Source organism: Pyrus communis, chromosome 5, assembly GCF_041283825.1.
Source record: "Pyrus communis isolate YQ-2024b chromosome 5, ASM4128382v1, whole genome shotgun sequence".
NCBI classification, from domain to species: domain Eukaryota; kingdom Viridiplantae; phylum Streptophyta; class Magnoliopsida; order Rosales; family Rosaceae; genus Pyrus; species Pyrus communis.
Window position 1 is genome coordinate 4,194,913 of NC_142569.1, and position 55,177 is coordinate 4,250,089.

The 55,177-nt window shown below is 35.5% G+C and overlaps 4 protein-coding genes, 1 long non-coding RNA gene and 1 pseudogene across 6 annotated transcripts; 1 reads left to right on the forward strand and 5 right to left on the reverse strand.

The window, feature by feature from the left end:
* Positions 1 to 753: 753 nt before the first annotated feature.
* Positions 754 to 4,311, reverse strand: LOC137724441 (protopine O-dealkylase-like). The gene is made up of 4 exons (XM_068463185.2): positions 4,036 to 4,311; positions 3,447 to 3,691; positions 2,902 to 3,229; positions 754 to 1,234 (listed from the first exon to the last, which is right to left on the reverse strand). Exons 1-4 carry the CDS (start codon positions 4,309 to 4,311, stop codon positions 989 to 991), a joined length of 1,095 nt encoding a protein of 364 aa, XP_068319286.2. The 3' UTR covers positions 754 to 988.
* A 15,195-nt stretch (positions 4,312 to 19,506) lies between these two features.
* Positions 19,507 to 22,743, reverse strand: LOC137723586 (protein SRG1 pseudogene; annotated as a pseudogene).
* Positions 22,744 to 23,471: 728 nt separating this feature from the next.
* LOC137724420 (codeine O-demethylase-like) lies at positions 23,472 to 26,394 on the reverse strand. The gene is made up of 4 exons (XM_068463161.2): positions 26,119 to 26,394; positions 25,505 to 25,749; positions 24,959 to 25,286; positions 23,472 to 23,962 (listed from the first exon to the last, which is right to left on the reverse strand). The coding sequence occupies exons 1-4, from the start codon at positions 26,392 to 26,394 to the stop codon at positions 23,717 to 23,719; spliced, it is 1,095 nt and encodes a 364-aa protein (XP_068319262.1). The 3' UTR covers positions 23,472 to 23,716.
* Positions 26,395 to 36,504: 10,110 nt separating this feature from the next.
* On the reverse strand, positions 36,505 to 38,783 carry LOC148696587 (uncharacterized). The gene is made up of 2 exons (XR_015962295.1): positions 38,577 to 38,783; positions 36,505 to 36,753 (listed from the first exon to the last, which is right to left on the reverse strand). It is a non-coding gene; the product is annotated as an uncharacterized LOC148696587 (long non-coding RNA).
* Positions 38,784 to 41,382: 2,599 nt separating this feature from the next.
* Positions 41,383 to 47,457, forward strand: LOC137724566 (ABC transporter B family member 9-like). 2 transcript variants are annotated; one of them, XM_068463329.2, is made up of 12 exons: positions 41,383 to 41,818; positions 42,336 to 42,390; positions 42,538 to 42,713; positions 43,054 to 43,275; positions 43,383 to 43,621; positions 43,768 to 44,293; positions 44,398 to 44,671; positions 44,762 to 45,428; positions 45,504 to 45,732; positions 45,816 to 46,082; positions 46,176 to 46,439; positions 46,646 to 47,457. In XM_068463329.2, exons 1-12 carry the CDS (start codon positions 41,534 to 41,536, stop codon positions 47,291 to 47,293), a joined length of 3,852 nt encoding a protein of 1,283 aa, XP_068319430.2. In that variant the 5' UTR covers positions 41,383 to 41,533; the 3' UTR covers positions 47,294 to 47,457. The 2 variants fall into 2 exon arrangements, with proteins under 2 accessions (XP_068319430.2, XP_088549978.1); XM_088693852.1 differs by having other exon boundaries at positions 41,480 to 41,818; positions 45,816 to 46,439.
* On the reverse strand, positions 47,409 to 51,385 carry LOC137725943 (SH3 domain-containing protein 3). Its single transcript, XM_068464788.2, has 10 exons — positions 51,072 to 51,385; positions 50,177 to 50,299; positions 49,934 to 50,003; positions 49,626 to 49,771; positions 48,976 to 49,077; positions 48,699 to 48,896; positions 48,551 to 48,613; positions 48,374 to 48,463; positions 47,933 to 48,007; positions 47,409 to 47,767 (listed from the first exon to the last, which is right to left on the reverse strand). The coding sequence occupies exons 1-10, from the start codon at positions 51,129 to 51,131 to the stop codon at positions 47,648 to 47,650; spliced, it is 1,047 nt and encodes a 348-aa protein (XP_068320889.2). The 5' UTR covers positions 51,132 to 51,385; the 3' UTR covers positions 47,409 to 47,647.
* Between the last annotated feature and the right edge of the window lie 3,792 nt (positions 51,386 to 55,177).

Genomic DNA, 55,177 nt, shown 5'->3' on the forward strand with positions numbered 1-55,177 from the left:
TATTGCATGGCCTTATTTTCTCACAGTGCAAAGGGAGATGCCAAAGTTGTCAACTTCTTTCGAAGAAACAGAGGAATAAAGGAGCTAAAAAAACAAATTCACAACTCCTGGGAAAACCAGAGATGAATATTCGACGTCGTTGCAAACTTGCAATATTCAGTTTCTTGATTGTATTTTTGTGCAATATCCAACATCATGTTAATTGACTTTAATTCAATGTGTGCGTGAACTATATCCTATCTTGGCAATGTGTTCAATGAGTGTTTTCTGGACACCTGGGTTTGAAATTTCTTCATGTTTGATATGGTGCTAGTATTTCTATTTATTTTTACTTACATTTTTAGAATTCATTGTATGTGTCATATATTCAAAGAAATGGGTCACTGGTCCATTCCTAACCATATTAATATTGTCACACTTAACTATTTTATCACAAAAGGGGATACTCTCAATAGCATGAATTGACATTAATATTTTTATTTACAGGTGGGTGGGAAATTATGCAGGTGAGAATAACAAACTAACAACACTCTTATGAAATCGTACCAAACTCATCCTAACTTGATCGAAAACGTGACTCATGTCAAGTTGGAATTCAAAAACTTTACTTCTTCAAGAATTATTTCGTTTTGTAAGACATAACTGTGTATAAATAAAACTTAAATCAGGGATTTTTATAAGATATAAAACGATATATAACACAATAATCATCACTTTATTAGAACAACCACACATTTTATTTCTTTTCTCACTTTTACTATATAGGATACACAACATACCAAATAGAAGCTGGCTTTCTTGCTGTACATAGAACGCCTTATTTCATAGGAGTATGATTCATTCCCAGTTTCCATAATCCACATATTTGGAAAAGCATATGCATATGTATATGCACAACTTTAATTATTGTCACACCATATAGTACTATATAGCTTGATTAATGGCTCATCGATTAAATAAGTGATCGATCAGTCATTAATCAAGCATTTTAGATTTTCATTTGCTCCAAGTACGATTTTCCATCAAGCCTACGGCGGGAGACGAAATCGTTGATGTACTTTTCCAACCCAACCCTTTGGAACAGTGGTGGGTTTTCTGGGGTTATCAAGCTTCTGAGTGGCCCAATCTCTGCCTCAAATTTAGGGTTGAAGAACATCGCTACCGACACCCTTTCTTTCTCTGAATTCACCATTACCCTGTGTTCAATGCTTTTGTAAACTCCGTTGCTCAGCATCTGCAAATGTAACATAAATTTTCCTTAATATTGGTGTCCCCATATATGCCATGATCTAAGGTATAGTATTACCATATGAATACACATATAATAACATAAATGAATTAATAGCACGGGTACAACGATTTGACATTTTACATATAAGAAGTCATTCCTTCTCTAGTGACGATGTGAAACGATTACTCATTGTCATTGAAAGAACATGGACTTAAGTCGTGAAGCCAAGTATTGTCCTAATATGATAGATTCAAGTTTTTATTTTATTGTTAAATGATCGAACTCAACAGTCTCAACTCATTAATACTGAAGTGATACCAGAAATATCATCTCTTAAATTATATTTTGTAGATTACATGATGTGGAAGAAGGAATCCAACTATCAACCGTCACATTATGTGATCCACAAAATATGATCTAAAAACATGATCTCCATAATATTTTTCCTAACACTACACTAATTTTCCGCTGCGTTGTTCGTTCATTCTTCTTAACATTAACCAATTTTCCACAGCCTGGTGTGTTCATTCTACAGCTCAATCCAATAATATTGATAAAGCAAGTACGCACCGTTTCATTTAAGGAGTATTGCCTGTTGCTAACGTGAGTGTGTGGAGTACTCATGCATCATGCAAATCTCAAATTTTCTTTCTGCCCGCGCTCACGTCTTTTGCTGCAGCTTATCTAATTTATGCCTCAATTTCACCAATGTTGTTTATTACTTATATATTTAATGTTACATATTTTACCGCTAAATTTAGTGTAACAATCTTTCTTCATTCAGTTAGATCATTAAAATCAAATGCAACAGTTAATAATTGTCCACACCTAGTGCTTGTATAGTACTGAACAATTTCGTATCAAATATTCCCACACACTCATATATAGAGATTCGAAATCCGACGTTTGCTAACCTTAGATCTACTCCAAAGCTTGGGAGTAAAACTTAAATTTTAGGTTCTAAACTTACCTCAACTTGCTCCAACCCTTGACCAAATATGAGTTAAAACTCAAAACTCATTTCTAGGCCAAATTTAGCCTAGGATATTCCACCCAGAATTAGTGGGGCTGACCCACCATATATGTACTTTTTTTTTTTTTTTTGATACTTATAAATTCATTAAATCCAATGGTTAAGATCTAATTTGATGAAATCCAACAGTAAATAAAAAAAATCTAAAGGTCCAAATTTAAATCCAACAGCTAAAGTAATTTAAAAAAAAATCTTTTATGTGTTTCATATTTTTTCATAGTGTTTCACGAGTTTCATGGTGTCAGTTAGTGATTTTTTAATATTTATCAGAATACAAATATTTTTAGGTTAAAATGTTCATAAAATTAAATTAGGATAGTCTACATAATTTTTTTTTTCTTTTAAAAAAGTTAAAAAAAAACTTAGCCTAAATTCATTATTTAATAATTTGGGGCTAAAATTTTAACTCAGAAGGATTTGAGCAAAAAAGTTATTTCTAGATTAAAACTTAAATTTTTTATGGATTAAAACCTAAATTTTATGGACTAAAAATTTTAAATTTTAACTCAAGGGTTAAAGATTGTCTTAGTAGTCTTTTTCTCTTTCGTTTATTATCTTTTTTTTTTTATTTCTACTTTGTGGTCGAATATATAGCCTAGAAAAGAAGTGCGAAGAAAGAAGTATATACAGGACAAACCTCAAAGATGTCCCCGACATTCACCACAAAGGCATCTTTTTGGATGTTGACAGGCATCCAAGCCCCGTCCTTTTTAATTTGGAGACCGCCAACTCCATTAAGCTGGTTGAGGATGGTGATCCCAGATACATCTGAGTGAGGTGAGATCCCTATAACCAGCTCTGGTTGTGGACATGGAGGATAGTATGTCATCCTCACTGATTGCATCCCGTCTTTATCGAACAACTCCTCTATCTCTCTCATCTCTGTCTTCAGAGCTTTCACCATAAACCCAAGAAGTCTCATGGCAAGTTGGTCCAATTCCACAAAGTATGACTCCAAGGTATTCCTAGTATATACCAAGAAAACATGTCAATTTAATAAAAATTTTGAAAAACGGGGTGCATGCGTGTTTGAATGCGTAAGAGAACAATTGTATACAAGTTTAGGGGCCATTTCATAATCATTTTCATTTAAGTTTTGAGCTTTTGTTTCATTTTGTTTTCGAAAATAAAAAACTGAAATGGTTATCAAATTGGGCGCTTAAGATTGATCAAAGAGAGTACCTGATGGATGAAGGGAGCTCTGCGAAGAGGTACGGCTTTCTTCGATGAATAGGGTTGGTTATCATAAATAACCTATCACCCCAGTCAATCTTTTGGTCTTTGGTATTGGCTATGTTTCCATAGCCTTCAACATCACCTGACCTTATTGCATATTTCATTTTCTCTTCCAAGGGAAGCTTAAAGAATACTTCAATCTCATGTTCCAGATTCTCTAACAGCATCGGGTTAACTCCATGGTTCACCAACTTCAAGAAAAAAAAGACAACATCAAGGTTATGAGTTTTCTCCAACTTTAGTTTGATAAATTATGTAGACATATATATAATAAATTAAAATTCGTTTACACAATAACAAAAATTAATCTAGAAATTAGAAATAGAAAGAAAAAAATTAAAGCCCTATAAAACTAGCTATGCTTAACTATGAAATCTTAATTCCAATTTATTAGTTCATCGGATATTAAATTCATGTAAATCTACTATAACTTGTCTTGATGAGGAGATATATAATATTTAAGTGGAGTACTAGCTAGTGTCTATATTAAGAAAAAGTATTTAAGTCCAAGAAATTTGAAAGATCAATATTAGACCTGAAAAATGCCCCAGTCTTTGCAAGCTGAGTGCAGTTTCTCCAGTTGATTTGCAAAGTCTGAGGTTTCTCCCTTAACTAATTTCGTCATGTCGATGGTAGGGATAGAACGGAAGGTGCCCTTATTATCATCAGAGAGTTCAGATGGAGTTGGTTCTTGTTCCAAACGAACGTAACATTGTGGGACTGAAGTTAAGGGCTCTTTGGCGGTCTGTATGACGCTTAATAGCGAATTAGAGCTTTCAGAGCCTACCGGGAGCTGCGATAGTGATGCCATTTCTTATTTCTTATTAATGAGCTCAAGTGTATACACAGCACAAAGTTATGGGTGTTTATATAGGCTAAAACGAATGGGCAAAAACTGCAAATATTGAGAGAGAAAAACTCTTGATATCAAATTATTAAAAAACTACGGCATAGTTGTGTAATTAAAGTGTTGTTCCCTTTACTTGGTCCAAATCATTGGGAGTTTTTCGGCGAAGAACGACGTCGTTAATTTACGCCTTTCATGCATGTCGTTATTTTACTACTGATACCTGAAGGTAACTTTTCCTTGGAGATTTTACCATTTTGGAAAAGTAACTAATAACTAGCTCTTAATTTTGTGATATGAGGAGTCTCAAATTCAAATTTATTATCTCTCTGTTGGTCAGAAAACATATATACATTTGCTAGTTTTTCGATGAGTAAATAGATCGAACCGATGACTTATCGTCAAATGGAGATGAATCGGTGTCCACATCTTTTATGTTAGCTATAAAAATTAACCTGAAAAGAAACATCCCATATATATTGCCTGCATATCTGTTACAATCCTTTAAGGTGGCAGCTGATAGATTGAACAGTGATTGATAATCTCTTCCCAGATGCATGTTGCAGGCTTGAGCCCATTTAATTTATAATATGTTCAAACAACCTATTATATGCATTAACTATATAGATGACTCTTGACTAAATTAGCATAATGTTTCGATAAAATAATAATAATAATAATTAGGTGAATGCATGTCCTTGTCCCCGATAAGAATTCAACCCACACGATTACACTGTCATCTCTATAAACTAAATTTGTAAACTATTACTAATAAAAAATAAATACGTTAATCAATATTTGAAAAATAATCCAATTATTAATTTTTATGTCATTTATTTTACAAAATTGGGTCTACAAGTTCAAACTCCTTAGCATTGCACATGATGTAATAATAAATGTAATTTTTTTTCTACATATCATCGTTTAACTGACACATAATACTACTCTGATACCTATGTCATGTAAGTTTTTTTTTTGTTGTTGCGTAAAGGGAGATGCTCAATTTTTTTATGGTAAATTAATATTTCACCAAATATCAGATTTTAATAAAAATAACACTTTCATTAAGAGATGACAATCTAATTTTCTATAGTAAACAACCCCACAATTTTGTTCTCTTTTTAAACAATGCAAGGTTGCGTAATAGGTGCCCAATGGATGTCATTTTAACAGCCTGCTACTTACGGAATGAATTATTTAATCCTTATAGAACAAAAACATGCTTAATTATCTGACTTGACCTTTTATGTACTAAAAAAATGGTGCTTAATTATCATTTTTTTTTTTGGTATAAATTGATAGCTGAAATCTTTTCGGGAGCCAGATTGTCTGCCCTCCTGTTTGAATGCCCTTTCCATCATTTTCTATTTGTGTGATCACGGTTAAATTATGTCAATATTTTATATTCATATTGTTTTTTGTCTTATTATCTTTATAAAAAAATTAATATAAAATATTTACATGACTTAATCATAACCGCACAAAATAGAAGAGAATATGAATGATATCCAAACAGACGGGTAAACAATCTGCCTCCATCTTTTTTTTTTGTCGAACGTACTAAAAAAAACGTGCTTAATTATCCCCTTTTTTTTTTTGGGTATAAATTGATACCTGTAATCTGACGACCTTTCATGTACTAAAAAAAACGTGCTTAATTATCAATTTTTCTTGGGTATAAATTGATACCTGGAATCTGACTTGACCTTTTGTGTACTAAAAGAAACGTGCTTAATTATCATTTTAGTGGAACTTTCCTTTATCTTTTTTTTTAGCATATTATTTTATTATATTAACATTAAAATTGTGGCAAAATATAAAATAACAAAAAATTTATAAAAAATTCTACTTCCAAAAAGTCTTTTTAGCATTTCTTTTATTTTTAACACATGTTTGTTGTGAACTAATTGACGGCCACAAATTGGAATGGCTCAACTTTTGAATAAGACTACTCAATTTTTCAATTAGAAGAATTTTCAATTTTTTGACCTTTCTGAAGAGACAGCTGATGTTGAATGGCTGAAAGTCACAACGCAGTCACATCTCTTGAAGACAAAGACATGATTGAATGGAAAATTATTTTCATCGTGTATACGAATGATACATTACGTGTTATTATATAAGAGGACGGAGTTTTTATTTTTTAAGTTGTGCATTTCTTAACATTATCTTACCACTCGTATGAGATATACTACTCCGTGTTCAAATACTTTGAAAAATCTCTTGGTTGAATGGCTCTAGAATATAATAATAGAATTAAAAAAGGAAAAATCTTGTCAAGCACACATGATGGGGTCCCACATGGCTTTCGATTGGATATTAATAGTAAGAATTGTTTTATGCATTTTAAAAATCTTATGCTGCATTCCTAAAATTTCATTTGCATTCTAAACTTTTTATAATTGAAAAGAAAAAAGACACTTATGAAGATTGTAGAATGAGGTTTTTATAGTGCTAATAAGTGAAATTTTTATAATGCTAATAACATTTCTAATAGTATATTAATGTAGTTAAAGAACTTGGTTTATAATTATGATGTGGCTGTGGTTACTAATTATGGGGAATGTTACGCTTAGACCGGTTATCGTAAAGGGCATGCATTCGTGGAAAGCACTTTAGTTAATAAGCATAGTGTATGTTACAATTGTTTTTGTTATAAACTTGAGAATGTAGTAAATTTTTTATTAAAATTTCATGTCCTTGATGAAAAATTACTTGAAAGTGCATTTAAAAGGGTCATCTAACCTGCGTTTGTCTATAAAACAGTTTTATGACTTGAAAAAATTTATGTTCTGCTAAACGTAGTTAGAGAGCGTTTAGCAAGAGATCTTTGGACTAACATGCATAAAAAGAAACATTTACGAATACCAACTACGGAATAGAACTAGTAGTGGTTTAACAAATACTAAATCGTGTATCATAAACAACAATTTAGTGCACCTTAATTGTCTGCCCAATTAAAATCCGTAACCTTAATCTAAATGTTCACATCTTCCTAGACTTTTTGTATGAATATTCCATGTATACAAAAGCAAGAATTGGCGTCCCTTAACAAGAACTAGGACTAATTTTGTAGAGGCCTGAAGACGTAGTGGTAGCAGAACCACCAATCCATTTGCATCTCGAGCCTGAAAAACAGAACTTAGAATTATTCAACCTTTCGTCCCTGCCGTAATTCCTTACAACTTAAACCATGTCAAGTGGAAAATTGACAGCTTGATCCTGACAATCAAATAAGCAATGATTGGACTGAATTTAAATCACTTAAAATTATTGTATTTTTCTTTCTGCACTTGCTTTGTTACATAGAGCTTCTACATAGCGAATTAGCAAACCATTTAGAGCTAGCTCAATTTATTAAGAGCTTTTATTCTTCCAACCCAGGTTGTAATCAAAAGTACGAAGCTGAAGCTTTTGATATTGGAAAGTGAATGTACTGCTTATCATTACACAAGAGAATTTGCATAGTTGATTGCATGTACTAAGACCACTTTAGTTTTATGTTTTTGGACTAATGATATTATTTACATTAAAAAAAGAGGATGTATTTAACCTTACAATAGACTAATAATAATATGATTCAATTTCTCTTATGGTGAGAATCGAATCTAATACCTATGAAAATAAATATCATTAAATTATAATATTAAATGGTAGAAACACCTTAGTTTAAAATAAAGAACTTATTATTAGACGAAAAAGTTCAAGTACAAATAAAGACAAAAATGTATGCGTTTTGAAGTAAAATTATTATTTTTATGACTTTTTTATTATAATAATGGAGACATTAAGTCGAGTAGGTTGACGAGCAACATAACTAGGAGAAATACTAAATAGATCATCTCAAAGTAAAATTTTTTATGGACTTTGTTATTTTATTTTTTGAAATATTATTTTATAATGTTGGTACGAGAATTGTGCCACAAAAATAAGATGACAGCAAGTTCATAAAAAAATCTCACTTTTAAAAAACTTTGCTTAGCATTTATAGCATAACTAGTCTTTAACTCGTGACCTTTGCTCATTAACTAGTTTTAATTTGTGATCTTCATTAAGATGTAAATTTGTTTTTATTTTTAGAGAAATGCTAAGTAGACTCTTTTAAAGTTGGACTCTCTCAAAGTGAAACACCCAATCATCTTTTTTTTTTTTTTGACATAATATTTAATAATATTAACACTAAAATTATATTAAAAATATAAAATGACGGAAAATTTATAGCTAGTTCTATTTCCAAAGAGTCTGTCTAGAATTTCTGTTATTTTTAACACGTGTTGGTTGTGAACTAATTGACGACCACAAGTTGGGATGGCTTAACTTTTGAATAAGACTAGTTAATTTTTCAATTAGAAGAATTTTAAACTTTTGAGCTATCTGAAGGGACAGATGATGTTGAATGGCTGAAAGTCACAACTCATTTACATCTCTTGAAGATAAAAGACATGGTTGAATGGAAAAATATTTTTATTGTCTCTGAAATACGAATGATATAATACGTGTTATTATGTAAGGGGACAAAGTTTTTATTTTTTAAGTTGTGAAATTTTTAGCATTATCTTACCACTCGTATAATGACATTTGATATACTATCTTATGTTCAAATACTTTGAAAAATCTCTTGGTTGAATGGCTCAAGAATATAATAGTACAATTAAAAAAAAAAAAGAAATATCTTGTCGAGGCACACATGATGGGGTCCCACATGGTTTTATATTGGATATTAATAATAGGAAATTGTTATATGTGTTGCAGTTTTATTAGATTAGAAATGTGCTTGTGTAAATCTTAGTATATATTGAAATATCTCTTATATTCCTATTAAGAGTTGATTACCTATTAAGAGTTGTAATCTTAAAAGGGTAATAAATTAACTTTCACTACTACTATAAATAAAGACACAATGAGGTGGAATAGAACACATCTCACAATTACACATCTCTATTCTTTTTGTATGCCGCACTCTTTCCCTCTCTTTATGGCCTCCAAATTGTTCAGTAAATTATGCCTACAATACTTTTTTAGCACGCTCTTGATGTTGCGCTAAAGAGAGTTTATTTTTCCATCAGGAAAGTATTACATTTTAATTATTATTTTTATTATGATTAATTATTTTATTAAATTGTCTACATGTTATTGATTCAATTTAATTTTTCTATGTTAAACGTGATACAATGCATTGGAGATGCAATTTCAGCTTTCCGAGATAGATCTTCTACAAATTCGAAGGCTTTTGTTGTCTTCTGCCAATCAGGTACGCTTAAAATAAAGGAAGATATTTAAAACGACCTTGAAGCATGAAAACATTCCCCATGATGCATGAACCCTCTACATTTATATTTTTCTTCAAATATATATATATATATATATATCATATATATGTTCATATCTTTTGTCAATATATATACTTGTTCATGCAATACACAATTATAAATTGCTACGGGGAATTTGTGAGTCAAAGAATTGAAAGAAAATATAAGCACTTTTGGGTTTTTTCAAACCCTAAAATTCAATAAAAAAAAAATTAAAAAAAAAAAAGAAAGAAAATTATTTTGGGGAAAATTGCGATTGTGCGCTGCTCCCAGCCGCGCCAAGCCTGCAGCTTGAGCCAGTGACACGGACGACTTCAGTCCTACATCAGCAGCCTCTGTTTGGGCTTGCTGCACTTGTATTGGACATTGCCTGAGTCTTTCATGCTGGGATCTATGCCCGCATCTCATCCCAAGATGCCAGCATCGTTGGGCTTCCCCTTGGCCCACTTCCCTGCTGCAATTGCAGCTTGCTTACTTGCATGGGCTGCCCCGTGCAGCCTGGCCTGAGCCTTTCTTTTTCAGGACAGCAGCAAGCAATTCTTTGCTGGGCCGCCATGATCCTCATGGCCCAAGGATGTGAATCTTTGTCGATTATGATTCTTCTTCACACTAGCTCTCTTCAAGCCATTGCACGCAATTTCTTTACCACTCATTTGCGGGTTGTCACTTCAATGAGATAGTCTTCCAACCATTAGGAGGAGATAAGAACGTCAACGTTCCTGGAGAACGGTGCAAATTTGCATGGACGTTGCCCACTATGTTTCATCTCAATTCCCGTATCACACCAGTGTGATATGCAAGTGCGATGAATTCTACCTTTCAGAATGTTGCCCCAGACGCATTCCTCTGATCTAGCTGAAGTGATGAGAACATATACCAGCTACAATCATGCCTGCGAGGATAAACGTACTTAACGGACGTCGAGTCAACATCCTTTGGAGGGTGTGCCGCCCTTGTTGGACGGTCCAGTACACCAGTGGATAACCAATCAGTTCGTCTTGGCCTGGAGCATGATAGATCACTTGGTTCATAAGATTCATTTCTCTAGAAGAAGAAGACATGACACAACAATGAATCTATACTTGATTGCTGTCTCAAATCATTTCCATCTCATGAGATTTAATCCGAATTACTCCCGAGACTTGAAGTTCTTGGTCCAGTATACTAGTTTGGATAAGCTAAATGGAATTGAAATGAGATTACCATCGATGATGTTTTCACTTATATGGTAGCTACCGACATAAATGAAAAGCAACAATATCGAATCGTGTTCCGTTGATTAAGTGACAACGTAAAACTGATTGGACAACTAAAATTACAATCCAGGTCAAATTCCTTACCAAAGTGTGTTTTGGACTTGTCGTTCCTACACTACCCAAGGTAACCCTATTATGTTACAAGTGGGAAAGGAAATGTTATGAGATGAATGAAATAGTGCGATATGATGCATGCCTTACGACGCAAGGTTTCTCTCAAAACGTCATGTGATTGATAGTGACATTATGAAATGTGGTTAGTGTTTTCTTCATGGGGATATTAATACGGACATTTAAGTGTAAGTTCCTGAAGAATTACATGGACTGGTTCAAATAGTTCCAAAACCACGGAACACCCTCTTAACTTATTTGAGGCGTTCACTTACAATCTGACGGATGTGGTATCCCGTCTAAGTGATTATTTGATCAATCAGGGATAAATTATGCCTTTGCGTGTTAAAATATGAAGTTTTATTCTGAATTGCTAGAGTTACAGTTTATGTCGTTGACACGAATCTCACAAAAACTCTGGAAGAGCTTGAGAAAATTGCCTCGCACGTGAAGATGAAATTTGAGATGAAGGATCTTGGGAAAACTCGTTTATGCCTTGACTTGAAGTTAAAGCATTGTTATGACGGTATTTTAGTCTACCAGTCGAACTACATCCTGAAGGTGTCACCTTTGAGTATACCCATGATCCCATACGTTATATGCAAATGAGACCCTCGAAGAGGTTATGGAATTCGAAATTCCATATCTAAGTTCAACTTTGCACTTTGTTGTACTTAGCTTATTGTATTTAGACAAGACATCTCTTTCACTGTTGATCTTGGTAAAGATACAGCACCACGCCTACACGCAACTATTGAATTGGTATTAAAGATGTACATTGAAGGTACTACGAATTTGGGCAAATTAAATCCCAACGCATCTCGAGGGGATCCAACCCCCCTGATCCTCGGAATGATGCTTGCCTATCAAACCCATATAAGGCAAAATCTCCAAATGGTTAGTTGAAAAATCTTCGAATCGTTCCAAGACTCACCCCACTTCACTACGCCACAAGTGAGACATGGTTAGGAGTTCTTGTTGAGCATATTCGAAGTACTTGCTGTGTTTTCATCCATCGTTGAGTTCTGACGATGATCCATGAAGACTATGCCGCATGTATCAACCCGACCAAGCCATGATACATCAACAAAGTCAACACCAAGACATATTGTATCTACATCTACATCAACAAATCATCAGAAGATTGAAGTCATGCAAGCCAATCCTAGATAACCTTGCCGACCTCTACACAATATCATTGCCGAAGTCAACCTTCTAGAAACTTGTTCGAAGAATTGGTATGCTTAACTATCATATGCAATGCTTGTAGTTCTCATTTGGAAGTTATGTTAAACTCAGGGGAAGTATCCAGAAGTATACTCACTTGATCTTAATGTACTATTTTTCCTTACGATAAGAAGCATTTTTCCTACTGGGTTTTTGCTACTTAACTAAGTTTTAACGAGGCAACTATCCTGGGCTTATCATACCTTTGTGAGCTCTTTTACTTGCGTCCAAAAGATTTATAAGTTTGACTTAATGCAACTTCTCACTTTTCTCATTAGACTATGGGGTTTTCCCTCACCTTAGGTTTTACCATAGCAAGGTTTTGTGAGTTTTACCTTTTTTATACATTCTTCCGTTGTTTTGAGACTCGCATTCGCTCATTGTGCCAACAACTTCATCAATTGTACTTACTTCATCGCTGAAGACCTGATGTGCCATTTACTTTAGTATTTACACACTCAAAGGGGAGTGTTGCAATCCTATTAGATTAGGAATGTGATGGTGTAAATCCTAGTATATCTTGGAATATCTCTTATATTCCTATTAGGAGTTGAAACCTATTAAGAGTTGTAATCCTAAAAGGGTAAGAAATTAACCTTCCCTACTACTATAAATAAAGGCACAATGGGATGGAATAGAACATACCTCACAATTACACATCTCTCTTCTCTCTCTCTATGCCGCACTTTCTCCCTCTCTCTATGGCCTCCATAATTGTTCAGTAAATTATGCCTACAACAATATGCACTTCAAAAATCTCATTTTGTATTTCCAAAATTTCATTTGCACTCTAAACTTTCTGTAATTGAAAAAATTACACTAATAAATAGTATAGAATGAGATTTTTATAGTGCCAATAATATTCCTAATAGTATATAAATGTAGTTAAAGAACTTGGTTTATAATTATAATGTGGCCGTGGTTACTAATTATGGGGAATGCTATGCTTAGATCGGTTATCGTAAAGGGAATGCATTCGTAGAAAGCATTTTGTTGATAAGCATTGTGTACGTTACAAGTGTTTTTGTTATAAGGTTAAGAATGTAGCAATTTTTTTCAAAAAAAAAAAAAAAAAAAAAAAAAAAAAAAAAAGAAAAAAAGAATGTAGTAAATTTTTTACTAAAAGGTCATCTAACCTGCGTTTGTCTATAAAACGGTTTTACGACTCAAAAAAATATAGGTTCTGCTAAACGTGGTTAGATAGCGTTTAGCAATAGATCTTTGGACTAATATGCATAAAAAGAAACATTTACGAATACCAACTACGGAATAGAACTAGTAATGGTTAAAAAAATAATAAATCGTGCATCATAAACCACAATTTAGTGCAACTTAATCGTCTACCTAATTAAAATCCGTAACCATTATCTAAATGTTCACATCTTCCTAGACATTTTGTATGAATATTCCTTGTATACAAAAGCAAGAGTTGGCCTCCTTTAACAAGAACTAGGACTAATTTTGTAGAGATCTGAAGATGTAGTGTTAGCAGAACCAACAATCCATGTTGCATCTTGAGCCAGAAAAACGAACTTTAAATTATTCAACCTTTCGTCCCTGCTGTAATTCCTTACAACTTAAACCATGTCAAGTGGAAAATTCACAGCTTGATCCTAACATTCATATACGTAATGAGTGGACTGAATTTGAATCACTTAAAATTACTGTATTTTTTCCTTCTCCACTTGCTTTGTTACATAGAACTTCTACTTAGCAAATGTAGCAAACCATTTAGAGTTAGCTCAAGCTTTGATATTAAAAAGTGTACGTACTACTTATCATCACACGAGAATTTGCTTAGTTGAGCGCATAACTAAGAGCTTGAGTACCTTGTTATGCGCTTCTAAGAGTTCCACTTGTACTCCCCTGTGCATAACCAACAAGGCTCTGAGTTCCACTTGTACTCCCCTGTGCAATCAGATCAAGCGGGTTTCTCAAGGCTGCTAACTTCAGTTCATCACCGTAAATACTTGGGTTCATGACCGATTCACAAACAAGTGTCCGTCCTTCAAGCATGCTCTCTACTGCAGACATGGTCGGCCTGAGAGCTGGTGCTGGATTGATGCATGTAGCCGTAGCGCATGTATTTGCTGGCGCGGATTTTGACATGATTTTAATCTTACTTCTCACCAATTGTGCAATATGCATTCCTAATCTTACTTCTCACCAATTGTGCAATATGCATTCCATGTCTTGTGTTATTTATAAGAAAAACAAGTGGCATCATGGAATTGGGGAAATTTTGAAGTTGATAGAATAATTTAATCCCACACATCAACCATTTCAATTTTAAAAGCGAATTATATGTTGTAGGTTGCACGTGCTTTGTAGCTCAATTGGTAACTTAAGAGCATACGCTTATGCATTTGAGGTTCCATGTTTAAATCTCATTTTTTGTAGTTTAGATGAATTTAATGTAGATTATCTTGTCATTTATAAAAAAAATTATATGTTATAGTTTACGTATAAGAATCATATTTTATCGTATTTAAGCCTAACACGTGCACAACCATATTGGGTGACGTGAGCGCACGTGGATAACATCTGATAATGTACAAGAAGTAGAGGTTTCACCCTCAAACTAATTGGCAATAGGAGAAATAACTCACCCCTTATAAGCATGTACAAATTTCTTTAAATCTCTGACGTGGGATTCACACTACCAACGCAAATCACACACTCAACTTGCAAGGAAAATAAATCTGAAAATTAACTGTCTACAAGCTCATGATTCTGTACAACCCAAGGTCAGACATTTGATAAGAAATTTATCCCTAAGAAGATATATACTGCACTAATTACTTGCACCTGTATAGTAGTTGCATCTATATATGTCCAAGTTTATATTGCATGGCCTTATTTTTTCACAGTGCGAAGGAAGATGCCAAAATTGTCAACTTTTTTCGAAGAAACAGAAGAATGAAGGAGCTAAAAAAACAAATCTGTTTGTACCATACCAATCCCGAAACTACTAAGCACCAGTCAACAGCATACCATTAATGACCCACAAGACTTTTCCTCCAACCAGGAGACCAATCACAACACGACACGTGTCAATGTCAGAACAAAACTAGAAACTCTCTTCTATAAAAGGGGATCATTCTCCCACAATAATCCCTAATGTCATTTGTACTAAACTATTCACTAGAACTCACTAAAAGAGAGCTTAAACCTATGTATTTGTGTAAACCCTTCACAACTAATGAGAACTCCTCTACTCCGTGGACGTAGCCAATCTGGGTGAACCACGTACATCTTGTGTTGTTTGCTTCCCTATCTCTATTCATTTATGTACTTATCCACACTAATGACCAGAGCAACCTAGCGAAGGTCACAAACTTGACACTTTCTGCTGTACCAAAGTCCTCGCCGATTTTGTGCATCAACATTTGGCGCTGTCTGTGGGAATCGCACTTATTCCTACTCTCTCTAGCTTTGTCAAGCTAGTTTCCACCATTCTTACACTTTCTTTCGACCAAACACCCTTCTCCAACATAGGGAGTGAAATAAGCCACAACACGCAAAACGATACCCCCCTCGCACTTAGTGCAAAGCAACGAAAGAAGGAACGAAAGAGATTTGCTCTTCAGGCTAAAGTCGATGAGCTAGAGGCTCAGAACAATAAGATAGCGATAAAGAATGAGATCCTCCAGAAGCAGTATGAGAAACTCTTCAGAATGCTCCATGAAGCTAGGTATACTCAAACACATGAACTCATCGCCCCTGGGGAAGTCAACCACCACCTAGGTGCCCCCCAACACCGGAGATCACCTGCCTTCAACATGGATATCCCTAATGGGGAGCGAGTTACTCGTTAAGATGTTGATCAACATGAGACTTCTCTCGACCCAGCTGTTTTGACCCGAAGCAGGAAAAGTGGAGGAAGGCACCTTCTTGCAGAAGGAGTAGAAGGATCAAAAGCCGTTTATCGTCACTGTCGGGACTTCCTGAGGCAACGTCGAGAGAACCTCATCCACATAAGCTCAAAAGTCAATAATCCAAGGGTTTCTGAAAGGTTCGATCCTCTCCCATGCCCCAAGCCAATTGCCAATCTAGGGAATGAGCGACATGTCCTAGAGGAATATGAAGGTACAGGGGACTCGGGGGCATTTCGATAGGCTCGCCCTGGAAGTCAGTACGGTGAGTCCAAAGAAAATCCCATGCCCTTGACCAAGCTTTCCTACTTCCAAGATGAGATGAAGACTTACAGAAGAAGGATCCAGCAGTACCTGACTCCAATCAGGACCCCCTTGTCTTATAACTCCTTGAGGAAGTAAACAAGTTGAAGGCCAAACGTTAGGCCGAAATACCTGACTATAACCAACCTAGGCCTGGCCCTCTTATAAGGAGGATCCTCGACACCCCCTCCAAGCAAAGACAAAGTAGAAGCTTGGCTTACAACTCTACACTGGAAGGGAGGACCCGATTGAACACCTTAACCTCTTTGAGTCCACCATGCATACCGGATGCACACTGACGAAGAACGATATCTTATCTTCCCCTCTACCCTCTCTGGCGGAGCTTTGAATTGGTATTGCCGTCTTCCACCTGAGACAGTAGACTCATTTAAGGAGCTAAGGAAACTGTTTGTTTCTCAACACATCTTCCAGATCGATCGCTTACATTCTGCAGATGACTTGTACACTATTCACCAGAAATCGGACAAGTCACTACGAGAGTCTGCCGGTCGCTTCAACCATGAGTATTCTCGCTGCGTTGAGGCAGATGACAAGACCGCCCTCAAAGCCTTCATGGCAGGCCTACGTGATTGTTTCTTCAAGTACATGATCAATGCCAACACTTGAAAAACTTACTCTGGGGTAATGGCATATGCTTACAACCACGCATCCGCCAAAGCAAGGACATACCAAGGGAAGACTCATATGGTTAACCCCTATCAACAAGTGGGAAGTGGAAGTCAAGTTCTACCAAGTGAGGAGATCTTGGCCATTCAGACACCTATTGCATCATCTCCTGCCTTATTTAGCTACTCGCTAAGTCACCAAACGTATTTGTCTCTTGGTAAGAGGAAGAATTTTTACTCTCAGCAAGCATATTACAACAAGAGGGATATAAGTTCATATCAAGACAACCAAGGGTGAACGTACTGTTGACTATTATGACTATGGGGTCAAGCCTCACTTTTTCAAAGTGGAGGACTGGGTACTGAAGAAAATGCTATTATAAAAAGGCATACACATTACAAATGTTTTGATTCTCAACCACTTGAGATCTTTTGTCACATAAGCCATTCGGCAAATATTTAAAGTAGAGGGAATTCAGACAACTTCTTCCGAGTCTTTTGCAATCCTAACACTAGAACACTTGGTCTACGCTGACCTACCCCTATACTTCAACATGCGTACTTTGACACAAAGTATGTGATACTAAGTATTACAACCAACATGGTTCATATATCGAACGCATGGATCCCTTCATGCATAGGAAAACATTCATAAGCATTACTCATGTCAATTAACATAAACATTATGCATTCCAACACATTCATACATAAACATCATACATTCCAACACATCCATACATAAGCCAACTACGCTTCAAAAGGGTTCAATATACTTTGTATCATTCGACACTTGCTACAATTGCCTTGACACCTCGCCCTTATTCTCACCAACCAAGTGATGAAATGTGAAGAAAGAACTCATCTTCATGCCACCAACAACATGATAAAATGTACAACCTGTACTCTCCTTCATGCCACCAACCAGGTGATAAAATGTAGAACCTGTACTCTAATATCATTTGGCAACTTGCCAGTCATGCCACCAACCAGGTGAAGAAGGAACTTATTTTCATGCCACCAAACAGGTGATGAAGTGTACAACTCGTACTCTCCTTTATGCCACCAACTAGGTGATGAAATGTACAACCCGTACTCTAATATCATTTGGCAACTTGCCACTCATGCCACCAACCAAGTGAAGAAGGAACTCATCTTCGTGCCACCAACCAGGTGATGAAATGTACAACCCGTACTCTAACATCATTTGGCAACTTGCCACTCATGCCACCAACCAAGTGAAGAAAGAACTCATCTTCGTGCCATCAACCAGGTGATGAAATGTATAACCCGTACTCTAACATCATTTAATAACTTGCCACTCATACCACCAACCAGGTGAAGAACGAACTCATCTTCGTGCCACTAACCAGGTGATGAAATGTGATGAAAGGTGATAAAGGAACTCACATTCGTACCACTAACCAAGTGATGAAAGCAACTCACCATTCATTCCACCAACCAGAAGACGATTGGTACAACTTGTACATGTGAACTCCTAGCATTCCTAAATAATCAAAAACTCTCAAGCTTTACAACTCAACTAGGGGAGCACTTATGCCTAACAAGAGTTATAGTCACCAACAAAGTCTTATTGCAAGCCAACAACGGCTTCAGTGTATGGTATACGGAGATCAAGCTCTTCAGCCTTCTTACATCTGCTTCAGACATTTCTTCTCTGTAACAATGCAAACACTACAGCTCGTAGAAAGCTTCAACACTCTTGATCAAGACTGTTCGAAGCAAATTTAATTTATATGGTTCATCCAAACCTTTGACTACTACAAGGTGTGGCTTGCATCACAATCTCTTGCTCAACAATGTGGAAGCAAAATTTGTATATGTTGTCTCTCCCACATTTTCAAATTTCTAATTTTCCCAAAAAAAAAAAAAAAATTTGGGAAATTTAACAACTTCAACAAATGGAGGGTAACTACAACTCTCAAAAGCTTCACACACTCTTGATCAAGATAGTTTGAAGCAAAATCAATTCATGGTGCCCAACAAAGCTTCACCTACAAAAGCTTCACCACAAGAGCTTCAACAAATGGAGGGTAACAACAAATGTTAAAAGCCTCACACACTCTTAATAACTGTGTAAGACATAACTGTGTATAAAGAAAACTTAATCAGGGATTTTTATAAAATATAAAACGATATATAACACAATAATCAGCTCTTTATTAGAACAACCACCCATTTTATTTCCGTTCTCACTTTTACTATATAGGATACACAACATACCAAATAGAAGCTGGCTTTCTTGCTGTACAAAGAACGCCTTATTTCATAGCAGTATGATTCATTCCCAGTTTCCGGAATCCACATATTTGGAAAAGCATATGCATATATATATATGCACAACTTTAATTATTGTCACACCATATAGTACTATATATCTTGATTAATGGCTCATCGATCAAATAAATGGTCGATCAGTCATTAATCAAGCATTTTAGATTTTCATTTGCTCCAAGTACGATTTTCCGTCAAGCCTGCGGCGGGAGAAGAACTCGTTGACGTACTTTTCCATCCCAACCTTTGGAACAGTGGTGGGTTTTCTGGGGTTATCAAGCTTCTGAGTGGCCCAATCTCTGCCTCAAATTTAGGGTTGAAGAACATCGCAACCGACACCCTTTCTTTCTCTGAATTCACCATTGCCCTGTGTTCAATGCGTTTGTAAACTCCGTTGCTCAGCATATGCAAATGTAATATAAATTTTCCTTAATATTGGTGTCCCCATATATGCCATGATCTAAGGTATAGTATTACCATATGAATACACATATAATAAAATAAATGAATTAATAGCGCCGGTACAACGAACGATTTGACTCTTTACATATAAGAAGTCTTTCCTTTTTCAGTGACGATGTGAAACGATTACTCGTTGTCATTGAAAGAACATGGACTTAAGTCGTGAAGCCAAGTATTGTCCTAATATGATAGATTCAAGTTTTTATTTTATTGTTAAATGATCGAACTCAAAAGTCTCAATCCATTAACACTGGAGTGATATTAGAAATATCATCTCTTAAATTATATTTTGTAGATCACATGATGTGGAAGAAGGAATTCAACCATCAACCGTCACATCATGTGATCCACAAAATATGATCGAAAAACATGATCTCTATAACATTTTTCTTGACACTAACCAATTTTCCGCTGCGTTGTTGGTTCATTCTTCTCAACATTAACCAATTTTCTACAGCCTGGTTTGTTCACTCTACAGCCCAATCCAATAATATTGATAAAGCAAGTACGCACCGTTTCATTTAAGTAGCATTACCTGTTGCTAACGTGAGTGTGTGGAGTACTCATGCATCATGCAAATCTCAAATTTTCGTCTTTTGCTGCGGCTTATCTAATTTATGCCTCAATTTCACTAATGTTGTTTATTACTTATATATTTAACATTACATATTTTACCGCTGAATTTAATGCGACAATCTTTCTTCATTCAGTTAAATCATTAAAATCAAATACAACAGTTAATTATTGTCTGCACCTAGTGCTTGTATAGTACTAAACAATTTCATTTCAAATATTCCCACACTCATGTGTAGAGATTCGAAATCCGACGTTTGCTAACCTTAGACCTACTCCAACCTTTGGAATAAAACTCAAATTTTAAATTCTAAACTTATCTCAACTTGCCCCAACCCTTGGAGCAAATATGAATTAAAACTCAAAACTCATTTCTAGGCCAAATTTAGCCCAGGATTCTACCAAGGGTTAGTAGGGCTGACCCACCATATATGTATATTTTTTTTAGTTTTATACTTATAAATTCATTGAATCAAACGGTTAAGATCTAATTTGATGAAATTCAACGGTTAAAAAAAAAAAAAAAAAAAAATCTAATGGTCCAAATTTAAATCCAATAGCTAAGGTAATTAAAAAAAAAAACTTTTATGTGTTTCATATTTTTTCATAGTATTTCACAAGTTTCATGATGTTGGTTAGTGATTTTTCAATACTTGTCGGAATATAAATATTTTTAGGTTAAAATGTTCATAAATAAATTAGGATAGCCTACATAATTTTTTCTTTTAAAAAAAGTTACTTTAAGAAGAAAAAAAAAAACTTAGCCTAAATTCATTCTTTAATAATTTGGGGCTAAAATTTTAACCCAAAAGGGTTGGAGCAAAAAAAGTTGCTTCTAGATTAAAACCTAAATTTTCTGGGCTAAAAATTTTAGGTTTTAACCCAAGCCTTAGACCATCTCCAACCCTTAGCTTAAAACCTAACATTTTTAGCCCAGAAACAGCTTTTCTGCTCCAACCCTTCTTGACTAAAATTTTAGTCCCAAATTATTAAAGAATGAATTTAGACTAATTTTTTTCTTAAAGTAACTTTTTTAAAAAATAAAATTATGTAGACTATCCTAATTTAATTTTATGAACATTTTAACCTAAAAATGTTTAGATTCTGACAAATACTAAAAAATCACTAACTGACATCATGAAACTCGTTAAACACTATGAAAAAAAATATGAAACAAATGAAAGATTTTTTTTTTTATAATTATTTTAGCCGTTAGATTTAAATTTGGACAGTTAAAATTTTATTTTACCATTGAATTTCATCAAATTAGATCTTAATGGTGGGTTAGCCTCACTAATCCTGGGTTAAATTTGGCTTTTATTTGAGTTTTTGGTTTTAGGCCACATTTTAAGCTTGGGTTACGTTGGGTTGAGGTTTTTTCTTTTTTTTTTTTTTTTTTTTTTTTTTTGGGGGTGTGTGTGGTTGGGGTGAAATTTGAGTTTTAGCCTAGAGTTGGAGAAGGCCTTAGAAATGGTCTTAGTAGTCTTCTTTTTTCTTCTACTTTATGGTCGAATATATAACCTAGAAAAGAAGTGCGAGGAAAGAAGTATATACAGGTCAAACCTCAAAGATGTCCCCCACATTCACCACACAGGCATCTTTTTGGAAGTTGACGGGCATCCAAGCCCCGTCTTTTTTAATTTGGAGACCGTCAACTCCATTAAGCTGGTTGAGGATGGTGATCCCAGATGTATCTGAGTGAGGTGAGATCCCTATAACCAGCTCTGGTTGTGGACATGGAGGATAGAATGTCATCCTCAATGATTGCATCCCGTCTGTATCAAACAACTCCTCTATCTCTCTCATCTCTGTCTTCAGAGCTTTCACCATAAACCCAAGAAGTCTCATGGCAAGTTGGTCCAATTCCATAAAGTATGACTCCAAGGTATTCCTAGTATATGCCAAGAAAACATGTCAATTTAATAAAAAATTTAAAAAACGGGGTGCATGGGTGTTTGAATGCGTAAGAGAACAATTGTATACAAGTTTAGGGGCCATTTCATAATCATTTTGCATTTAAGTTTTCAGCTTTTGTTTCATTTTGTTTTCAAAAATAAAAAATTGAAATGGTTATCAAATGGGCGCTTAAGATTTATCAGAGAGAGGACCTGATGGATGAAGGGAGCTCTGCAAAGAGGTACGGCCTTCTTCGGTGAATAGGGTTGGTTATCATATAGAACCTATCACCCCAGTCAAGCTTTTGGTCTTTGGTCTTGACTATGTTTCCATAGCCTTCAACATCACCTGACCTTATTGCATATTTCATTTTCTCTTCCAAGGGAAGCTTAAAGAATACTTCAATCTCATGTTCCAGATTCTCTAACAGCATAGGGTTAACTCCATGGTTCACCAACTTCAAGAACAAAAAAAAAGGACAACATCAAGGTTATGAGTTTTCTCCAACTTTAGTTTGGTAAATTATATATAATAAATTAAAATTCGTTTACACAATAACAAAAATTAATCTAGAAATTAGAAATAGAAAGAAAAAAAAATTTAAAGTCCTATAAAACTAGCTATGCTTAACTATGAAATCTTAATTCAATTTATTAGTTCATCGGATATTAAATTCATGTAAATCTACTATAGCTTGTCTTGATGAGTGTTTTCTGGACACCTGGGTTTGAAATTTCTTCATGTTTGATATGGTGCTAGTATTTCTATTTACTTTTACTCATGTTTTTAGAATTCATTGTATATGTCAGATATTCAGAGAGATGGGTCATTGACCCATTCCTAACCATACTAGTATTGTCACACTTAACTATTTTATCACAAAAGGGGATACTCTCAACAGCATGAATTGACATTAATATTTTTATTTACAGGTGGTTGGGAAATTATGCAAGTGAGAATAACAAACTAACAACAATCTTATGAAATCGTACCAAACTCATCCTAACTCAATCAAAAACGTGACTCGTGTCAAGTTGGAATTCAAAAACTTTACTTCTTCAAGAATTATTTCGTTTTGTAAGACATAACTGTGTATAAATAAAACTTAATCAGGGATTTTTATAAGATATAAAACGATATGTAACACAATAATCATCTCTTTATTAGAACAACCACACATTTTATTTCCTTCCTCACTTTTACTATATAGGATACACAATATACCAAATAGAAGCTGGCTTTCTTGCTGTACAAAGAACGCCTTATTTTATAGCAGTATGATTCATTCCCAGTTTTGCAGAATCCACATATTTGGAAAAGCTTATGCATATATATATATATATGCACAACTTTAATTATTGTCACACCATATAGTACTATATATCTTGATTAATAGCTCATCGATTAATAAGTGATCGATCAGTCATTAATCAAGCATTTTAGATTTTCATTTGCTCCAAGTACGATTTTCCATCAAGCCTACGGCGGGAGACGAAATCGTTGATGTACTTTTCCATCCCAACCCTTTGGAACAGTGGTGGGTTTTCTGGGGTTATCAAGCTTCTGAGTGGCCCAATCTCAGCCTCAAATTTAGGGTTGAAGAACATCGCAACCGACACCCTTTCTTTCTCCGAATTCACCATTACCCTGTGTTCAATGCTTTTGTAAACTCCGTTGCTCAGCATCTGCAAATGTAATATAAATTTTCCTTAATATTGGTGTCCCCATATATGCCATGATCTAAGGTATAGTATTACCATATGAATACACGTATAATAACGTAAATGAATCAATAGCATGGGTACAACGATTTAACTTTTTACATATAAGAAGTCATTCCTTCTCCAGTGACAATGTGAAACGATTACTCATTGTCATTGAAAGAACATGGACTTAAGTCGTGAAGCCAAGTATTGTCCTAATATGATAGATTCAAGTTTTTATTTTATTGTTAAATGATCGAACTCAACAGTCTCAACATATTAACACTGGAGTGATACTAGAAATATCATCTCTTAAATTATATTTTGTAGATCACATGATGTGGAAGAAGGAATTCAATCATCAACCGTCACATCATGTGATTCACAAAATATGATCTAAAAGCATGATCTCTATAATTTTTTTCTTAACACTAACCAATTTTCCGCTGCGTTGTTGGTTCATTCTTCTTAACATTAACCAATTTTCCACAGCCTGGTTTGTTCATTCTACAGCCCAATCCAATAATATTGATAAAGCAAGTACGCACCGTTTTATTTAAGTAGTATTACCTGTTGCTAACGCGAGTGTGTGGAGTTACAAATCTCAAATTTTCTGTCTGCCCGCACTCACGTGTTTTGCTGCAGCTTATCTAATTTATGCCTCAATTTCACCAATGTTGTTTATTACTTATATATTTAACGTTACATATTTTAACGCTGAATTTAGTGTAACAATCTTTCTTCATTCAGTTAAATCATTAAAATCAAATGCAACAGTTAATTATTGTCCGCACCTAGTGCTTGTATAGTACTGAACAATTTCGTTTCAAATTTTCCCACAAACTCATATATAGAGATTCGAAATCCGACGTTTGCTAACCTTAGACCTACTCCAAAGCTTGGGAGTAAAACTCAAATTTTCGGTTCTAAACTTACCTAGAAAAGAAGTGCGAGGAAAGAAGTATATACAGGACAAACCTCAAAGATGTCCCCCACATTCACCACAAAGGCATCTTTTTGGAAGTTGACGGGCATCCAAGCCCCGTCTTTTTTAATTTGGAGACCGTCAACTCCATTAAGCTGGTTGAGGATGGTGATCCCAGATATATCTGAGTGAGGTGAGATCCCTATAACCAGCTCTGGTTGTGGACATGGAGGATAGTATGTCATCCTCACTGATTGCATCCCGTCTTTATCGAACAACTCCTCTATCTCTCTCATCTCTGTCTTCAGAGCTTTAACCATAAACCCAAGAAGTCTCATGGCAAGTTTGTCCAATTCCATAAAGTATGACTCCAAGGTATTCCTAGTATATACCAAGAAAACATGTCAATTTAATAAAAATTTTGAAAAACGGGGTGCATGCGTGTTTGAATGCGTAAGAGAACAATTGTATACAAGTTTAGGGGGCCATTTCATAATCATTTTGCATTTAAGTTTTCAGCTTTTGTTTCATTTTGTTTTCGAAAAAAAAAAACTGAAATGGTTATCAAATAGGCGCTTGAGATTTATCAGAGAGAGGACCTGATGGATGAAGGGAGCTCTGCGAAGAGGTACGGCTTTCTTCGATGAATAGGGTTGGTTATCATAAATAACCTATCACCCCAGTCAAGCTTTTGGTCTTTGGTGTTGCCTATGTTTCCATAGCCTTCAAAATCACCTGACCTCATTGCATATTTCATTTTCTCTTCCAAGGGAAGCTTAAAGAATACTTCAATCTCATGTTCCAGATTCTCTAACAGCATAGGGTTAACTCCATGGTTCACCAACTTCAAGAACAAAAAAAAAGGACATCAAGGTTATGAGTTTTCTCCAACTTTAGTTTGATAAATTATGTAGACATATATATATAATAATAAATTAAAATTCGTTTACACAATAACAAAAATTAATCTAGAAATTAGAAATAGAAAGAAAAAAAATTAAAGCCCTATAAAACAAGACAATATATCTAACTAGCTATGCTTAACTATGAAATCTTAATTACAATTTATTAGTTCATCGGATATTAAATTCATGTAAATCTACTATAGCTTGTCTTGATGAGGAGATATATAATATTTAAGTGGAGTACTAGCTAGTGTCTATGTTAAGAAAAAGTATTTAAGTCCAAGAAATTTGAAAGATCAATTTTAGACCTGAAAAATGCCCCAGTCTTTGCAAGCTGAGTGCAGTTTCTCCAGTTGATTTGCAAAGTCTGAGGTTTCTCCCTTAACTAATTTCGTCATGTCGATGGTAGGGATAGAACGGAAGGTGCCCTTATTATCATCAGAGAGTTCAGATGGAGTTGGTTCTTGTTCCAAACGAACGTAACATTGTGGGACTGAAGTTAAGGGCTCTTTGGCGGTCTCTATGACGCTGAATAGCGAATTAGAGCTTTCAGAGCCTGCTGGGAGCTGCGATAGTGATGCCATTTCTTATTTCTTATTAATGAGCTCAAGTGTATATACACCACAAAGTTATGGGTGTTTATATAGGCTAAAACGAATGGGCAAAAACTGCAAATATTGAGAGAGAAAAACTCTTGATATCAAATTATTAAAAAACTAGGGCATAGTAGTGTAATTAAAGTGTTATTCCCTTTACTTGGTCCAAATCATTGGGTGTTTCTCGGCGAATGCTTCTATTTGAAGTTTTCTGCAAGACCGACATCGTTAGTTTACGCCTTTCATGCACGTCGTCAATTGGAGATGAACCGGTGTCTACATCTTTTATGTTAGCTATAAAAATTAACCTGAAAAGAAACATCCCATATATATTGCCTGCATATCTGTTACAAGTTCCCCCGGGAAGTGAGTTCAATCATACAAAATACACATGCATTATTGTCAACTATTAGTACCCAGATAGATAATCCGTTAAGAATTAAATTCACAGTTGTGAGTCGTTATTAAAAATCAAAATTAGCTTTGGTTTTTAAGATTAAGAACCAAACAAAATCCGAGTGTGTATTTTCAGTCTTTATATCATATGTTCGAGTGAATAGAGGAGTTTATTTTCAATGCATATTCCACCCCCATATAATTCGTGGATTGATCTCTGAGCTTTGTAAACTTTGCCGTTAAAATATGTAGGATGAATTGCGGGAGCATCCTTTAAGGTGGCAGCTGATAGATTGAACAGTGATTGATAATCTCTTCCCAGATGCATGTTGCAGGCTTGGGAACATTTAATTTATAATATGTTCAAACAACCTATTATATGCATTAACTATATAGATGACTCTTGACTAAATTGGCATAATATTTCAATCAGCATACATACATACATACATACATACATATATAGGTTTAGCTATAACAAATCGCTAAGGAAAAAATTCAAATGATCTATTATGCTTTATTGGTAGAACATCAAGTTAAATGATTGTATATGTCTAAGTTTAATGAGAATTTGTATTTCTTAGAAATTCAAACATATTCCATTTTTTTATTTTGGAACGGGTGGAAAAGGGAAATTACACTCAGGCTTAGTGAAAAAAAAGCTAGTGTATGAAAGGATGCAAATGCAAATGTGTGGATATCACACCCCTAAAAAAACACATTCCAAATGTACTTAAGATCTTCTGATTTTGGTTTTATGTAGGTACGTAAGTGCATATATACAATTTACTTATGTACACGTATTTATTTTTCTCCTACCTACTTTCCCACAACTAATTAAACATTACCCTCCTCGAAAAAATAATTAGGTGTGCATGTCCTTGTCCCCGATAAGAATTTAACCACACGATTACACTGTCATCTCTATATTATGTAAATCAAATTTGTAAACTATCATTAATAAAAAAATAAGTACATTAATGAATACTTCAGTAATAATTCAATTATCGACTTCTATTTTATTTAGTTTACAAAATTTAGTCTACAAATTTAGTCTCTTTAACATTGCACATTATATAATAATACGTGTAAATTTATTCTACATATTATCGTTTAACTGACACATAATACTACCCTCGTATCTAAGTCATGTAATTTTCTTTGATCTTGCGTAAAGGGAGACGTTCAATTTTTTTATAAATTAATATTCCACCAAATATCAGAGTTTAATAAAAATAACACTTTCATTCAGAGATGACAATCTAATTTTCTAAAGTAAACAACCCCACAATTTTGTTCTCTTTTTAAACAATGTAAGGTTGCGTGATGGGTGTCTCATGGATGTCATTTTCACCTACAGCTTGCTACTTACGGAATGAATTATTTAATCCTTAGAGAACAAAAACGTGCTTAATTATCCATTTTTTTGGGTATAAATTGATACCTCTAATTTGACTTGACCTTTTATGCACTATTTAACTGGAAAATGAATACACGTTGTCTGACTGATGGAGTATTTATTAGTTGTTTAGTAGTTTAAGAGCACGTTTCTGATTAGGACGAGCCGATTTGTGGTGCAATAATGTCTTGATTCGGCGGACATATTCAAGTGATCACTTAATTAAATGGTGGGACGATCGTCATCAGTGATGGAAAATTTTCACCGCGCCGGGCGGAAAACTGTTTGGTGCCGTTTCTATACATGTGTCCACGGTATTAGGTGGTATCGTAGCAGCAGCAGCTCGCAGTTTTGAGTGGTGATATTCATCACTAAAAGTTTGACACGTGTACAACTAAAACAAATTAGCTTCTGCTGTTAACGTCCAGTTACATACTAAGGAAGATGTCAAATTATTCTGGTAATGGTCAAGACTCAGATCGCTAAGTATTCTCTATTTTTTTATCTGCATTTTGTGTTCATTAATATGTAATTTTAACAATAAGAAACCATTGCGACAGACATGGTCACCGCCGCAATTGATTTCAATTTTGTGAGCTACAGCTTGAAGATGGGAGAAAATCTATCTAATTGAAAATGGTGGTGGCGGAGGGAGTTATTGGAAGCCAACCCGCCGCTTGTAAATCTGGGTACTGCGTGTTTGTTGTATTAAAAGGTGCTGCCTGTGTAATTATCCACTGATAAAATTCAGGAAATTCTAATCTTTTTGTTCTTTTGTCTTGGTTTGGTATCAGAACCTTTGGGGCTCCACAACTTTTATTGATCTAGTTTCCTACTTAAACAATCAGCCTTCGTTGAGAAACTACTTCATCGTTCTTGATCCTTTTCAATACCAAGCAGTACTAGTGCGCAACCAATTCAACCCTAAACCCTAATTCACTCTCTCGTCCTTATTTGTATTCGCATGGAGTTGCTTGAACCCGGTAGGGTGGTTTGTAATTGTAATTGGGCGTTAACGACAGAGTTGACGCATTTTAGTTGTACACGTGTCAAATTTTTAGTGGATCAGTAACAGCACTCGGCACTGCTAGCTAGCTAGCAGGTGATGCCAGTGCCATTGCTAGCTAGCAGAGTTAATATATTTTATTTTGTTCTTATAGTTAAAACTCATAGTTTTCAAATATTTTTCATTAGTTTTTTTTTATTTTTAATAAGAAGAAAAAAAAAGGAAAATTCAAAACAGCACCAATTGTTTGGAAACCAGGACCCCATAGATGACTTAAAAATCCATGGCCAATTCAACTAACTATAATATACATGTATACACTTGTGCTGAAATAATTTTAACAAAAAAGAGCCGAAGAACTAATGTGCATCTTCAGTTCGTGATATAAAATTTTCGTAATAATGCTTTTAGTGAAAATTTCGTACAAGGCTCTGAAAATCTCAAGACCGGTCCTGACTGGTGCTACAGTATCACCTAATAATTTCTCTGCCTGAAGGCTATGCATGCATGGGTATATATAACTTGCATACGTACATGTAGAAATATATATATATATATATATATCATGGGATTCTGGGATGCATGATGGACTCTCTGCTGAAATGTCAAAGTTATAAATGCCCTGTTTATCAAAACAGTATGTGTGTGTGTGTGTGTGTGTGTGTGTGTTGTGTATGCCGTGTTTCTGTTAGGTCATCATACATGGCACATGCATGTTTCATGTTATTTGAGAAAAAAAGGTTGTATATAGTTTTAGGTTACGTAGAGGTTGATGTGAAGTATCATTACAATTTACATATCGAAACGATCCGATCAAAAGACCCCAAAGATAATTATTACTAAGGATTACGACTGACGTCAGTGACATACATGCTGCTGGAAATTGGAATGGCAATTAGTCATGTTTTAACCACAAATTAATACAACTGATGCAAGTATGATGGTTTTTTAACTCAAGTTGGCCAATTTAATCTCTTGGAGAAATTTTTTAGTATGACAAGCTGTGTATATCAAGTGTCATAATGCAAAAGTTGAAAATTTTATTTTCTTCAAGTTTTCAACTAATTATATTGCAACATTTTGTGTATCAAACTGTGTTTCCGAAACACTTAAAAACCTCTCCTTGAAGTGGTCCAAGGGCTAACTGTCTAATGTGCTTTGAGTATTTTATGATGATTAACTAGATAGCTAATTTAGAATTAATTAATACATGTTCTTGGAGTGGTTAATATTGATTCCAAGAATTCATGATTAAATAGAATATCCGAAAGTTAGTGGATGATGACCTTCCAGAGCAAAGAAATGGACTTAATCAATGGCCAAAATATGTATAATCTGATTTGCATTTGGTTCTCTATCCATATTCGAAAATCGATTAATTTCGAAGAGGTAGGATTCGTATTCCTTGCTATTAAAGCGTAGTAAATACAAACCAAGAACATGTCTTCAAACACACTTTGTTGAATTGATTGAACTCTATTATTTGGTTGAATTAGAATCGTTCCATTCTGTTTAATACTGAAGTCTCAGTCTTAACATGTTTAGGGTTTCCTATATTAAAAAAAAAAAAAAAAAAAAAAAAAAAAATGATTAGGGCCTCCACGTACGTACATTCCTCAATTTGTAGGGCGAGGGAAAGAAGTAGAAAAATGATCAAATAAAGTGATAATTTTATTCTCGGTCGCCGTTGTAAATATGCGGGAAATAAATACTTCTTAATTTCCAAGATCTTGGAGGATTCAACATGCATGATTATCAAACAATTGGGGTAATTAAACCCGATATTGGACATGGTGGCATGGTCCTAAGACCAATGCATTCCATTTACTCTATGGAGAAAATTTTCAACGTGGCTGAAATACAGGGCAATACGTCATATGAAATTATACAAGTGAAAGAAAGTTCTTCTTTTTTTTTCCCCAAGTATTGCTCTACTTGTAAAAGAACATATGGTGTATGTACCCGTGCTCTAGTATTCTGAAAAATCTCTCCACCATCAAAAGCCTAAAATGCAAGAGATTTTTCAATGTATCGAGAACACGGTCTGGTACACTAATTGTTATAATATAATTAGTTGAATTTTGTTTTTTAAGTTTTTAACCAATTGTGTTATTACAATTGATATAACAGGCTGTGTTTCCAATATACTGAAAAATTTCTTGTGATATACATAGATCTTAATTTGTTGGTGGATAATATTAGAATGGGTTATTAAAATAAAGCCATGATGCGAGAGTAAACTTATCTCTCATCCAAAGCATTTCAACCTTACATGGGGAATGTATCAAGAAAGTGGTCAAACCATGTGGATTGGAATGAGGATTTGAAGGACCACTTCCTACGTTAATGAGATATCTTTCTTTTTCAAGTATCCCATATTCAAAACTGATGCGGCTCATATGGTTAGAGCATTCCCACATCGGTATGGGATCAAACAATGTAAGGATTTATTAGAAGTTGTGTAACTTTTCATATTGTCATGTAATTTTATGACAGAACCTCAAATTTCTTCGTAGTAAACATAAGATTAGAATCATCCGTCATTCCCATCCTCATACATGATAAGCAAAGATGCCTTTATATTGACACATGTTTATATAGAGAGAATGTGTTGCGAAAATGATATGTATTTTACACTCTCCCATAAATGAGAATGATACTCATATCTTACATTCTCTTTCATGATAAGTAAACATGTGCTACGGGCACAATGGACAACAAGGTTGGAATATTTGTTGGGTGGTTAATTTGGACATCCTATATTTAGTGATAAAGAGGAGCACGAACGCTTTGTACGTCGTGGCATACTTTTTTTTTTTAGCATTTTCGGTTGTTTTGGTAGAGAGAGATACATTTGTTATAGCCGATGTTCCTTTAGAAAGGCGAAATCTGAACAACCACTCCTTTGCCTTATTGCCGATGTAATCATAAAAAGCTAGTTTTTTCTGGAATTTTTGACCAAGCTTCAGATAAACTATGGTTTTCAGCTAACCGAGCACTAATTCTTCGATATATATCTTCTTGGAAGTATTCTTTGGCTATAGAGAAATGAATCAAATTAAATGGTTTTATTTCTCAATCTTTCTGACTTGCTCGTACATAATCAAGGTCGAAAAGATTGCGAGAAATCAGTTATTCACAACCATTGATGAAGGATTCCTTGAAAAGTTCAAGGATTAGTAATCCTTTTAAGAAATCGAATGGATTCAAAAATCAGTCACGTTGTAGCGGTTTAATTCTAGGTTTAAGATTTGGATCGTAACCTTGTATCCAAATTAGAGTAGAAAGCTACTTGTGATCTGGTTTCTCTAGATAAGATGGAAACCAATAATGGTCATGCCTCCTCATCCTCAAAGTGGACAACCCTCAAATTCAAGGGATCGGTGCAATTGATCGGAGGTGTCGATCGATTGCTGCCGCCAAGTACGAAAAAGATTGTCAAGAAGATTTAAGTGCCATTTATTTTGTATGCATATATCGATAGTTACCGGAGACAAGTGTTTGACGTAATGACATTGACGTAATGACATTGTTTGTTATATTAAACTTAAGGGCATTACTAGAATTAGTGACTCACTGTCTGAAATAATACAACTTGTTTGTTTGTTTGTTTTGGTTCAAGAAGTAACACAATTGGAGGCACCAAAGAAATCCTCCAACTTTGGACCTTATCTAAAATCCAGGTACATTGTATTTGTATAAAATACTATTAAAAACAAACGACCATTTATTCTCAAAGTTAAAATAATATCGCAATGATGTGAAGAAAATTGAGATTTCATTATAAAACTAATTGATAATATGGGAGAGTAGCCGGCATACTTATAAACTCATGCAAAGTTTATTCTCCCATTAATGTAGAATAAATTCTCAACATGCCCTTCACTAGTGACGAATTTTATATAAGAATCTCAATTTATTTATAAGCTCATGCAAACCCATTCTCACATTAATTTGAGATACATTCTCAAGACAGTGTTCTCAAATAGCACTATAGTATTGTAGCATAGTTTTTTGTGCAAGTTATACGAAAATCATCTTGATATGTTATCAACAACATAATATTGTCTAGTTGTGTGAAGTGATATTTCATAGGTGTGTTATTGACCATATATGCTATGTCAGTTAATATTTGGATTCCATCTTTAATGACTCAAAAAATATGGTCTAAAAGGAAGGTTTCCAACCATCAATCTGCACATCATATGGTTTATAAAATATCGTTCAAAAGATTATCCTTTAACATCACACTTTTAACTGAGATAAGAGCATCTCCAATGATAAACCCTAGGTTCATCTTTTCGATTGAATAAATTGACTTCAACTTCGCTTCCATGTTAGATCTTTTCCCTCCCATGAACACCACAAGAATCTACTCTCTTTTTTAATTAAAATGTTTTTTTTCTCAATTTACCGTTAGGCTTACCACTGGCCTCAACCCTCGCTCGGACGTTGTCCTCGTAGTCAATGAAATCGAAGGCCTTCAGATAAAAAAAGGATGGTATTTGGGTTCCTCTAAAACCCCTGAATAATGCTTTTATTGTCAAACAATATCATATGTTACGTTATTAGGCTGTTAATTTGGATGCATAATTTAGATTGCATTAGCTAAATGTCTCTCACATTTGATAGATGGAATTTACCACAGCATCAAACATCATGCAACGGTTAATCGTGAGAACGAGAGGCTGTCCATAGCCACAATTTACAGCCCGAAACTGGACAGAGATACGGACCTGCAGCATCATTACCCGGGAGAGACCCGCATTGTTCAAGAGGGTAGGTGTTGCAGATTTTCTTCAGGGGATCATTTTCACGCCAACTAGATCATGCATAGATGTCATCAGGATTCATAACCAAGAAGAAGGGCAGCCAGGTCTAAGGGGAGTCTAATTGTCACTACTTGCCATAAATAAGAATGATACTCATATCTTACATTTTCTTTCATGATAAGTAAACATATGCTACATGCACATTGGACGACAAGGTTGGAATATTTGTTGGGTGGTTAATTATTAGGACATCCTATATTTAGTGATAAAGAGGAGCACGAAAGCTTTGTACGTCGTGGCATACTTTTTTTTAACATTTCTGGTTGTTTTGGAAGGGGGAGACACAATTGTTATAGCTTATGTTCCTTTAGAAAGGCGAAATCTGAACAACCACTCCTTTGCCTTATTGCAGATGTAATCATAAAAGCTAATTTTTTATGGAATTTTAGACCAAGCTTCAGATAAATAATCTCGCACTAATTCTTCGATATATATCTTGTTAGAAGTATTCTTTGGCTATCGAGAAACGAATCAAATTATATGGTTCTATTTCTCAATCTATCTGACTTGCTCCTACATAACCAAGGTCAAAAAGATTGAGAGAAATCAATCATTCACAACCATTGATGAAGGATTCCTTGAAAAGTTCAAGGATTAGTAATCCTTTTAAGAGATCGAATGGATTCAAAAATCAGTCACGGTGTAGCGGTTTAATTCTAGGTTTAAGATTTGGATCGTAACCTTATATCCAAATTAGAGTGGAAAGCTACTTGTGATCTGGTTTCTCTAGATAAGATGGAAACCAATAATGGTCATGCCTCCTCATCCTCAAAGTGGACAACCCTCAAATTCAAGGGATCGGTGCAATTGATTGCAGGTGTCGATCGATTGCTGCCGCCAAGTTAAAAAAAAAAGATTGTCAAGAATATTAAGTGCCATTTAATTTGTATGCATGTATCGATAGCTACCGGAGACAAGTGTTTGACGTAATGACATTGTTTGTTATATTAAACTTAAAGGCATTACTAGAATTAGTGAGTCGCTGTCTGAAATAGTACAATTCAAGTAACACAATTGGAGGCACCATTCAAGTAACACAATTGGAGGCACCAAAGAAATACTTTGGACCTTATCTAAAATCCAGGTACATTGTATTTGCATAAAATAATATTAAAAACAAATGACCGTTTATTCTCAAAGTTAAAATAATATCGTAATGATGTGAAGAAAATTGAGATTTCATTATAAAACTAATTGATAATATGGAAGAGTAGCCGGCATACTTATAAACTCATGCAAGGTTTATTCTCCCATCAATGTGGAATAAATTCTCAACATGCCCCTCACTAGTGACGAATTTTTATAGTAGAATCTCAATTTATTTATAAGTTCATGCAAACCCATTCTCACATTAATTTGAAATACATTCTCAACACGATGTTCTCAAATAGCACTATAGTATTGTAGCATAGTTTTTGTGCAAGTTATACGAAAATCATCTTGATATGTTATTGACAACATAATATTGACTAGTTGTGTGAAGTGATATTGCATAGGCGTGTTATCGACCACATGGTATGTTGGTTAATACTTGGATTCCATCTTTAATGACTCAAAAAATATGGTCTAAAAAGAAGGTTTCAAAATCATCAACCTGCACATCACATGGTTTATAAAATATGATTCAAAAGATGGTATCACACTTTTAACTAAGACGAGCATCTCCAATAATAGACCCTAGGTTCATCTTTTCGATTGAATAAGTTGACTTCGACTTCGCTTCCTATTAAGTCTTTTCCTTCCCGTGAACACCTCAAGAATCTACTCTCTTTTTTTTTAATGAAATGCTTTTTTTTCTCAATTTACCGTTAGGCTCGCCTTTGGCCTCGACCCTTGCTCGGACGTTGTCCTCGTAGTCAATGAAATCGAAGGCCTTCAGATATAAAAAAAAGGATGGGATTTGGGTTCCTCTAAAACCCCTGAATAATGCTTTTATTGCCAAACAATATCATATGTTACGTTATTAGGCTGTTAATTTGAATGCATAATTTAGATTGACATTAGCTAGATGTCTCTCTTGTTTGACAGATTGTGACAGATGAAATTTACAGCAGCATCAAACATCGTGCAACGGTTAATCGTGAGATCGAGAGGCTGTCCGTAGCCACATTTTACAGCCCGAAACTGGACAGAGATACGGGGCCTGCGCCGAGCCTCATTACCCCAGAGAGACCCGCATTGTTCAAGAGAACAGGTGTTGCAGATTTCTTCGGGGGATCTTTTTCACGCCAACTAGATCATGCATAGATGTCTTCAGGATTCATAACCAACAAGAAGGCAAGGGCAGCCAGGTCTAAGGGGAGTCTAATCGCCACTACTTGCCATAACAAAAACCAAGAAACTATGTAAACTTGTAAAGAGAGCCTTGTCATATCATGCAGGGAGATCAGGGTAAAAATAGACTTCCGTGATATTTCCCTCCACTTGCAAATTGCGAGTTAGATATCAAATTATTACGATAAGCCTAAAGCCAGAAATTGCAGCACCAAATCTATTATCCAAAAAAGTATGTCAATGTGTTGGCACTTTACAACAATTTGTGAATATTAGATTTCTAACCATCCTACACGGACCAATCGGCTTCATTCCCTATGTCAAACCTTTATGTATTTCAAATACATAAACCCAACAACAGTACCTTTAACGAGAAAATCTTTCATGTACAATGTTTGAGGGGATCATGTTCCTTCGAGCAGCCATTACTGTCACTGAACCTAAATTGATCAAAAAGAACAAGTGTTAGTAAACGAAAACTAGATACAAATTAGCGGTTATAAATAAGCATTGCTAATCTGAACAAAATCAATAATTACTCCATTTGAAGAACCTAAAAGTGATCTGTTTCTATAATTTTCCAAATTCTCGTATCCGAATCACTGGATAAATTATGCTTCATCATAAGTTACGTGAAATCAGGATGTTTAAGCGATGTGTTAAAAACAAGGAGGTTATGAGAAAGCAATATGACCCCAAAAAACTTATGATTCTTTCTCTTCAAGCCTATTACATAAATTTTTTGTCGCAAATATCAGTTCTTGGGCATGAAACCACTGCGAGAATGCATTGCACACTTGTAGATATCTCATCACGAGCTACTAGATATGTCTTTAGTACATAGTTTATATATGTTACATAGGCTTGACCATTGAATACAGTTCAACTAAATCTGACCCTAGTTGCTTTGGCCAAGGAATAAACTACAAAAGAAAACCGAACTAGTTCAACACATTAATCCCGATGTACTGAGCTCAAATAACCACTTGGAAATACAAAGAAAGACGGAAACTCCTTGACTTCAGCAAAGAAAATCCCTACTTAAATTTTACAGAAAGTTTCAACCCAAACTGGTATTAAAGGTGGAAAATAGTTTCTAACTGTTATGTCATTGCTTCAATCATCTTTTCCTCTTTTCTTGTAAAACTATCCCCTTGATCATGACAATGTTTGCTGCAACACGGTCCATATGCATATGCTTCCATACCCATAAGTCACTGCCCACTCTAGCAATAAGGTACAAATGCATATGATTTCGTATGACTAAGGTATAAATGAATATGCTTTTATAGAGATACATGCCTAGAGCCTAGAGATCTCAATACTTAAAGGACTAAAAATGTACGTGAAAGCTCATTAGAGATTTTCAGATTTTGAAATCGAATATTAAAACAAGACAAAAACCGCATTGACATCTACTAGCTTTTGCACATGTTTTGCAAATTCATTGTACAACAAATCGCAATGCCTCTTGTCTCTCTGTCCCGGTCCTAACGATATCCTCCCCATCTAAGCCACATGTGAGAGTTATGACATTCGATCCTCTAACTAATTCATCTTAATAGTCAAATTTCCCACCTGCTGTTATAACTGTATCGAATTCTTCAGCATAAATCCGTAAAGGAAGTTGAAGTCGTGATTAGGCAAGGTATGTCTAGCATTCAATAACATAAATACAAGAAACCTTGTAGAATTTGTATACATCACCATCACGGTAATGTACTAGGAATACAAAACAAACTGGACAAGTTAAAAGAAGCCCACATGAACATGATCTTTTTCTCTTAAATTCCTTAAAGATCCAAATTTTGGATGAAAATCAGCATTGTCAAACAAACCTAACAATGTAAGGACTAACAAGGGGCTTGTTGCTCAAGCGATAAGAGCGTTTACCCCTTCTCCTGAGGTCCTAAGTTCGATTTCCCCTCCCTCAATATTGCTTGTATCAAACAAACAAATCGAAAAACTCAGACACACGCACACACACACACTCTCTCTCTCTCTCTCTCTCTCTCTCTCTCTCTCTCTCTGCATCAAAGAACCCCACAACGTATGTTGAAAGAAATCCGATCATTAAACTTACAAATCGACAAAATAATCACAACCCATTAATCACTATCACAAATAAAACGAACAAGCATTTGCTGTTTACCAAAACACCTTCAAAAGCCTAACACAAAACAGGGGTTATGAGTTTATCTGTAGCAAACTTACAGCTCAACAAATTAGTTAATTAATTAAATGAGGAAGATAAAGAAGGTACCTTTCTTGAACATGGCAGGTCTCGGAGGACTGCACTGAAAAATGGGGAAGGCCATGGCAACGGTGGGCTTGGAACTTAGAAGCAGAAGACATGTTTGTTAAACCCTAGACTCTCCTCTGTAGAAGTAAAGGGAAAGAGGGGAAATGTGGCTTCTTTGAAATTAAAAGGTGGCGTTTTTGTGGGTTTTGAGAGAAAAGAGAGGGACTGAGAGTGGGCACTGGGCTTCCGTTGCACGATTGCAAAGGTATATAAGATAAAAGAGTTAGAGTAAATTCTCGATTTACTCTTTGAACTTTCACTTAACTTTCAATTTCTCTTTTGAACTTTTTTATTGGAAAATTAAGGACTCAAACTAATTTTTTTAGCCGATTTGTCCCTACTGTTAGTTTTTCATATATTCCATCTATATTTATGTTAAGTGAGATCATGTGCACAACATGTAAGGATAGTTAACTCATTTTACTCTTAAAAATGATTTAAAAACTGAAAATATAAAAAATAAAAACAAACAAACATTTCCCTCTATTTTTTCCCGCTAATTCCTATCCTCAATTTTATTTTTCCCTCTCATTCCTATGCATAAGAAATGACATATGGTGTTATTGTCTTCATAAGTAGCTAAGTTAGTCTTTTTCTTGAAGCATATACTACCATTTTTATTTTCTCTAACAAATTAATAATTTGACAAATGCTCATGGTGTTGCTGTCTCCAAAGCAATGTATCAATATAAGAAACATGTTCATAATACTCATAAAAAAATGTTTAAGATAATTACTTATTTTTCATAATGTCATAATAATCCCAATACAATTCTACAAAATAATCCTTAAGAAATTATCTCACTTTATTTACATAAATTGTCATTTTCAGCTCTTTTAATTTCAATTCACCTCATTATGTTAAGCAACGTTAAATTTAAAGGTATTCACTGAAGAACTATCCAATAGTCCGGCTTATTTAAAATTTATCCATAAAACCATGCAGTTCTCAAGTTTATTCCGCAAAATGAATCAAAATTCCAAAAATTCCGCTAATATTGAACCGATATTTCCATCATAATCTCCACACTTTTGTGCACACCCTCGGCTTCTAAACAGTTTGTGGCAGGCCCACGAGTAAAGGGTGGCCCCATAAGCTTTGCATGATGGTTGGAAAAGAAGTTTCTCCTTTTGCCTTCTAGATGATCTGCTTACGCAAAAAAAATTAAAAAATTAAAAAATTAAAAAAAAAAAAAAAAAAAACAGAGATTATGTTTTTAGACTATATTTTATATACCATTACTTAATTTACTTTCTTATGTATTCAATATGTAGCAAACATAATAGTGTTGAGATTGTATTTGAGTTATGTCACATTAGCCGTTGCTAACTGTAAATTTGTAGCTCAAGTTGCTATGCTATTTTTAATTAGGGTTCATGTTTCGATTGAAGAATACACAATCGTGTTGCTTTCTTCATCATCACACTAACTTTTTTGCTAACTGGAAGAAGCTTGTGACTCAAGTTGCTATAATATTTCCAAGGGATTCAGTGTTTCGATTAAAGAAGAATCACTCATGTTGCTTTCTTTATTATCAAACGATGTAATTGTTTATGTCCTAACGAAATGTTTATTCTTTTTTTTTACACATGTTTTAACATACGTTTTTGTGGAGATTATTCGGTAATGTATTTCTACGAATATCTAATTGCCTATTTTTTATGTCTTCCTCAATATCAACTCTGCCAACAATCACCAAACCGGAAGTCGTATAACAGTTGAAATAAATTAGAATATGTTTGAAAAACCGTTTTTGTTCATTTTATTCACTATAAATGAATATTTTAATTATTTTAGATTTATCTAGTTTTATAAGGACAATCTATGTTGTTAAGAATCCACATAATTAATAATGCAGATTTCTCATTATCTGGTAACATTTATCAAAGGCAGATCCTTTTCTGTTGCTTTTCCATGCACTCCGTCCCTTTCTTTCTCCCTTTTCTGTTGCTTTTCCATGCATGCACTCCGGCCTTTTCTTTCTCACCAAGTGCCATACAGTGGGGAAGCGAAAACTCAACGTAGTAGCTGATTAGTAGGACTCTGATGATATATATGTCGCAGCCAAACGCCGAATACTCCTCTAACCAACCACTACTTGTCGAAGTTCTACACAAACTCCTCTTCCATTTCCATCTCACACCCATAGCCGGCCCTGAGAGTGTACAACAGGTACCATCGCACAGGGCCCCTGATTCAAAAGGGCCCCCAAATTTTGATTACATGTATACAGATGCATATAAAATAGAGTAGATGCAAAAAACAATGTTATATGTGGTTCTAGTGCTAGCGGTTTAGCTTTTTTTCCTTATATCTGTTGTGCTGGGTTCGAATCTCTGTGATATTGTTTTGCTATTTTAAGTTTTTGCAAATTTTTAAACTTAAAAAGGAGATAACAACTATTTTAAGTTTTTGCAAATTTTTAAACTTAAAAAGGAGATAACAAAAACAAGTTTTTGCAAATTTTTAAACTTAAAAAGGAGATAACAACTATTTTAAGTTTTTGCAAATTTTTAAACTTAAAAAGGAGATAACAAAAACACATCCAACGTGTATCGAACTCAAGACCTTTGAAGGTAAGGAAAAACACCTGGGCGATCAAACAACTTATTTTTGTTGTAGTAACTTTTAATATTTTAATTTTATAGATGAAAAATTGAAAAAAAAAAATAATACTAAAAAAATATAACATTAAAAAAAATGAAGGGCCTCCATCTAAGTTTTGCACAGGACCCCTAAATACTCACGGCCGGCCCTGCTCACACCATACCAAAAGAGTTGATATCTCACTTGTTTTCCTGCACCATTCAACTCATCAAACAACCACAAAGGAAATCGATCATCTGATCTAGAGAGAGAGAGAGCCCTAGAAAGAGAGGAGAGTGCGAGTGAGAGTGAGAGAGAGCGTCTTCTTCGAATGCGAGCAACAGCCATGGAAGGAGGAAAAGGAGGAGGAGATGGAAACGCAGAAGTCAATAATAATAATGGGTCACAAGCGAAAGCAGTTCAAGAAAAGGAGGAAGTCGCCTTCTATAAGCTCTTCTCGTTTGCAGACCGTGTGGACGTTGCGTTGATGATCGTTGGAACGATATGTGCCGTGGGGAATGGACTGTCGCCGCCGATCATGACTCTTGTGTTTGGCAATCTTATCAACACCTTTGGTTCCACCTATCCTGGTCATATCGTTCCCATGGTCTCTAAGGTACAAATACATATACATACATGCATTCATGTTCTTGATTGCAAATTTACAAGCACGTCAAGATTCTTGGTTTTCTGGCTTTCATTTCTTCTTTTCTTCCGAATACAACGAGATTTTTGGTTTCTGAATTTTCTGGGCTTTTTTGTTTGATCATGGTTTCTGAGTTTTCTGGGTTCTTTGATTGGTTATGGTAATGCGATCATATAACGAACATGTTAATTATATGGACTCTAGTGAATCAAGAAATCTTGGAAACTTATACATCTATTTCTCTAACTGGTTTTAAGAAACACCGAAAATCTTTAGAATTCAAAGAGTCTACAGCTTTCTTTGCGTTTCTAGAGTTTCAGAAGAACCCTATTCTTTTATCCATCTTCATTTTTTTTTTTTTTTTTTTTTTTTTTTTTTTTAACCAAAGAAAAATCTATTTTTATCAACCAAAAACCACTTTTTCTAGGTTTCTTCGCATGCATGTACTTCTTTCCAAGTCATTTTTTTTCTGAACCATTTTTTGCAGGTGTCTCTACAATTTGTGTACTTGGCCATTGGCACTGGAGCTGCGGCACTTCTACGTAAGCCTCAATGATTTCCTAATTATTTTCTTCTATTTTTCTTCTTATTTCTGTTAATTATTTCATAAATTTAATTACTTTGTTAATTGGGTTTCGTTATCTCATAAATTTATTTACTTTGTTAATTGGGTTTCTGTGAATTTGTAGAGGTGGCATGTTGGATGGTGACAGGAGAAAGGCAGGCTGCTAGAATTAGAGGCAAGTACATGAAGGCAATCCTAAGGCAGGACATTGCCTTCTTTGACACTGAAACTAGCACTGGAGAGATCATTGGCAGGATGTCTGGGGACACCATTCTTATTCAATCAGCCATGGGGGAAAAGGTAATTAACTTACTAATTAAGCTACCTTGTTTTTGGTTTAACTTCTAATTAATACTGAAAAGTGTTAGATTGTTCCCCGTCGACACCTTACAATGTTAGTGAAAACACTTAAAAGAACAAACTTTAGAGGAAGACCCGTCATCTGTAGTGCAATGGCGTACTAATAGTTGAGTCCAGGGGTTTATTTTTCTGTCCAAGACGGTGCTTTTAAGTACTTATGACAATGGAAGGGAGTTTTGACTGGTTTGTTTGTGAAGAAGTCTTACGGTTTCATTTGGTCTTCAACTTCACACATATGTATGTATGTATATATAATGAGGGGTTTGTTAATTTGTGGCAGGTGGGGAAGTTTATCCAACTTTGTTCAACTTTTCTTGGTGGTTTTGTGATTGCTTTTGTCAAAGGGTGGCGCCTCACCGTTGTATTGCTAGCAACCATTCCCGCTATTGTCATTGCTGGTGCAATCATGGCTATTATCATGTCGAAAATGTCGTCTCGCGGACAGTCTGCGTATGCAGAAGCTGGCAATATAGTAGAACAAACAGTTGGTTCCATTAGAACAGTAAGGCCTTGATGCTAAACCTCCTTAATTTAACTCTTCAGAGTTCATAACTAATTACATGCTATCTTAATTAATTGATTTTTGAAAAACAAAAAAATGTGTTTCAGGTTGCATCTTTCACTGGGGAGAAGCAAGCAATTGAAAAGTACAACCAGAAGCTAAAAGTTGCCTACAATACTATGGTTCATCAAGGGCTAGTCACAGGGCTTGGACTTGGAATATTAATGCTTGTCATCTTCAGCTCATACGCGCTTGCGGTATGGTATGGAGCCCAATTGATCATCAAGCGAGGATACAATGGAGGCCAAGTCATAAATGTTATATTTGCACTCATGATTGGTGGACAGTAAGTATATACCGGTTTTCTGATTTGGTAATGGCATGATATATTGTGCATTGTATAGAACCATGTTCAATGTGCATGCTTAACTAGCTTTCATAAATGTTTTTTGTGAATTAAGATGATGACATTTTCACTTTCTGAAACATTAGGTCACTTGGTCAGGCATCACCATCTTTGAATGCATTTGCATCAGGGAAAGCTGCTGCATATAAAATGTTTGAGACCATCAACCGAAGTCCAACTATCGATCCCTATGATACAAGTGGAATTGTATTGGAAGATGTCAAAGGTGAAGTTGAACTCAGAGACGTGTATTTCAGGTACCCTGCCAGACCACACGTGCTGATCTTTGCTGGGTTCTCATTATATGTTCCAAGTGGCACAACCACTGCTTTGGTTGGGGAGAGTGGAAGCGGGAAGTCGACAGTGATTGGGCTAGTAGAAAGGTTTTATGATCCAGAAGCCGGTGAAATACTTATAGATGGCGTGGACTTTAAGAAGTTGCAGCTTAAAGCGATAAGAGAGAAGATCGGGCTGGTTAGTCAGGAACCAAATCTCTTTACAACCACTATAAGGGAGAACATAGCATATGGGAAGGATGATGCAACTGATGAGGAGATTAGAAGAGCAACTGAGCTTGCAAATGCTGCAAAATTCATTGATAAGCTACCCCAGGTAAACCGACTTTTTAAAGTTTTCATGTTCTTATAAAGTTCTGCTTTGACATGTTTTTTTCGGAGATTGGTATCTGTAATATGAAATCCTGCGTTTCTTTACAGGGAATCAACACAATGGTAGGTGAGCACGGGACATCTCTATCCGGTGGACAAAAGCAAAGAATTGCAATTGCAAGAGCCATTCTAAAGAACCCGAGAATTCTTCTTCTTGATGAAGCAACAAGCGCGCTAGATGCTGAGTCCGAAAAGATTGTTCAAGATGCACTAGTGAACTTGATGTCAAATTGCACAACCATAGTTGTTGCGCATCGGTTGACAACTATTAGGAATGCTGACTGCATAGCAGTGGTGCACAGAGGCAAAATTGTGGAAAAAGGTAAGGACAACACGCGTGCCTATTCTATCATTCTCAATTTTTGACACACTTGAGATCCTTAAGCTAGCGTTTCCATTGGATTGGTTATAGGGACTCATGATGAGTTGACCAAAGATCCGGAAGGGGCTTACAGCCAACTAATCCGCTTGCAAGAAGGATCGAAAGTGGACAACGAAGCACAAACCTCTAATCCGAATAGATTGGATACCAACTTAGATATAGATAGGACTATGCCCAACTGTGGGAACCACAGATTATCAATGAGGAGGTCTACCAGCAGAGGCTCATCAGGTAGCCGGCAGTCATTCACTATTGGCTTTGGCATTCCCAGTCCAATTGATATACAAGAGAGTGAATTAGAACACGAGGGCGATCATCACAGACCTAAGGTTGATCCCAAAAAGCGCAAAACAGTTTCAATCCGTAGGCTGGCCGCCCTTAACAAACCTGAGCTTCCTTTTTTGCTGCTAGGATCCATTGCTGCAGCAGGGCATGGAGTAATTTTCCCTATCTTTGGCTTACTACTCACGAAAGCCATAAGAATTTTCTACAAACCACCCAATGAGCTAAGGCACGATTGCAAAAAATGGGCATTAGTTTATGTAGGTTTAGCTTGCGCAGGTCTGTTGGTGATTCCTGTGCAGAATTTCTTTTTTGGAGTTGCCGGTGGTAAATTGGTAGAGAGAATTCGTGCCTTGTCATTCCAGAAGGTTGTGCACCAGCAAGTCAGTTGGTTTGATGACCCTGAAAATTCAAGGTATGTTAATTGAAATAGTAATTTTGGCGAGCTTTGAACTCTCAATAGTTTAACTGAAATCTTGTGTTCTTTCAGCGGCGCCATTGGTGCAAGGTTATCTACAGATGCTTCAGTTATTAAGAGTCTTGTTGGTGATGCCTTAGCTTTGATTGTGCAGAATATAGCAACAATCATGGTAGGGTTCATTATAGGCTTCACAGCTAACTGGAAACTGGCGCTGATAGTTTTAGCCATTTCGCCGGTGATCATTCTGCAAGGAACGCTTCAGGCAAAATTTCTTAGAGGGTTTAGTGCAGATGCCAAGGTGAGAGTCTTGGCCACAATTTTTTATATTTTTTCGAACAAAAAATTTGCGGAATGTACTTGTAACGTTTTGAATATCTGCAGCTTATGTATGAAGAAGCCAGTCAAGTGGCAAACGATGCGATTGGTAGCATCCGAACAGTTGCATCATTTTGTTCTGAGAAGAAGGTGATGGAGGCATACGAGAAGAAGTGTGAGGGTCCCTTGAAACAAGGAGTACGGTTAGGAGTAGTGAGTGGTTTCGGTTTTGGCTTTTCGTTCTTCATAATGTTCTGCACAAATGCGTTGGTTTTCTATATTGGAGCTATTCTTGTGAAACATGGGCAAGCTACATTTGAACAAGTATTCATGGTGAGATTTTCGCTGTTCTTGTTCTTAATTTACCCCTTAACTCCGTCGACAAAGTGCTTCTGCTTCAACTCTAATAATTCATTTTTCTCACAGGTTTTCTTTGCTGTAACAATGTCTGCAATGGGGGTCTCACAATCTACTAGCATGGCTCCTGACTTCAACAAAGCCAAGGACTCAGCAGCTTCGATATTTCAAATTCTCGACAGCAAGCCTAAGATTGACTCGAGCAGCGATGAAGGCATGACGCCATCACATTTAATTGGAGAAATCGAGCTTGAGCGTGTCAGCTTTAAGTATCCTACACGCCCAGATGTGCAGATATTCAGAGACCTTTGTTTGAAGATGCCCTCTGGAAAGGTAATTACCACCACCGGTTTGTTTTGAGAGTGTCTGTTTTATTTATTTGCATTTGATTATGGGAACTCGTTTCTGCAACACCGCTGTTTTGGAGTTTGAATCGAATAAATCAAAGGAGAACCAAGGTAAAATAGTAAACAGGGGTGCGCGGAAATCTCTTCCCTTGAGTTATATATTGCATACTTAGCTTAAAATTCCATCTGCAGACTGTTGCTTTGGTTGGAGAGAGTGGCAGCGGGAAGTCGACGGTAATAGCCCTCATAGAGAGATTCTATGATCCTGATTCAGGTCGCGTGCTACTAGACGGAGTAGAAATCCAAAAGTTCAAGCTGAACTGGTTGAGGCAGCAGATAGGGTTGGTTGGTCAAGAACCAGTTCTCTTCAACGAGTCCATTCGTGCCAACATTGCATACGGCAAGCCAGGAGATGTTACCGAGGAAGAGATCGTAGCAGCAACCACGGCAGCTAACGTGCACAATGTCATATCTTCATTGCCTCAAGGCTACGACACCTCAGTAGGCGAACGAGGGGTTCAGCTATCAGGAGGTCAGAAGCAAAGAATCGCCATTGCGAGGGCTATACTCAAGGACCCGAAAATCCTTCTACTAGATGAAGCTACGAGCGCACTGGATGCAGAGTCCGAACGCAAAGTGCAAGATGCATTGGACAGGGTTATGGTGAACAGAACAACCGTTGTAGTCGCGCACCGCCTTAGCACAATCAAAGGAGCAAACACAATCGCGGTGGTGAAGAATGGCGTGATCGCGGAGAAGGGAAGCCATGATTTCCTAATGAATATCGCTGACGGGGCTTACGCTTCTTTGGTGGCACTTCATTCCAGCTCGAACACATAACAAGATAAAGAAGTTGGACAGGCAGAATTCGAGTAAATTTTCGGTATCACAAACCTAAGGCACACATTTTAGTTTTGAGTGTTGAGTTTAGGACTGACAAGCACCAATTCTCTCCTTTTTGAAACGATGAGCAATTTTAATAAAAGGGAATCAATTAAATTACATATTTATGTAGCATTCTGTCTGGAAAATTTGTACGAAACAATATGCACACGCACGTCCTGAGTACATCGTGGGACGATGCCAAACGAGCACATGAGAAAACCAAACATCATGTCGAGACAATCTTTTGTTATTGTGTACATGACGAGAGTCCTAAAAAGGAAACTACCGGGGTGAATGTTTGAGGAGGGCTCAGTAAACTTCACCATCGAGATCACTGGATGGAATCCGCTGGCGTTTCTCCACATAGGCTGTCGGAAACCATCCTCCCTTACCTTTGCACTCTCCTTCTGACCATCCTGATGGACTCACCTGAATAACAAAGTTTTCCAGAACAGCAAACAAGAGAATATTAGGCACGTTAATTCAAACAAAGAAAAACTTAAGATTTGGCGAGTTTAATCCAGAGCAGCGAAATGTCAACCAATATTTCAGTGTGCTGACGAACATTTTAAAGACTGGTGTCAAGGAGATTACCTTTCGCACAACAACATAGTCACCGACTGACAAGCTTAGTTCCTTCTCTGATGCAGCACTGAAAGAATGTGTTGCCTGAAAGAGTAAAAACATACAAGTTCAGAATCTTTGACGCACTTGAAGTATGATATGTCAGAGCCAGTTCAAGAATGGCTAAAACAGGCACAAAACTGGATATTTAACCCCTACAGTTCTAAGAATAGGAAACGAAGAACACTTATCTCATCTTTTACTATCTTATCTGTTAACTCCTCTCTCCCTTCTTTCTATCCAACCTAAATTGTTAACCTTCTCTACAACTATATGACCCCTGCAATGTGCAGCCTATTGTATATTCCCGTGTTAATCTTTGTATAAAAGGGTAAATAAAGTTTCTTTTAATACTTTAAGTTTGATTAAGCAATCAGAAATACAGCATCCCGGATAAGAAAAGAAGCATACTTCAGCCAAGAAGTACGTTGTTTTCTCTGAGCCATTCTCTTGTGGAATCACAGGAGGAGCAGACTCTTTCCGTTGTTTCTCTGAGACCAACTGCCACAAAATCCAGGCCATAACATAAGTATATATAATTAAATCGGAAATGCTTTTCTTTAAAAGACAATCCTGAGTGGAACTGACCTCAGCTTCAACCTCACCAAGTATGGCAGCTACTCTCAGATGATAATTCTTCTCTCCTTCAACCTTAACAGTGCATATGCATATAGCTGTAGAATCACTATAAATTTCAACATAAAAACTAATCATCTGAAATCATGTGCGTTCTTACCAGTGCAACAAGCCTCTGGAAAGTTAGTCTTTGCTGCTGTGCTTCCACAGCAGCCAATGCAGCTGAAGCTTCTATACCCAGAACTGCCATGTTTGCTTTTAATTCTTTCATCTTTGCTTCCGCTGCCTGCAGCTTTGCAACATTTTCAGGATTTGGAAGTTCTCTTACTCGTGCTTGTCTTCTGGAAACTTCTACAGCCTGTTGTTTTCTTCAGGTCACTAATATGTTGGCAAAAGGCAAATATTATCAAGCATGATAAGATAGGAACGTATTTTACCTGTGTCTCTGCTTCCTGTCTCATTCGACTATAACGTTGAGCAAGATGACGAGCATCTTCCAAAGGAGCACCAACTATCATTGCTCTTAACGGATCTAAAATCTAATAAAACAGTGAAGGTTAAGTTACATGCTCCATCTTAATTCACTCATAATATTATTATTATAATTAGTCTTAAAAAATGAAGTCGACGTATACAAATTTAATCATATAAAACATCATCTAAAGTTGCAAGCTACTCAAAAGCTTCAATGGTAAGTGTAATATACTTCAATCAATACCATTCTCAAATATAATTCTAATCAATACCATTCTCAAATATAATTCTAATCCACGAAAATGTATACTTAAAAATATCCATGAAAGAATTCATGTCCTGCATCACAGCACGAAATGGCTACAATACTCCAGTGATGACTAAAACGCAACCATGGTTGAGAAATAATCGTCAGAAATACAGAAGACTTCTGTCATCCAAAAAGTTATATAAAAATGCTGTATGTGCGAGCATGCCTGTGTATGGATGAATCATGTCTCCAACAATGTAACTAATTCTTTAAGAACTGTTTACGAATTACAACAAATGATAGAAACAACCCGATGATGAAGTCATAAGCACAACATATATAAAACCATATTCAGAAGTCAACCTGTGAAGATAACAGCTTATTCAAGTCTTCTTGTTCCTTTTCTACATGCTTACGAGCATCACCATATATAGATGCACCCTTAGCTAAAATCTTGTCACTGGTGTTTTCCGCACCATATCTGCTACAGTCCTCAGACAACTTGGTTCCTGGCTACCACGAAAAGTTTACAAGTAATAAGTGCAACTACAAAGGCATATGTGTTCCATTTACTAAGTGAAGTTATGAAACTAATTTCATAGGCTAAGGTTATTCACTCCAATTTCCCCATAGAAATTAAATGTCACTGATAACGAATAACAAATTTCTACCTGCTTCAATATGCTTATACCCTATGGCTGTGAACACTTCTGCTGCTTTAACAACTTCTTTCTGAAAATCCTGCGAATAAATACAGCGAAAATCAGTTTCTGGCACCAACCTCAGAGATATTAAACATCTTAGAAAAGCACGACTGGAGTGCTTTGCTTTTATTTTAACGAAGACAGAAAGAACATATCGTTTTAAGTTAATGTATAATTTCAAAATGGCTGTTGGTCACATTTAAAATGTACCTTTCCTGCACGAGTGGACCTGTACAGTTTCTCTAGCTGCTGATGTCTCTGCATCTCAACCTCATCTATTACCATTACATCTGAGCTTTCATAACCAGTCCCACTGAACTGCTTTATCACAGCCTGAAAATTCGAAAACAAAATTACAACATCAAATTGGTGGACAGAGACAATAGCAACTAATCAATGGATGAATATTTCTAACAAGCTAAAGAAAGTAGATAAATCGAACGAATGGATTCGCAGAAGAACCATAATGGAGTTAGCAATCCGAGGGTGGCATTTATTACATCTGTCTCTACTATCATCGAACGCATAAAGTGTGCTATTTTCTACACTTGTCCGAGGGTGGTGTTTGCTATATATTGTGTGCTATCAAAAATCATCGACCACTACTGAATTTTGTCAACAAAGTGTACAGATAATTACCGAATTCGGGTTCATTTGAAAAACAATGAATTCAATCTTCCCCTTCGCCAAGAAATTCGATACAAACAAATACAACAAATTCAAACTATATTTGCTCATTGGTTCTATACAAATTACAGAAAAGGAACAAATTTTCAGATTTAGGTGATCCCGATTGAGGATTCAAATCGAAATTAACAGAATTTGCTTAATTCAATTAACTAGCACCATTCTTCTTTCAAGAAATCAACAACAGTAAAATTTTCGATCGAATACGAACTGGGTTCCACTGAAATCACTTCAAATTTACAAACCAATTCATTATGTAGAAAATCAACACAAGCACAAAGCAGGAAATCCACCGCCGCATTTTCTGAGTAACCAAACAGTGAACTAGCAAGCTTAAAACTTTACTTCAAAATAATAAAAAAACAAGAACGAGAACGAAAAAATTAAAAAACAAAGAAATGGGTTGTTCGTAAATCACCTGCTGCTGCTTGGCGACCTGCTCTCGGAGCTTACTGGCTTGTTTCCTTATAGCATCCATCTTCTTCTTCTTCTTCCTCCTCTTCCTCTTCAGGCTCTGTTTCCTTTAAGAGCAGAGAATTGAGATCGAGCTCAAAACGACGATGGATTGTTGGTGAAGTGAGTGGGATTTTGGATTTGAAGGTTTATGGATCTGAAACTCTGAAATCGAACTAGAATTTTTCAGAGACTGGGTTGGGTTGGGAGAAGTACATACAGAAGGTGAAAAGTGCTGCTCTGTTTTCTGGGAAATGTTTCTGTGGTGGTGAGGTGTATGATTTGCTTAGGCTCTTGACCGTCGGATGTAGTTGATTGGAAGATCTTGATCATGGGCCTACATTGGACTTACATTGGATCTTTGGTCTTTATAATGTCCATCTAATTCTTTGAGCATGGCCCATGAAACCTTTTTGTTTGTTGGTTTACATTAAAGAACGAGAAGAGAGAACTTGAACTTAAAACGCAATGAGTTGAAAATAAATGTTTTATTTGTTAAAGAAATCGACTACGTACAGAAAACGATATTTTAAACTGGGAAATTGTTTTTAAAATGTCATATGAAGTTATACTTTTTTTTCAATTTGTCTTATGAACCAAAATTTTAAGCGATTTGTCGTACTAACTTTCCCAAATCATTAATTTGTCATCTCACCCTAACTGTAGTATGTTTTCCATCTAAAATAAGTCACATGAGTTGTGGTCATGATTATTTAGGATATTTCAACATAAAGATTATCATCCAACACTACCATAGATTGAAGGGTCCTCAATGACTACATTTATTAGCCATCTTCACTCTAAAACACAGAGAAGTGAGTGCAGGTCGTTCTCCTTTTTCAAACGAAAAACCCTCAGATCATCATACACTAGGTCAACCCTTTTTTGTATTTTTTCATAAACCTTAGAATTATTTTTGTCAAGGGCAACTTATTTGAAGGGGAGTAAGGTGTTGAAATGTCTGAAATAACCTTGAAGACAAGTCACTTATTTGGAAAACTTAACACAGTTAGGATAAAATGACAAATTGAAAAAAAGGCACAAATTTATATAACATTTCAATTTTTTTTTTTTTTCCTTTAAACTCTATAGAGAGAGATTCAAACATGAGTTCAAAAAATACGGTGTCGGAACTAACTAGTTTAATCCACATTTGCTTACGAAAACCCTTATCAATACAAGCATGTTTAGAATTATTAGAATTGGGTCTGCCGACAGAACGTCTTAATCAATATTCATAATGAAGGGTTTAAGTGGCATCGTCCCCAGCTAACGTCTTAATCATTAATCTTGAATGTTATGTTGTCAAATTGGGTATTATTAATATTATCATTGTGCACATTAAACTTTAAACACCTGTTTAAATTTTTATATGATTAAATAAATAATCATATCAAACAAGTCAAGGACGTTGAATCACTTTGAGTGTGATGTGTGTGAAGGACGCAGTAGCATGCCTCCTCACTTTAAAAGAGTTCCCCATATAGATTTTTAGATTATTTTTTGTAAACAACGGGATGCGGCAGTTTATGGTTTTTTTTTTTTTTTTTTTTTAATTTAAAAAGACATTTGACCATCATCTCTTTAGATTATATTTTGTAGACCACGTGATATTATGGTTGATGGTTGATTTCCTTCTTTAGTGGTTTAAAGAGAAAATATAATCATCAATCGACACATTATGTAATTTACAAATTATAGTTTAAGTATATAGTTTCTTAAGCATCACTTGTTTTCCTTCTTCTTTTTTTCTTTTATGTTTTTCTCTTTCATTTGTGAGTGGGGGATTGGAGTTTGCAACATTTTCTCGACAAAATGAGATAAAACATTATCGCAATAATATCTAATTATTTCGCTTATATATACATGTTAAAGATTAGAACGTACGTGATGTTATTAAATCGCACGTATAATACGATTATTTAATATGATTGATATTTTTAAAGAAAATTGTAATTGACTATACAAAACTTAACAAATCAATATTATATATACGTTTACAACAAAATACTAAAATAACATTACATAATAATATGACAATTACACCAATTGTCACATCCCCGCCTGGGACGGATCACTTCCCGAGCCCGCTCCACCACCGTAGCACGATATTGTCAGCTTTGGGCTTACCATTCCCTCACGGTTTTGTTTTTGGGAACTCACGAGCAACTTCCCAGTGGGTCACCCATCAAGGGATTGCTTTAGCCCCCTTCTCGCTTAACTTCGGAGTTCCTACAGAACCCGAAGCCAGTGAGCTCCCAAAAAACTTTGTGCTAGGTAGAGATGAGAATATACATATAAGGATTACTCCCCTAGGCGATGTGGGATGTTACAATCCACCTCCCTTAGGGGCCCAACGTCCTCGTCGGCACACCACGGCCAGGGTTAGGCTCTAATATCAATTGTCACATCCCGCCCCGGAGCGGATCACTTCTCGAGCCCGCTCCGCCACCATAACACAATATTGTCCGCTTTGGGCTTACCATTCCCTTACGGTTTTGTTTTTGGGAACTCATAAGCAACTTCCCAGTGGATCACCCATCATGGGATTGCTCTAGCCCCCTTCTCGCTTAACTTCGGAGTTCCTACGCAACCCGAAGTCAGTGAGCTCCCAAAAGACCTTGTGCTAGGTAGAGATGAGAATATACATATAAGAATCACTCCCTTAGACGATGTGAGGTGTTACACCAATTATTTTCTCACATATGTTCAACGAACTTAGAATATGAAACTTCACAACCTACTCTTTCACTTACTTTCATTTTTGTTGTAAAAGTCAATGGTTTTAATTTCTTTATACGTGCATGCCCTGTTGACAACATACGAGATTAGATCGTTGCATAAGAAGGTGGGTGCATATTTTTTGACTTAATTAAGTTGTTAGATTAGTATGCTTATCATTTTGTATTCAAATTCAAATCCCATTCTCTTAGTTTAAAATTAATTTAGTTAAATTTCTATCTAATTAAAAATATATATATATATATTTATTCACTTTTTTTTTTTTTGTGTGAAGAATTCGGCTTCGCTGCTGAAAGATAGAGGACAATATCAAAATTTTCAAATCACATCATAATAAAGCCAAACATTACTTCCAACCATAAAATAATAATGGCAGTCACAGATTCACAGAGAATCACATGCACCCAGGATTCATATTATTATGTCCACTCAACCAAAAAAAACATAACCCAAAAACCCCAAGAAAAAATCATTAGTCCCATAACACAAAATTAAAACATGATACATGATTTTAACTGATTTTTTTTGCAAGACTTGTTAACTCGACACGAAACAATACGAAAATAATATATTTTAGATCAATTCGTTAATAATTCGGGTCGTTATCAGATCATTCTTTAAGAATCTGTTAACGATTCAAGTCAATATCAAGTCACCCGTTAAGTACAGATAACATATCATTTTCCAGATCTATACATTAAGTATAGAAATTTCGATCCATTAATCCAACATGAAATAATACAACATTTTAATAAATCGAATTATTATCAGATTATTTGTTAAGCAAATAAAATAACATATATAATACGACAAATATGAGTTACACGACCATGCGCCAAGTCTAACATAACTATATCTTAGCACTTGAAACCAAAATGAAAAATAAAAAGACATGCAAAAATTGCATACCACACACCTGCACCCAATTACTTTAAGCTACATTCCCCAAAAAAGGACCCACTCCTCGTGAACGTTCCAAAATTCACACATTCACACATCGACATCAAGAACCCACTAATAAAATGACACTTGGCACTAAAATTAGAACCCAAGCTATATAGTCTAGGAGTTACCTCTTTGTATCAATATCTCAAATCAATTATGTTTATGGTAAAATTTAACTTTTTCTCATGCTAATTTGTTATTTTTTAAAATATTGATACAATGACATTCAAATTGTAAGTAAGTTTCTCTCGGCCAATAAAAAAGCCAATATAGGGGTATTGGCTATTGCTGAGCACAATAAATATAAAATCCCCTATTTGAAATTTTGTTTGATCCCTATACTAACTAAGACAAATGAAACAAGGAGAACTTTAAACAATATCT

Coding starts and splice junctions, on each gene's coding strand:
- LOC137724441 (XM_068463185.2), bottom strand. CDS start 4,311: ATGGCATCACTATCGCAGCTCCCGGTAGGCTCTGAAAGCTCTAATTCG. Junction 3,692..4,035: donor AAGACTGGGGCATTTTTCAG/GTCTAATATTGA, acceptor TTTTTCTTGAAG/TTGGTGAACCATGGAGTTAA. Junction 1,235..2,901: donor ATGTCGGGGACATCTTTGAG/GTTTGTCCTGTA, acceptor TTACATTTGCAG/ATGCTGAGCAACGGAGTTTA.
- LOC137724420 (XM_068463161.2), bottom strand. CDS start 26,394: ATGGCATCACTATCGCAGCTCCCAGCAGGCTCTGAAAGCTCTAATTCG. Junction 25,287..25,504: donor GAGCTCCCTTCATCCATCAG/GTCCTCTCTCTG, acceptor GGTATATACTAG/GAATACCTTGGAGTCATACT. Junction 23,963..24,958: donor ATGTGGGGGACATCTTTGAG/GTTTGTCCTGTA, acceptor TTACATTTGCAG/ATGCTGAGCAACGGAGTTTA.
- LOC137724566 (XM_088693852.1), top strand. CDS start 41,534: ATGCGAGCAACAGCCATGGAAGGAGGAAAAGGAGGAGGAGATGGAAAC. Junction 42,714..43,053: donor AATCAGCCATGGGGGAAAAG/GTAATTAACTTA, acceptor AATTTGTGGCAG/GTGGGGAAGTTTATCCAACT. Junction 45,429..45,503: donor GATGACCCTGAAAATTCAAG/GTATGTTAATTG, acceptor GTGTTCTTTCAG/CGGCGCCATTGGTGCAAGGT.
- LOC137725943 (XM_068464788.2), bottom strand. CDS start 51,131: ATGGATGCTATAAGGAAACAAGCCAGTAAGCTCCGAGAGCAGGTCGCC. Junction 50,300..51,071: donor AGGTCGCCAAGCAGCAGCAG/GTGATTTACGAA, acceptor TCGAATTTTCAG/GCTGTGATAAAGCAGTTCAG. Junction 48,614..48,698: donor TCCAGAGGCTTGTTGCACTG/GTAAGAACGCAC, acceptor TGCACTGTTAAG/GTTGAAGGAGAGAAGAATTA.